We start from the raw sequence: 72089 nt of genomic DNA on the forward strand, positions 1-72089 counted from the left end.
ACAAAACAAGCAGCAATCTTGGAGGAACTATGGCTCCAAGATAAATTCCCGTACACCCATGTCAAAGGTGTGGAACATGGTTCAGAAAATAAAAGGCAAAGGCTCAAAATCTTCTGTTCATCATCTTAAGGATGATGACACGTTATTAACGGATAAAGCTGACATTGCAAATAAGCTTGGAGAAACGTTAGCAAAACATTCTTCAACATCAAATTATGTCCCGGAGTTTCAAAAAATAAAGAAACAACAGGAAAAGATCAAAGTAAATTTCACTTCTGATAATGGTGAAGACTATTATGAAGTCTTCTCATTACATGAGCTACACACCGCCCTTGAGCAAGCTCATGACACAGCAACGGGAGCCGACAACATACATTATCAGCTTTTAAAACATTTACCTGAATCCTGTCTGGAGAAACTTTTAGATATATTTGATCAAATATGGATATCTGGGAATTTTCCTCCTTCATGGCATAATGCCATTGTAGTTCCAATACCAAAGCCTGGCCGGGATCATACAGATCCCTCTAACTTTAGACCTATATCCTTAACAAGCTGCGTATGTAAAACCATGGAACGAATGGTGAATAATCGATTAATTTGGTATCTGGAAACCAATAATCTAATTACAAATATCCAATGTGGTTTCCGAAAAAATCGAAGTACTATCGACCATTTAGTACGCTTAGACTCCTTTGTGAAAAATGCTATTGTACACAAACAACATGTAGTGTCAGTCTTTTTCGATCTTGAAAAGGCCTATGATACTACTTGGAAGCACGGCATTCTAAAGGATTTACATGATTTTGGTTTGAGAGGCCGTTTGCCTCATTTTATATCACAGTTTTTAACTGACAGACAATTGCAAGTCCGAGTGGGTTCAACCCTGTCTGACCATTATACTCAGGATCAGGGTGTCCCACAAGGCAGTATTTTGTCTGTAAAATTATTTAGTATCAAGATAAACAGTCTGTCAAAAGTTTTGAATGATTGATTCCGTTGATGGGTCGTTATTTGTGGACGATTTTAACATTTCTTGTCGCGGGAAAAACATGAACACTATTGAGAGACAATTGCAGTTGTGTCTCAATAAAATCCAAAAATGGTCGCTTGCTAACGGCTTTAAATTTTCTAAAACAAAAACTAATTGTATACACTTCTGCAGGAAATATAGACAGCACAAGGACCCAGAACTATTTCTATCTGACACACCCATAAAGGAAGTTCTTGGGGCTTATTTTTGACCGCCACCTGACATTCTTGCCACATATAAAATATCTCAAGGCATTAGACTTATTGAAAGTCGTCTCAAACTCTAAGTGGGGCGGGGATCAGACAACCCTTCTCCATTTATACAGATCTTTGATACGCTCAAAATTAGACTATGGTTCCATCATTTATGGTGGAGCCTGTAAAAGTAACTTACAAAAACTGGAGCCTTCAGGACCTCTCCTGTTGACAGTCACTATGTGGAGGCTGATGATCCTTCATTAAAACAACGCCGTTTAAAACTTGCTTTACAATATATCACAAAATTAAAATCAAATCCGTCCAATCCAGCCTATGATTGCATATTTAATCCTCCCTATGAGGACTTATTCCATACAAAACCGAAGCTTGTTCCCCCACTAGGGATTAGAATAAAACCTCATGTAACAGCAGCAAATATTGACCTTGATTTTGTTGCACCGTACTGCTTACTGTCTACACCTCCTTGGCAACTAGTCCATCCCGTTGCAGACCTCACACTTACTAATTTTAAAAAATCAGACACAAATCAGTTAGTCTTTCAGCAAGAATATATCCAGTTGAGATCAAAGTACGATTCTCACCGCTCCATTTTCACTGAGGGATCCAAGGATGGTGGCAAAGTTGCCAGTGCTACCATCGTTGGATCAAAAACTATTTCTTCCAGATTACCAAACAATTGTTCTATCTTTACTGCTAAGGCCAAGGCTATTCAAACAGCTTAGGAATATATTTAGACACAAAATATCTGCAAAAACTTCATCATCCTCTCTGATTCTTTGTCATGCCTACAGGCATTAAAAAATGTCCGCTCAAATCATCCACTCACTCTTGATATTTTAGAATTACACAATACTCTTTCCACTGGCCAATACGACATCGTCTATTGCTGGTTACCCAGTCATGTTGGAATCACGGGTAACACTATTGCTGATGCTGCAGCAAAAGCAGCTCTCAACAAATCTGTGACCCCACTTCTTATACCATACAGCGACTACAAACCTTTAATTAGATGCTATATCAAAGTCCTTATGCAAAAGAAGTGGGACACCCAAGTAGGTACAAATAAATTACATGCAATAAAACCAACTATCGGTTACACCTACTTGGGTTGTCAGTCCAGATTTGAGGAGGTCATTTTACGACGATGTCGTATTGGCCATAGCAGATACACTAACGAATATTTGTTGAAAGGTGAAGATCCTCCATTGTGTATCCCTTGTGATGAGTGAATCACAGTCAAGCATGTCTTGCTTGACTGTGTTGATTTTTCCATCACAAGGGATAAATATTTCAAATCATCATCTCTCAAGGATTTTTTTTTATAATATTAATTCTCATTTAGTTATTGGGTTTTTAAAAGAGATAGAATTGTTTAACAAATGTTGATGATATGTATTGTATAACATGATTGACCTTTTAAAAATTAGTAGAACGAAATTATATCTGAGTTTGTTACTGGCCATATCCTCAAAGGAGGTTGACGTAGTGTAAAATTATTGTCCCCCTGAGAGGATATTGTAAGTCCATGTCATTCAAAGAATATTTCTGGCTACTCGTGTTTTAAACGTAGAATATTTGTATTTTTACTTGTGGCTAACTTTGCAAACAAAAGCCAGTTGCTGAGGGTATGATGTAAAACCTGCTGGGGTCCATGCAGGTAGCAAAGGTACTGTAAGTCGCCATGGTCCCCAGTATGGTGGTCTGCCTTCAGTTGCTGATGATCTATAGCCCGTTTTTATATTGTGTCGTCTGTTATAATCTGATTATTTTATTGTTCTGAAACTTGTTTTACAATTAGAATCTGTGATATTTTGCTAGTTGTTATACTGTCCTTCGACGACAGGTCTTAAGATATTATATAAATGCATAACTTGCTCAAGTCACGATATGGCTGAAACAATGCCGATGTGATTTTAAATATTAACTCACTCACTCACTCATTCAAGCTTTGAGGACAACAGAGAGCTTGACTTGGCGCATTCCTGTGTACGACTGTGACGTCATATCTTTTGTATCACATTGAGCGAGCTTCGAAATTGAATTTGGCGCATTTAATTCTACAGATAACCTAGCTCCACATTGAAAACACATTATGTATATCTTCCATGTCGTATGCTGTATTAGATTGATTTAAAGATAATTTGATAATATACTGCAAAGATAATTTCATTCCTCGTACTTTAAGTGATGGTTAGTCAGCCTCCACATAAAAACTGTTAATGGGAGAAATTCTGAAGGCTCCAAGGTCCTTAATGATGAATAGAATCCAGTATTTTCGATTGCATTTGCATGCACCTCCAAACACGATGGAGCCATAATTAAGTTTTGAACATGTGAGGGCTCTTTTTTGCACTTGTTTAACCTTCGACAGTTTTCCTTGGCGCAAAGATTATCTATTTTATTCATTGTCAAAGTTATGATAAAATGATAAGGGAATGGTGGTAAATTAAATTTTAGATCTCAGATTTGACAGTTGTATAGGGAAGAGTCAGCAGTTGTATTATATATATGGAATAGATTGTCGGATGTTTGTTTCATGTTGTGGAGCTTTCGGGGCCATTTGGTACAGGCGTTGTTATAATAAACATTCTAGATTTGACAGTTGTGTAGAGAAGGACCTTCAAAGCGTCACCAAACTGTAACGATGTATTATTATTGCATACAAAGGCAATAGGTGTCAAGGATTGTCTGTGGCAGTATGTGCAATACATGACATACAATACGCCAAATTATTAAACGTGCACGATATCGGCAATTCTCGCATTGATTTGGAGAGGTGGGAGTTCGGTGGTCTGTCAAAAATTCTTCTAATTAAAATACAGTTGTGACAGAATTCCCCCGCGAGCTAAGAGTATAAATAGTAGGCGTTGATCAAGCTTAACCATATGCTTGAAAAAGAAAGATACGACACACGCAATGGTAAGCATGAATGTTTCACATCTTTGAACAGTGTTGCCTGTAAATATTTCTTCAATGTATTTGCATAATGTAGCCTACGTTTATGTGTTTATTGCTAGCGTTCTGATGTAAAATACATACTATAAATATGTACACATACTTAATAAATTCTTGGTGTTTTGGTCTGCGGGACGTTCTGCGTCCTGGGAATATGGCCCAAATAGGATCGAACTAAACTGAAGACCTTGTCACAATGTGTCTTAATCCTGATTGTTCTTCACTCGTATATTGAGAAAATGCGTTTTCTATCTATTATTAAAAATACTAGTGTAAACTTTACAAAACAATATTTATTGATTATTTTCCTCTAATATTTCCTGGGTCAAATTTTGATCCTTTCTTATTGATAGGAGATATAATTTAAACCCCATGGTTAAATAATCTGGTAATAGTCTTTGCACAATTTCTGATGTTCATCTCCGCAACAATTCTACCTGCTGCGGGTGATCTACCATTTGAATATTTTTAATACTATTTACAACTTTCTGCACAGAAATTTCTTTATCTAACATATCAATAAATTCCATGAGAATACTAATGGCATCATTTTCCGAGAAAACATTTTTACTATTTGTTCAAATAAATTCTAAAAAGAACCAAACTATTGCTGGCTAAACAATCGATCTGAAATATCTTCAACTTATAATGATTACTAGATTTCCAGAATTCTGCGGAATTATTCAAGATATCAGCTTGTCTTGCTGTAGCTTTTAATAAACAATCATTTTGTGTTTAGATTTATTCTTAAAAAATATTTTATGTTACGTAAACAATTCCATCATTCTAAAATTTAGTACATCGAAATTTCTGTAATAACTTACATTTTGGAATTTTTGGGGCGGTCGGGTAGCTTTGTGATTAAAGTGTTCGATCGTCACGCCGAAGACCCGGGTTTGATTCTTGATATGGGCACAATGTGTGAAGCCCATTTCTGGTGTCCTGCACTGTGATGTTGCTGGAATATTGCTTAAAGCGGCGAAAAACCCACTCACTTACTCACTCAGAATTTTGATTTCTTCCAACTCACTGTCCCACAAGAGGAACATAATAAAAACTGTCTATTTCTTCCAGAATACAAACACACTCTTTACATATTATCATTTAACATGTTTAAAGCTAAATCGATCGTCACGCCGAAGACCCGGGTTTGATTCTTGATATGGGCACAATGTGTGAAGCCCATTTCTGGTGTCCTGCACTGTGATGTTGCTGGAATATTGCTAAAAGCGGTGAAAAACCCACTTACTTACTCACTCAGAATTTTGATTTCTTCCAACTCACTGTCCCACAAGAGGAACATAATAAAAACTGTCTATTTCTTCCAGAATACAAACACACTCTTTACATATTATCATTTAACATGTTTAAAGCTAAATCCTTTACAAATAAAATATTAAGTTCTTCATATTCCACACAATTTTCCATAAAGCCTGCTCTCAAATGGTCCTTGTTCTTGCTGCTTTCACTTACATTTCACCGAGGATTCAAATGGGTCATCATCAAGTAAGTCATCATGATAACTATCAACTTCTTTTCAGAAGGAAAAAATATTGGCCTGTGGCTAGGTTGAGTCAGGAGTAGACATATGTCTTAAGGTCCCAGAATCAAGTCAAAAATTGATGGTTTGGGCAGATTTCTTTCTCAGTTAATATCCTGGCCTTATAGTAGTTGATATGCAATTATTTGATATGTAACTTGTACCAATGTCTTTAATCAAAGATGTAATGTAGCGATGCTTACATGTAACGGCTATTTCAGGCCTTGTCAGTGGAAACAACTTAACAATGTTCATAGGGTCCGCCAGACTTTTGATGACATCTGGCTCGGGCAAATGGGTTTATTCCAATTCTGTTAACCCTTTTTCAGTTTGTGCATTCTACCTATGATGCCCTGACATCATCAGACCCTGATTTAACTCGCTATGAAAGAGGCTGGCGGATGGACGGAAATGTTTTATGTATTAGAAGGACCGCAATTTGGACCATTTCCATGTATGCTTAGGTTTGAAATGTTTGGGGGCAGTAAATGTTCCCGTCACAGATGCTTTCAATGGCATGTTAGTGACGTGTCGTGAAATTCCAAAAAAACATCAGAGCTCAGCAGATTTGTTTTGTCTCTGAAAATTAACACAGTCTCCGGGCTCCTATTTATAATATTTCATTAAGATAATTTAACAAATGTTGTTTCTGGAAGATATGTTGATTTCAGAGACTAGATGTTAGTCTTATAGGTTTGGAATACAAGACGAATCAATGGACACATAACTAATTTAATCTCTGCGGGCGCTCGGTATCGTTGCAGAGTCTGTTAACAAAGGCACAGCTCGTTAAGCTGGACAAAGGATGCTCAGTACATTTACGAGGGATATTTGATTGCAAGTGGCCATGGGGAAGATAAAACCCGTAGTTTGTTTGTAACATGACCACAGTGGACCGTTGGACGACAGCAAGTGCAAGTGAACACGAACATTTTAAGTGTTTACTTTTTATGAACAGATCACATTTATGTGAACCTTTTACTTGCACTATAACTTTCATAAAGTATTTAGGCCTCTATGTTTGTTTGTTTGTTGTTGAATGCCGCACTTAGCAATAATCCAGCTATATGACGGCGGCCATCCCCTAAAATTATGCTGTAAGCATCTGTCTTATCATATTTTGTCACAACATAATTGTGAAAGCTTAATGGATCCATGGCATAGTCAGCCTTATAATAAAGATATTCGTGTATGACTATATAATGAAATTAATCCTGTTGGGCCACTTCCTGGGAGTGAAGACCAAATGAAAGAACCTGGTTACAAAAATATAACATGCGAACTAACATACGAAATGCTTTATTTGTCATTTATGCCTTAAAGAATGTCAATCAGGGAAAAATCATGAATAAACTGAGCATGCGAAAATTTGAAACAATGTAAATTTGAGTATAGCATATTTAACATCCTACAATACACCTGAAAACGGATAAGACGGATTGGGGAAGATTGTATTTCTAATTGCATGTTGTCTGTTAAAATAAATAAAATATGACAACTCTGTGCCCCTTTAGGATTTTGGGTTTTAGACGACATGAATCGAGATCACAAAATATAAAGTTCTTGTAATTGTATGAAGTCGATGTCATTAACGTTCATTTCTCTTCAGCTTACTTTGTTGAACTGTTTTAACCCCAAAGGACAATTTCAATGCGTGAATGTTTCATGAATTACAAACGTAGATTCTAGGTTATTTTGGTAAAATGCATGTAGCGGTACATCTTCCGGATGTTTCAACAGAAAAAGGACCGCTGAAGCAGGTGACATCTTTCCTGCATTTGCGGATTAAAATATACAGAACATATAGTATCCTAGAACACATAAAGGGGACAATCCCATTGTTGTTTGTTCATTTATGGGAACTGGTATATATATGAGAATCATTTGCCAGACACTGTAATTCTCTACAAACAAAACTCGAATGTAAGTATTACACTTACTATATACATACTTATAATTGTTCTAATATGTATTTTCTACTGCGTTCATGTTAATGCAGTCATTATGCATGACAAATTAGAAGTTATGTGCCCTATCAAAATAAACCTGGTTTATGAACATATGAGTTGAGTTATGGAATCTATGTATTGTTATATTAGATATAGGGTATATAACAAATATTGATTTACGTCTCCAATGTCTTTTACCAACACAAAGTGCATATTATTTTATTATATAAGATACATTAAGATCAACCTACACAAACTGGAACATGGCATCAGAATTGAAGACCAACACGCCGATGGCATTTCTTTTTAAAATATTGATAAATAACATCAAAGTTAATAAATATTCATTGTTATACAATTATTTGTGACACCTTCAGAGGAATATTAATGTTATACAATCATTGGTGTTTCATGTATCAGTGAAAAATTTGACATCTCATTGATATTATATTTATTGATATTTCTCTGGAAGTGAAGGATGCAATTGTAAAACTGCAGACTGATTAACATTCAGGACTAACTCATAGGTTTGACTAACCGATATTGCCAAAGTGTTGTACCCTTGAGTATTTGTCTAAGTAAGTAGTGGTTATGCTATTGTGTCGTAGTTAACACTAGAAGGAAAATAAATAATCTGCTGTCTCTTAAAAGTTGTAAAATGACTCAGAACAAAGAAATCTAAGTTGTTGCTCATTAAAAGCTCCAATACTCCCACAGTAGCCACTATGAACGAATAACTTGGGTTTGATATCGGGTTACATTCGACAGAAACACTAGTACTATCGATAATACTGAAAAATGTCCAATATATTTCAAACGCCTGGAACTCTACAGATTTCTGACAGACAAACATTCCAAATACCATTTCATCACGTTTGAAACATGTGTAACTACTACTGCCAATTTGCATCGCTTTCAAACCATATCGAAACAGTTGGGGATTGATCTTATTTATTTCCAATGATTTCAAACCTGTACAAAACTGATCACCTAAATTCATTCGTTTCGTTATGTGTCAGCACCGTTAGGAATACATGGAAATAATTCATTTTATAAGCATACATTCCTATTACCTGGCAAATAAAGACAAAGCACATGCACATACCAATATAATTTCCCATAGGTGATTTCGCCTATGCGCATAGAATTCAACAATTCAAAAACGTATTCCAAACATTAGGGCATGCATGGAAATGCATCATGTCATGCACATGATTAAAAAGTCATAAAATAGAGAAGATAAATGAATAGTAGTTCAGATGACGGTCGTGAAATGTATCTCTTGCAGACAATGAAGAGACAAGTCCTTCCTCTCCTGCTGTTCCTTCTTCCGCACCATGCCCATAGTGGTAAGACCAGCGTGTTTTGTTTGAAATTTAATTCACATTATTTCTTCATTATTTTGAGAAGAATTAAAGAAGTAATTGAAAAGGAAGATAGATCGTTAAATAAAAAAACAACGTCATTAATACTTTCAAGGTTGCAAATGTTTAATGTTAAAGATCATACCCAAAAATAATATTTAAAAAATATAAATTCCGCAAAAACAATTTCATATGTGTGTTAAGAGTGATGCTGCCGATAGCGATAGCAGTTGACAATCCTTCTACTCAACTCCTTTATTAGGTGGACACAATTTTATGGATAACAACTTCTTTAATACTGTAAAATGCGACGTTTCGGTATAGATCATTATACCGTTGTCAAGCAAGACTTGACAAAGGTATGAGTCTTGCTTGACAACGGTATAATGATCTTTACCGAAACGTCCCTTTTTACAGTATTAAAGAAGTTGCTAACCATAAAATTGTGTCTACCTGGTCATACGTCAACATCTAAGTAATGCCTGTCAAACAATTTAACGCCTTTATTGTATATTTTTATTTCGAAAATCCTGGTTTCTTTGGTCCTGATTATTCGTCATGATATTGGCTGAATATTGCTGACTGTGGCTTTGGGGATTTCAAGATCTGATGTTGAAAAATACGCCTTTTACAGACAAAGATTACTGTCATTTTTGACATTATTGTTTTATTTAAAACAATCATAAGGAAACAAATTGGATTGAACATATCATGACCATTATCAATTTAATCCAGGTAAAACCGAATCTACTGTATAATTTTGTTACTGAAACTACTATATTGAGGATTTAATGTCATTAGCTTAATTGTTCACGTTTTCTAGGTAACACGTGCACAGATTTTACCAGGGAACAAGATACCCACAAGCGATGGCCACATGTTGGAGACCTCGATATGGATGATTCAAAGAAAATTGGAACGAGCTTGGTTGCATATGATTATGGTGTAATGTTGGATTTTCCACCCGGTGTAGGTTCTTGTGGAGGAAAGTATCCAATTTGGAGGAAAGGTATATTTGAATATGATCTCGTGTCAGAGGGTGGTGATGTGTTGTTTATTGTTGTTCTTCAAACATTTGTCCAAAAACGGTTTCGGCCCTCATTTGTCTGAAAACAGTGTTTGTCTCTACTGTCACTATACATTTCTACAAGACTCCAATTAAAGTGATTTAAATACAACCTCCTTCAAGATTCGTATTCTGCCATTTAAAACAATCCACTATAATACTGCGCGGTGCTGAAGCAATGGGGGGAAAATGATCTAATATATTAGTGAGTCAGTATTTTTAAATTCTGCTTTATTATGTTTTGCTTCTGACTTACGTTAAATTAAACACATTTGATATCTTGAAATCAGGTGAAGAGAAATATTATTCATGATGTAAATTGGGCAGTTATCTGTAAGCTGTCAGTTCTTTGTTTCTACCATGATTGAATACCTCAGTGATGAAAAGGTATACATTTTATAATGAGGGAGTAAACATATGCTCTGAAACGTTATTCCTTGTAATAATGAAGCTGACACCCAACATCTTTTTTAAAAACTTATGTCACTTTGAATGCTACGTCATGTTCTTTAGTTTCACAAATGTTAACATAACGCTTTTCAGGAAATTTATCCCTTTTGTCTTCATCTTTAATATATTTGTTTGTGTATAATACACACTTCATGTATTTGTATTGATTTTTGGCTCACCATCAGCCTACCAGCATTGTTATCAGGTGAAACAGATAACTCCATAAGATGAGAATGATTTTGACATTCTTGTTTTTGCTAATACCCAAAATATCATTTTAGCTGGTTCTGATCAAGATGTTGATATTGTTATAATGTTATAAATATCAAAGGATACGTAAGTTTCAAAAACTCAAGCGCAAAGATAGTGATTGTTTTGTGTCAGAGTCAAATTCTTTCTTTGAAAGGACAAGCTGGCGATTTGAAAAAAACACGGTTGGTCTTACCCATTCTCTTTGGTTTCACTTACGTGGAAGCGTCCTCAACCTCAATGACTTAAGGTTTTCTCCATATCATGATGATGATGGTCATTGTAGCAACTAATCTAGTGCAAGAGTCCGCACTAAGTATGTTTGAAACGAATTACATTATTACTCACATAAACAGTGTTCATTCCAACCTCATCTCCGTGGGGGTACAAACCTAAGGCACTAAAGGGTTTGCATTCCATTTATATTCTTGCCCTACTGGATATCCATTCGCTGCTTGGTTAACATTGGCACATTTCGAACATTAAGGCATTTGTCTAAGAAGACTCGGTATGCAGTTTTTGTTGGCAGTATCAGTATACCCGCCGTCATATAGCTGGAATATTGCTGAGTGCGGCGTTAAACAACAAACAAACAAAACAGTATCATATACAACCTTTTCCACTTTGTATACACTAGGGCCTGAGGTAAAACATGGCAACGCTAATATACCATTTACTTTATGTTTACAACCCGTGAAGATCCGGGTTGAGGATAAGTCTTCTGCAACCACTGCTTGCCGTAAGAGGCAACTATGCGTGTCATATGATCGGGCGGTCAGGCTCGCTGACTTGGTTGATGCATATCTTCGTATCCTCATTGCGTAGATCGATGCTCATGATGTAAATCACTGGACTGCCTGGTCCAGAACGCCGTCATATTACTGGAATACTGTTGATTGCATCGTTAAACAACAAACAAACGAACAAAGCTTCATGTTTACTTACCCCTTCGCTTCAGCGCATTGCCTTCATTCTATATGACATCGTTTTTTTTATGTTTTCTTGTAGAGCTAAAGGGAACCACTGTCTCGGTGGTGTGTGTTCAAAACGAAACCGACACATGTTCCACCACATTCGAAGTTGACACATTGAGGTGTTTCGATTTTTTTGAACTCTACACGATCAAGACCAATGTTAGTCGGAGTGTCTTCTGCCTTGGTGAGATTATGATATTATGAGAATTGTGATAATAAGTTTTTTGACATGAATCTACTTGTATATCAAGAACATAAATAATACCCATGAGTGGCCCTGTGACATAAGATACCGGATTTCGCTTTCTGAACGTTTCACCTACATGAAAGTTTGAAGCTGCGTTAGTAATACAGCCGTTTCGTGAAAAGGATGCACTCTGTAATAAAAGCATGAACCTTGGAACAGTTGTCGGCATTTCGTGTGAACTTGACCCACAACCTAAATATATTATGAAAAATGAAAATTTTGGAATGTATTTACCCAACATGACATCGGTCCCTTGCCAACCAAACCATTAGCCATTCACATTATGTATCAATAAAAACAAATTTTGTTCTTCAAATATTATGTTCTTGTCATTGTATTCACCATATGAGTATACAGTATTGGTATAGTTAATTGGCCTTAATGAGGTATGTCTTAAAGATATGCCGAAGAAGAAAGAAATGCATATTTTCAAATAAAGATAAATAGTATAATATGATCAAGTTATTTACTCTACAGATATAATAATGGGTACATACGTTCCAAAATGTTCATTTTTCGTTATATATTTAGGTTGTGGGTAATGTTTAACTGAGATATACGAGAAGTCCCATAAGGTCATTCCTGCATGGCGGCCATATTGGACTTTTTTTAGTGGCCCCATATCAGAAAATATTCAGAATGACATAATTACTTACAACTGTGCCACGTTTAATGTTTCTATCACCAAACAAACCCAACACAATTGACCCTCTATCTGTGACGAAATGGCTTCACTGTAAGACAAAGCCACTCCCCTATTGAAGCATTGTTATAACAAAGATCTTTACAGTTATGAACGTGCCGGTAACACGAAAAGGCGCACAATTTGCAGTACCCTTAACATCTCCAAGCCATTCAAGGTAGCCATTGTTGTAGGTTTGAATCCTTTGGTCTGCGACACCTTTGTCTTTTTTCTCATATGAAGTTGAAACATCGTAATATCGTTGAACAACCGCTTAAAACGACGTTATTCAGTACTCGTAGACGTAGACAATGTTTTCTAACAAACTCTAATCAATCGGAATCCTTAGGTATCGCATAAGTCGGGTGATCAGTAACATCTTCAGATCAGTATTATCTGATATTGATCTAAGGGGATTAGTTTTGAAGAATAGAATCATTTCATAGTGTATGCTGTATAACAATCTTCACGAATTGCTCATTTCTTGCAGCACCTAACTACTGTAGGAGTACGCCATGTGCAAATAGAGGAAAATGTATTGCAGGCCGTGACGGTTTCACATGCGCATGTAAGACAGGATTTACAGGTCGTACGTGTGATGGCGGTAAGTACTCAAGTGACCCATGAAGACCCGGGGAAGAATAGGTCTTCAGCAACCCATGCTTGCAGTAAAAGGCGACTAACGGGATCGGGTGATCAGGCTCGCTGACTTGGTTGATGTATGTCATCGATCCCAATTGCGTGGATCAATGTTCATGATGTAAATCACTGGATTGTCTGGTCCAGACTTGATTATTTACAGACCGCCGTCATATAGCTGGAATATTGCTGAATGCGGCGTTAAACAGTAAACCAAACCAAACCAAGTTCTCAAGTATTGTCAATCATAAAAAAAAAATTAACAATATGTTGTTCGTCCTATTAACTCAAACTTTAAGTTAGCGATTGGGTAGCCTTGTGGTTAATCTGTAGTCAGCGCTTTGATTGATGGCATGTCATCGATTACCATCGTCCATAGGACGTTCAGTCACTGGTTTCCCTGACCCTTACTTTGGTTATTCACAGACCGCTTTACATAACTGAACGTTTGTGGGTTGCAGCTTTAGAAACAATATAAACAATGTTTTTTACTAAATATGGAACAGTCAATTGCTCTTATGTATATTACAACCTTGTTGAAAATAAAAACAAGATAGTCATAAGAAATCCCCGACTACATCATAGTAATTATGTGAATCACCATCAGATAGTGAAGATACGACCTGTACGTGACAAGGCGAGTGTACCAAGTCCCAGTGGTGCCACCCGTCACAAACAAATCCAAAGGCAATTTATTTGTAGACTTGAACAAAGACGGGAAACATGTCGTACAGGTCTAAACGGAATTGCATTGACATAATTTGTCTGTGATGCTTTGGAAATGTCCTCTACATGTCTACCATAACACCTGTTTGAAAACTCATATAAGGCCTTGAGTATTGAAAGTTTCGTAGAAAGAGGATGCCCTAATACATCACAAATGTAAATATAATTGCCAAGAGCTTCTGGAGTATTGCTCGATATGAAGGGAATGTTGAAGTCGTGCACTGGTCATACAGTCGTGATACTAGCTTTTGTCACTGAAACATTATGCACGGACATAAATATACAAAAAGGGTTTCATTGGTATATTTTAGTTTAGGGCCGCGTTACTCAGAGTGATCTTAACTCCACGACTGCCGGAAATGCGTTAAATGTGTTAAAGCATGGACTAATACCGATTTGTGCAACGGAGCCAAGCTTGGTAAATCAGTAGAAGAGATTTGGCAATTTGACCATTATTGAACGATAATCGACATAGATGCTCTTTAAGATAATCTTCTTGGCCAAATCCCCGTGTTCTACCAATCCGAGCACATATTCCTATCCACGTGCATAAAAAGACCCGATCAGCAAAAGGGAAGCACAACTGGCGCCAATTGAAATGCTTCCTTCTTGACTGAATGTCCCATCCAAAATTTCATATTGATTCTTCTGTGAGGAGGTCTTGCATTTCGCCAACTTGAAGGAATGAAGTGTCCCTTAAGTGTGTCGTGTGGAATAGAGGTAAACACAGAAATCCAAAAGTGTAATTCAAAAAAAAAAATTCCGTTATTAATGTCAAATACACAGCTATACCAGAAATAACATGAGTTCTGGTAGATATGGTTAGCATGTGTTTAATACGTGTAACGTTTACCATGTGACAACAAATTCTGACAAAACGAATTATTTCTCTTTGCCTGATTTCGAGGGTCAGTTATTTGCTTTAAGTACTAGTAATCATTTAACGAATATTTGAGCAAAGTTTCTTTTATTATACTTGTAGATCCTTGTACTGTTTCAACAATGATACCAGACATAGAGAAAAGAGGGCCATCTAACACCCACGCTGGACAAGTCAGAGATTCGACCAGTCTAAAGGCTGGGTGGTACGACTCCTTCAATGACACAAAAATACTGACCCGGCCTGTTTTTGGTCCGGCATGTGGGGACAGTTTTCCATTTTGGCTCAAAGGTTAGCAGTTTTATTTCCGACAAAAACGCGTTCAAAGACGAGTGTCGGTCCGTATTGCGGCCGGCAATCCGTCAGGTTTCTCATGCAGTTAAATGTTACATGTTTTCCAAGATATTGATCAGGGTTGGGGTTGGGGTTGATCAGTGTTTACTCACTCATGGGTTTTTAACACATACTGATCCCATAAATATCCATCATTCTTGTCATTCAATATTTCTTTTTCAGTCACTGGATTGTCTTAACCAGAGCATATTTTTTACTGCTGATTGCAATGTAAAATACAAACAAGCCGAAATAGAGACAGTGTTTATTCATTTTAATTCTATCAAGTTGGGTGATGTTCTCTAATACCCTTTGTATCAAGTACGACCGTGTTTACCCTTTATGTTCTTATGTTTTGTGTAAACCTGGTGTCTCCACTTTTACTTAACACTGTGAGTGAGAAGAAAATGCTAAATATACCTTTTCATAAGCATGTACTAAAGGTTTCTTTTCTGGTGACTGAAACGGTTATTATTATTATTCATCAGCAAGTTTGTAATAAATATGGCGATGTCTTCCTTTCGCACCATCGACTGATAAAGGAGTCGTAATACAATTTGATTCCAGTTCCAGTATCGCTGAATGATGTGTTCTGAAGTGAACCGAGAGGCTGATTTGCCGCGCACTTTATAGAAGCAGAAGCATTACGAAAATTTCAATTCAGATTTTGCCATTTTTTTATTTTTTTTTTTAAGAGAGATATACAATTAAAACATTTCCTGTTCACACGTTCATATGTTGTCCTGTTTCACAGAGATAAGAGGTGACATGGCAGTGTTATGTCTGTCTACGCCTTTGCTTGCATGTTACGCAGCGTACATGACTACACCGACCCAGAATTGCAGCGACGGTAGACAAGTGTTCAGGTTCGCGAAACCCGACGGTCCATTTTCGTACTGCTATGGTAAGCTTTTTTTTGTTTGTTTGTTGTTTAACACCGAATCCCATAGGGCCTGTATCGCTCACCTTGATACGCAATCATGACAAAATATAAATATGCATTGTACATGTATATAATACTGCAAATATTTCGTAAGTTTGACTCTGTCAGCTTTTAAAATGGGTGAATGGCAAATTTGACAGCATGAACGTGTATTTCTCTAGATACAAATGTAGCATAAAGATCTGAACCGTTTTCATGTTTGGATCCAGGATAAATCATATTAAAGGTATTATTCTCTTCATAACAAACAAATGTATACAATGTATCTGTTAATTATAGGGTAGGGATGATATTGGTTTGCATGTTATGGTCAAGGTTCTAATTCCTTTACGAGTGCCGGACAGATGAAAAGAAGGACCAGCACTGGTAGCATATGTGCATTCCTCTCATTATACTCTCAATTGTACATATGTTAATACGATGGGGATCTTAACTGTGTCCAGGTTATGAACTCTGCGCCGCCCTTCAGTCCCTTGGGGGTGGGGGGTGGCGATTGTGAATTCCAACCTCATTAGAATACTTCCAACCAAACATAGTTGATGTCCATCTCTGATGTCCGGAGAAAAAGTCATTTAAAGCATATTACCCTTTGAGCCCCGCCCCTCAGTCCCCGGGGTGGGGGTAGGATTCAGCCCCTCCATTTCTCCAATTTGAATCCCCACAACCTTGGGATGCTTCCAGTCAAATTTAGTTAATTTCCAATAAGTGGTTCAGAAGAGGCCGTTTGGGTAAATTGTTGACGTACGGACGACGGACGCCACGGTATGGCATAAGCTCACCTTGGTCCTTCTGACCCGTTGAGTTAATATTCGAGTCTGGACCTGGCAATCCAGTGATTGCCATCATGATAATCAATCTACCTTTTTTTGGATACGATGACATGCATCTAGCAAGTCTGACCACCCGATCCTGAAGTCCCATCTTACGACAAACATAGTCGCTATTTTCAGGAAGCATGGGTTGCTGAAGACAAATTCTAAACCGGATCTTTGTACATGTACATGCGTTCAAAAAATAGTCAGTGTCGCAAATGTTGCTCATTGTGATTCGAGAAACCCAGCATTTGGGGTGAACGTCGCTTTCAAGACTATGTTGTGCATGCACTTGTGTTTGACTGCTTGTACTAGTCTGGACTTTCGCACAGTGCTAGCCAACTGAGACACGAAGAATCAGTTCAACAGACTGCACGCCGACTAATCCGAATTTTAACCCCTAAATGACAATCATCAGGCAAGGTAACCAAAAGTACCATATTTTAACGTATTTTGGTTTGACGCGAATTGGGATAGAACCACCAACCTTCAGCTCGCCTGACAGACGCTCTAACCACTTCACCAAGGACGCGTCCCATTCCCCAAAATGACATTTCCTGTCTGTTGATCGTTTGTCATGTCAGCGAATCGCGATGTTTATTGCCTTGTGGGGATGCGTATGTTTGGAATTTGATCCACGCAGAAACAGTAATCTGCCTGGCTGATTGATCGGCGGTCACGTGACCGCTTCTGGACAAGTAAAAATTGGAATTTTTCTCTTATAAATTTATGCGTATATATCACAGAACCCATATATCCCGTGGGTGTCAGTGCTGAATAATGATTTATAGTAAATAGTAATTTACTTTTAAGCACAATATACTCTCGAAACCAGCTACATAATTTGACGTTAATATGAGAACCAGAAGCCTATTCTAACCCGAATCCCCATCGGGTATTCGTAAATGTACCTCTTTATTCCAGATGTAGATGCATGTGTCAACAATCCCTGCCTGAATAATGGAACTTGTGAGGCGAAGAAGGGCGAGTTCACCTGTAGTTGTCAACAAGGTTACAGGGGACTTGAATGTGAAACAGGTAACGTTATTTAGATTGTTTGTTTGTCTGTTGTTTAACGCCGCACTCAACAACATTCCAGCTATATGACGGCCGTCTATTAATAATCAATGGCCAGTCTGGACCAGACAATCCAGTGATTAACATCATTGGCATCGATCTACGCAAATGGGATACGATGACGCGCATCCACCAAGTCAGCTAGCCTGACCACCCGATACTGTTAGTCGCCTCTTTCGACAAGCATAGTCGCCTTTTACGGCAAGCATGTGTTGCTGAAGACCTATTCTTCCCCGGATCTTCATGGGTCTCAATAACATGAGTATACAGTGAATTGCTTTAATCCTGGTAGTGTGATTCCGACCCGTAAAGATCCGGGGTTAAAATATGTCTTCAGCAACCCATGTGCTTGTCGTAAGATTCGACTAGCAGGATCGTATGATCAGACTCGGTGACTTGGTTGATGTATGCCATCGTATCATTATTGAGTGGATCGATGCTCATTATGTCAATCACTGGAATTTCTGGTTAAGCCTATTTACAGAGCGTCGGCATAGAGCTGGATCATTGCTGAGTGCGGCGTTAAATAATAAACAAACAACACACAACTGTAGTTCCAAGTGAAATCGTCCTGATTAACAAATTTCCTGATTAAATGCCTTAGGTACATGGTATTCCCTTTAAATAATAACAATTCCAAACGGCACTCGCCAAGAAGAGATATTTTTAGATTAACGGGATCCAGACAAACGGCACACTTGCTTTCGTTGTGTGTGGTATGTTAATTGTGTAACTGGATTATGGCTTGCTCTTAAATTTAATGTGCAAATATATTAAATGTCAAAAGAAAATCACGAAATATGTTTAATCAGACTTGATTGTTCACATGTCGCCGTAAAATAGATAGTATATCGTCACCTCCAAGAGTCTTCAAGAAAATGAACTATGAATGTGATCGTCACACTTACCTTGTTTAATTTAATGTTTGTCCGGATGGCCTTATTCTCATGTTCATAACGATGAACGTCAATCTCATGTGTTATGTTACAGAATGCAAACCAAAGGTACTGGACCTGCTCATCATAGAGGACATTTCTACCTCTGTCAGACACAGTGAATATGAGAAAATGAAGACCTTTGCGGTGGATGCCATCAGCAACATACGCATAAGCCCTGCCGGAACTAACGTGGCTTTCATGGTTTTCTCGGGAAAAGCTGAAGTCGTATTCCACTTAAATACATACCGTGACAACAAGGCAAGCGTCATGGCAGCCATCTATTCCCAAACACACACAGGGGGGAGCACATTCCTCGGAGATGCCATCCAACTAGCAACGTCTGAAGTCTTCACAGAAACCAATGGCGATCGGTCTGACGCCGAAAACGTGGTACTTCTCTTCACTGACGGGAAAACCAGCGCTGATGAAGATGTGCAAAGTAGCATTGATGAGTTGAAAGCTATGGCGGAAGTGTTTGTGGTGACAGTCACCGCACAATCGGACAACACTACCGTCGACATCGTAGCTTCTTCACCAGCCCTGAGTCACGTGTTTCACATCGATGCTCCTGAAACTGCTAGCAGCATCAAGAACGTCACCGCGGGCGAGATATGCGCAACGATACCTCCTGCCTAACCAAATAAATAACTTGAATAAAATCGTGAGATTTTAGAGCAAAGTTATTCAAATTCAATAGTTTTGTCATTTTTTATTTAATTCTTTAAAGTAGCCTTCGCAATATTTATAATGTACTTGTCGTAAGAGGCGACTAACGGGACCGGGTGGTCAGGCTCGCTGACTTGGTTGATGCATGTCATCGATCCCAAATGCGTGGATCGATACTCATGACACTGGATTGTCAGGTCCAGACTCGAGTATTTACAGACTGCCGTCATATAGCAGGAATGTTGCTGAGTGCGGCGTTAAACACAAACAAACAAGCAATGGACCGTAATTAGGTAAAAAAATAATTTACGGCGCCAAATTTCGAACTCAGTCTTGACAAGAATCTCTTAGATAAGCGTGCACTCTTTCATTCATGTATCTCCTGAAGTTTATGAGAACAGCTGTTACCGTACATTATGCCTGTGACCAATCTGCGCCTGGCGTCTCGGCGGGCTAGTTCCAGTATAAAGACTGCGTCTGGACAGATTAAATGTATTGAACCAGTATCCAGTCTGCGTCTAGTCAGTATAACGGCATTGAACCACTACCCAGTCTGCGTCTAGTCAGTATAACGGTATTGAACCACTACCCAGTCTGCGTCTAGTCAGTATAACGGTATTGAACCACTACCAAGTCTGCGTCTAGTCAGTATAACGATATTGAACCAGTATCCAGTCTGCGTCTAGTCAGTATAACGGTATAAACCAAGTATTCAGTCTGCGTCTAGTCAGTATAAAGGTATTGAACCACTATCCAGTCTGCGTCTAGTCAGTATAACGGTATTGAAACACTATCCAGTCTGCGTCTAGTCAGTATAACGGTATAAACCAAGTATTCAGTCTGCGTCAAGTCAGTATAACGGTATTGAACCACTATCCAGTCTGCGTCTAGTCAGTATAACGGTATAAACCAAGTATTCAGTCTGCGTCTAGTCAGTATAAAGGTATTGAACCAGTATCCAGCCTGCGTCTAGTCAGTATAACGGTATTGAACCAGTATTCAGTCTGCGTGTAGACAGTCTAACGGTATTGAACCAGTATTCAGTCTGCGTCTAGTCAGTATAAAGGTATTGAAACAGTATCCAGTCTGCGTCTAGTCAGTATAACGGTATTGAACCAGTATTCAGTCTACGTGTAGACAGTCTAACGGTATTGAACCAGTATTCAGTCTGCGTCAAGTCAGTATAACGGTATTGAACCAGTATCCAGTCTGCGTCTAGACAGTTTAACGGTATTGAACCAGTATTCAGTCTGCGTCTAGTCAGTATAAGGGTATTGAACCAGTATTCAGTCTGCGTCTAGTCAGTATAACGGTATTGAACCAGTATTCAGTCTGCGTGTAAACAGTCTAACGGTATTGAACCAGTATTCAGTCTGCGTCAGACAGTCTAACGGTATTGAACCAGTATTCAGTCTGCGTGTAGACAGTATAACGGCATTGAACCACTACCCAGTCTGCGTCTAGTCAGTATAACAGTATTGAACCCGTATCCAGTCTGCGTCTAGTCAGTATAACAGTATTGAACCACTATCCAGTCTGTGTCTAGTCAGTATAACGGTATTGAACCAGTATCCAGTCTGCGTCTAGTCAGTATAAAGGTATTGAACCAGTATCCAGTCTGCGCCTAGTCAGTATAACGGTATAAAGCAAGTATTCAGTCTGTGTGTAGATAGTATAACGGCATTGAACCACTACCCAGTCTGCATCTAGTCAGTATAAAGGTATAAACCAAGTATTCAGTCTGCGTCTAGTCAGTATAACAGTATTGAACCCGTATCCAGTCTGCGTCTAGTCAGTATAACAGTATTGAACCAGTATCCAGTCTGCGTGTAGACAGTATAACGGCATTGAACCACTACCCAGTCTGCGTCTAGTCGGTATAAAGGTATAAACCAAGTATTCAGTCTGCGTCTAGTCAGTATAACAGTATTGAACCAGTATCCAGTCTGCGTCTAGTCAGTATAACGGTATTGGACCAGTATCCAGTCTGCGTCTAGTCAGTATAACGGTATTGAACCAGTATACAGTCTGCGTCTAGTCAGTATAACGGTATTGAACCACTATCCAGTCTGCGCCTAGTCAGTATAACGGTATTGAACCAGTATCCAGTCTGCGTCTAGACAGTATAACGGTATTGAACCACTATCCAGTCTGCGTCTAGACAGTCAAACGATATTGAACCAGTATCCAGTCTGGATAACGGTATAAACCAAGTATTCAGTCTGCGTCTTGGCGGTCTAGCGGTCTAGACAGTCTAACGGTATTGAACCAGTATCCAGTCTGCGTGTAGACAATCTGACGGTATTTAACCAGTATCCAGTCTGCGTTCAGACGAGACGGTATTGTTTTAGTGGCCAGTCGAGGCTGAGCCAACATCACTGTTTACCAGACAGATCTTTCGTATTGAACTGCAAAGCCACATTATTGTATTATCCTAACAGTTAATTATGAATTCCCACACAACATAAGTGTTATTGGTACAATGTTTCATCATAGTGCTTTAGCGTCTGTATTAGTAGTGAGTGGCATGTGGACTTTCACAGAAAGAGACTTAGCAATAACTATTTTTGCGACACAAATGCGATACCCATGGGGATTAGATGTTTGCTAGGCTACATTGACCACCGCGCATCTGAGCAGATGTCTTTTAAAATACGTCAATAGATTAACCTATAAACGACGGTTCTCTTTAATCCAACATATACACGCCTTGAGTTTGAAAAGCAATGACAAAATATCAGTACTATCGATATACCATGTACTTCTTTACTATTACAAAGAAATATCAAGCACAAAATTGCATCTGTGTGTGAGTGCGTGTTGGTTTCTTCACTAGCGATTGCACAAGGCTATAAGCTTGTGTTTTTTTCTGTTTATTTTGTAACGCAACACTCAACAATAGCTATAACATCCCGCTTAATTACGGTGGAGTAATCGAGTATGGATCAGAAAAAATCCAGTAATTGAGATGATGAGCATCGAGCCACGCATAATTAGGATACGAGGACAAGCAAACCAATCAAGCCACCGAGCCTGACCCCAGGTGCATTTAGTCGCCTTGTTTGTTTCTTAGGTAATGGAAAATTGAAAGAACACATTGCAAAAATGTAATGTCTATTTAACACATTCCTGCAACAGATTGTGAAAAGTAATCTTTGGCTGAGTACTTTCGTGTACAAAAAATTGGTTCCATGAAGACTGGGGTAGGAAATGAATTTGCAGCCACAGCCACATTTTAGAAATGAGTATTTGTGCCGAAAGATTTTATTATTGATTTTCAAAGGTAAGATGTCTCAGGTGGACATCAGCTGTTGTGTATTGCTTCCAATTTCAATTTTATAAAAAATGATTTTTTTTCTTAAAAAATAAAACCATGTAGAAGAATTCTTCAGTCTAGTTCTTTTTTGTTGGATATAATATCGCTGACTTAAGATCTTTTCAATTGAAAATTAAACATATGATAAAATCAACTGAGAGGTATGGTTTCGTTTTCTCTTAACTGTATAAATAATATGCAGTTCAACTGCTGATTGGTGGCGTGCCCAGGCATCGTTAATAATTTACAATTGTACACTCACTTAAGTTTATTTCGATATTATTTTTACAGTTTTGTTACAAACGTCATACATCATCTATTCTCTGGTTCTAAACTTATAGATTTAGATATTTTTCTGTAATCGGTAAATAAGAGCTCTGCTTGGTATCGGAAAATAAATCCAAACAAAAAAACATCTTTTACTTCGCCCCCTTCAAACATATATGACGTCATGCAGCAGATAAAGCGAAAATTGGCCGATAGATGTTACGAAAATAGAGATGACGCATACACATACAATGATGAATCAGTGAACATGTATGTACGTGTAAGAAGTACACCATTGCAATGAGTGGCACATTGTTTACGCATCAGTTGAGGTCATATGTTACACCGGTTTGCACCATATTTCATTTCTAGCACGGCTTGTCAGGGCTCGTAGTAAACGGTTTTTGTCCTGGGGGGCGGTGGGGTAGCCTAGTAGTGAAAGCGTTCGCTCGTCAAGCCGAAGACCCGGGTTGAATTCCCCACATGGGTACAATGTGTGAAGCCCATTTCAGTTATTCCCCGCCGTGATAATGCTAAAAGTGGCGTAAAGCCATACTCACTCACTCACCTTTTGCCCTGGGCCCCGTTCCTCAAAGCAATCATAGATCTAAGGTGATCGTAAGTCCCATACTTTAACATAGACTTACGATCATTGTAGCGCTAAAATCGCTTTGAGGAACGAGGCCCTGGACCGATTCATTAAGAGATTACATGCGAGAGACTTCATACCCTAAGTTAAATATACTTCGGATATACTACTTGTCCCGAACTTCGATTTACTATGGATCATAGACATGTGTGTGGGTGTAGCTTAAATGTATGTACTGGTTTCTTTCAATTAAGGTGAACGTCTGAGACCTGCATCACCTTCGGATTTTCCCCCACAACTAGCTGACACACCATGAAATAACTGAAATACAGGGCGTTTACCCCAACTCACTCTTCACATTACGAAAGAAGTTCCTGTTACATCTTTACATTTGTGCAATGTGATCATTTTCTTTTCACTGTTTGGATGATGCGGAAAGGCCGGATTATGTGTGTGATCCTCGAACTTCTCAAAGAAAATGAAAAGCAATAGCTGGAGCTGTAAGGAAAAGATAGAACAATTCCTGAAAGAAGTGCTGTTAATTAAGTAGAATTGACGTTTATGTCGCCAGCGTTACATCTCACTTGAGAGCAGGCGATGAGCCAATGTGCTGTTTGCGTGACTGTTGATGACAAGTTCACAGCAGTTGGTGCGGACAGTCAATTAGGCTCTGCTAGCACTTCTCCGTGTGGTCATTTTTTCCGCGGAGCTATGTTTTGAAAATCCAATAAGTAAAACGTATATTTGGTCTAACCCCTTGCACATATGCACGTTATTTCGTGTTCGGTTTTAAATAATAGCCCATAATTTTTCGTTCAAATAAACAAAAAAGAGATTGTTTCTGGGTGATACAGATTTTCTTAACATGAGACTTCAGGAACATAGGAGTTGTCCGAGAGTTTATTCATAGGTCCTAAGACTACAGACCCATAGACATGCAAAGTCATCATATTTGGCATATCAATGAAAATATACAAGTAACTTAATAAACATTACACGTGGAGGTGATATATATAAAAATTGCTTATTAAAGATGGATTAGTGAAATGATGCGCATCAACATACCGAGTTCGTAATTCTGAATATTGTTGGCATACTAACAAGAAATGATATTCATCTTCGACATAGTCCAATCCAAATTTTACATTGTATTTGCGTAAAGGTTCTTCTGGGTTTTCACCTTTACGTCTTCCTGTCTCCATTCTAAGTTTATAGCAACCACAACGGAAAGGAGTTAAATATATCATGTGAGGTTTACAGTCAATGTACTTTTATTTAAGTAGGGTTCCGGTTCAAGAGTTGATATGAAAGTTGAATAGGCTTAAAGTTTAGATTTAACTTGTTATGCTGAAGTTAGTTGTTGCTCTTGTCCAGATTAGTTTTGGCGTGAAGAATAAATCCAGGTACTTTTAAGAAGTGATTGTTTCTAATTGATTTCCTCTGTTATGCCACTTTTAATTGTGCCGCAGTGGTCCTCCATTTCTGAAAACTATGATTTTTTTACATTTAAAGCCACACCCCATCTCATTCAAAAATCACTGACACAGTTAATCTGCTCCTGAATTTACATAATCTCCCTCGGTGTCATCTGAATTTGCAACGTCATCGGCGATAGCAAGAAACAAACATTTGGCTCTTCTTCTGAAATGAAAAATCAAGCATTTTGCTTGATTCAGTTATGTGACAATTTCATTAATAATAGTGTGAATAATGTAGGGCGTGTTCCGACACAACAGTTGAAATACTCTGTAAGACCATTTTCAGACCATACACATGTTTAAGTATAGAGTACATATCACGAAACACTGTCAGAAAATACCCGTGAATTCCATACTTTAGAAGACGATGCCACAGGAAGGAGTGATTTACGCAGTCGAAAGCTTAACTAAAGGCGATGAAAAAACAGTATTATGTTCCTCCTTTCGATTTTGATAAATATTCCCTCACCATTCCATATAACGTAAACATATTATCTGAACTGATGATGTTGCTTTCGTCTGATTAATTAAAAGTCTTCTATTTAAGATTTTGGTGAATATTTTCCCTATACCCGGAAGTAAAGAGATTCCTCTATAGCTGCTAACCTGATCTTCATCACCGTTCTTGTGAAGCGGACATATAATCGCACAGTGATTCAGGGTACACACCCGACCTCAAAATCTCGTTGAACAAGTTTACACATATAGGAACAATACTATCGAGGGAGATTTTAAATAGTTCTGCTGGAAGAGAGCTTTATTTTTCTCTTGATTCCGAATTGCTTGTAGTAGCTCAGGTTGTCCAACATCACAGTCCGGACATGTCTCGGTGTTATGTGCTAGCAGCTCGGGATGTAGAATATCTTCCATGAAAGAATTGGACAGAGACGAGGTTAAAGGCTTTTCGAAGTTGTCAAACCATTCCTTAGAATTGACATTGCTTGTAACGTTTAAGTGACGTATTTCCTGATTTATTTCCACAGGTTATCACTATCACTTTTAATGGCATCAAACATTCCAATTGTTGTACAGTCGTGCCTCGTTTTTACGGACACTTGCGTCATGTCACAATTTGTCCGTATAAACGAATTTCCGTATAACTGAAACCAGCTTATTACTGGAAAAGTTACTTCCCTTCAATTATGCAACTCATGACTGATGACAGAGCAAACAGATACATCCACTCAATCTTTATTCAAGACATACACGTTCTCACGAATCAAAGGATTACCACCAGCGGAAGGATTACCACCAGCGGAAGAATTACCACCAGCGGAAGTGTATTGTCCGGGTAAGTGAGACAATTTTGTGTGCATTTCAGTGTTTTGTATATGAAAATGACCATCCGGTTCCGGAAACTGACTTTCCGTATATACGGGTAAATTTATAAAGTAATTATTTCGTTTTGAATGAAAATCGTCCGGGAACCGAGGTTTCCGGATATATGAAGTCCGTATTTTGAAAGTCACTTTTCTTTCGATTGCATAAAGATTTTAAATATCCTCTATGTCGTTTATGACGTTTGAGGTTGTGTCGCTTGTACATCTAAATTTGTCAAGTGTTGAGTACTTCTCACTCTTTGCAATCTCACATCCATATCGCACCAGGCCGGCTGTGTCGAGCCTGGGGTTCACGTGATCCATGTCATCTGCTCATTTGGGAAGTTGCTCTCGTAAACAACTGGCATATGGTGGCGACGGATTTCTCAATATCAACATATATCTGACTGGTAATGTCTTTAAAGGGGAAGTGTAAACGCAAAAATCACTTTCTTTCTTATTTTTAACAAAACGCAATTTTAGAATTAGTTAGTATCAGTGTTTGAAAATATACTCTTATTTTTCTCACAGTGAAAGTAGGAAGCTCACAGTAAGTGTGAAAATGTCATGCCGTTATGAGGCCTGCCTTTCCGAGCTAAACAGGCCTGAGTTACCCCCCTTAGATTATGACGTAATTGGTGCCAATTTAACTGGGTTCCTGTCTTGTCACAAAGCAAAATATATCAAATACCAGTTTATTGTGAGACAACATGGCATCCGATATATTGCTTGGTCCGAAGAAGTTTCCTTGACCCTTCAAGAAATCGCAAAACCATACGCTTTTGAACCAAAACGAGCAAGCTTCGCGGTATGGAAACGATGAAAATCAAGTGGAAACAAGAGAAGACATCACCTGATGTGTTACCCGACCCCGACTCGACATCTACACAATAAGGCCTACCAGTGACAACGTGGTAAGAACAACACTTTGATGTGTGTATACCTAAATTACCTAGGTGCTCATTATTACATTGTCAGAAGCGAAAATGTAATATTCTAAGAGATTTTTGTCACGCCTGGTGACCCGCATGCTTCGTCAGCAGGCCTATTCATCCGGTATCGGCATTGTCGTCAATCTGAGTTTGTCTGTATTAGGTATAACTATTCCCACCACCTATAGGCTACAGAACAATGCTACTTGGCAATATCAAGAAACAAATACGATCTGTCGCCAAACGTTGTCTCAACAAGATTACACATTAGACCTACCAGCTGATTACGTACGAGACCATATGCTTAGAGTTACACGAAAATGGGGTACGTCCCAGTACGTTTCTAAAGTCGGTTGCCGAGTGGAAACGTACTTGGAAAAAAGATTCTCTTTGATTTTTTCCCACCCGAATTCAAAATAACTGCCATATTTATTGATAATTAACTGGATGTCGTACTTCATACCAGCACCAGCACCCGCGAAACAAAACCGTCCCCTTTGAAAGTGAAAAGATAGATCCCTCCACTGATGTGTTTAGTGTTTGAAACCAGTTACTGCAGTAGGCCTTTATCTTATTCTATTTAATAGATAATTAGTTATTAGTTTGTTCTGACAACCATTCATAGCATATGCATTGCAACTTTGCAGGGAAACTATTTATCGTCTATTATGAGGTCAGATTTAAAAAAAAAACGTTTACAAACTATAAAAAAGAAAGAAATATTTAATATATAATTAATTATTAAAAACAGTGGGTTGTTTAACTGAGTGGACCAGATATATGTAAAATGTGTTAGAAATTCAATTTCCTAACAAAATACAGTCTGTGTACAGTTTAACTCTGTTATATATGTACTTAAACATAATTAAACCATTGTGTTGATTAGGATCAATTATGTAAATTAAGAGATACAAAATATTAAATACTGTAATATCATCTTGGTGGAATAATGTTACGGCTGCACTTGTTACTGTGAGGGTATGCAGTCCAATGCAGATTAGCTGTGCTGTCTGGATGTCGCTTCCATCAGTAACAAGCTTGATACATGAACCTGACTGCTACGGCTGCATCATCACTCACCTTGGTCACCATGAGGTCTCCCCCAGCAAAAACAGTATGTAGGCCTAACCCAATGAGTTGTCTACACCAGTGGACCAGTAAAAGATGAACCAGAGCTCAAATTTCATATGAAAATATGCCCTGAAATCTTTGATAAATTCGTTGCTGTATGAATGTAATGTTGTGGCTCCAAATGAAGTTTCCAGGAATCAAATACTAAGGAAAGGTGGAAACAGATGTATATGTCTCAAAGGATTAGAACCCCACAATCAAAGAATGGGTAAATCATGATTATAAGTCTTTGGTGTTGTTTCCTTCAGCAATCATCTGGAACAGTTTCAGATTAAAATGATTTTGCATCCCGAATAAGTTCAGATTTATGAAATATGCAATCATTTTTTATAGTGAGTGAGTAGGGTTTTAACCCGCTTTTAGCAATATTCCAGCAATATCACAACTTGGGGAAACCAGAAATGGGCTTCACATATTGTGCCCATTTGGGGAATTGAACTTGGGTCTTCAGTATGACGATTGAACACTTTCACCACAAGGCTACCCCACCACCCTTTTTTATATTAACACTTGAAAAAAAGTTTAGAAAACATATAATATGATTTACTTTCATCAATGCATTTTATTATGCATTTTAAGATCTATCATGCACAACAAACAAGTCATAAAAAAGCATATGTAACCTGTAAGGTTATTAAATTACATCAGTGATATTGCAACATGCAAAAAATATTTCATGAAGTATTCAAACCTATAGTAATAAACACATCATGTCAACATGATGGAACTATAAACTGTTTTGGTATTAATTGAATTATGAACATGTAATAAAAATTATACATATATCATCAATATAAGTTACTTTTTATATAGGCATCCCTCCAGATTAAAAGGACAAAATATATATTTTAATGGTATGATATTTTTTGTAATGTTTTGTACAGTGTGACTAATAAAAGACACTTTTTCATTTCAGAATCTATCTACACCTCATAACAAGACGTTCACTTTGGGGATTTGCAGAAAGAGTTGAAGAATCAGAAAAGTTATTCCATCTTGTGTTGTCAAGGTGATTCGTGAATGATTTCCATCTGATGTATTTCCTGTATTTCTCTATGCTCACTAAAATAAACTTTTTTCATTGAAATCTTGTTTTATGGTCTCTGACAACAATAAACCCTTTGCTGTTGCATTTGATAAGTTTCTGTAATACAGGGTGGCTGATACTGGATGAGGGAGTTGTTGGCAAGGGTGGAGGCTTGGGGACAGCCTGAAGAAAATATCACAAGCACTGGCTAAATGCTCAGTGGCAACTTGTTAGTGCACTGGTTGACTATTTCAAAAGTACAGTTCTCTTGTTGTCTCTGTACCTCACAAGACACTGTAATATCTTATGACTTGTGACTCTGCATGGAAATAAACACAATTTGCACACAATGAAAATGGATCTCAACACCAGGAATTGATAGCGATTCATTAACACGTGCTCATGATTTAGTCAGAATAGTACAATCGCCTCTGTTGTTTACAGAGATTTCATATGAATATGGAAAGACTTTTATACTCTTCTATATAATCCTTGTGGGACCTAAAAAATATATTAATTATTTTTAACGGTGCCTGAATACAAATATCATCAGTTAACTGAGTACAAATTGTATCAGATCTAACTTTTATTTGTCATTCACAGTATACTTTCATTTGTCATCCACCTCACTTTTACAACAAAAGACAACAATATAGAATATAATAGATATACAAAATAGTTCAATACAGACATTATTTGCATATAGTTTTTACATTGTGTGAATATTTATTGTCAAAATATTATTTTGTACCTCATACTGTGAAGCACGGTGTGCCATGCTTCTGGTGCACCTGTACTTTCTGGGCATCGGTGTCTGGCATGACTTGGCTCGAAACTTCATATTTGAAAGATACAACATAGAAATATTAACACTTTTGTCATCTTTATCTCACTATCACAAAATAAAAAATGGTAACTTGATTTTTTGCATGTATCAATGTACTATAAATTTTATATGTGTGTAAATTGCATTGAACATGCAATTTAAATATTTTGGGTGGTGGGTTGGGGATGATTTGGTATTGTGACTGGATATTTTGTTGGCTACAAACCAGCAAAACCAGATATCTTTTTAAATATAAAATATATAAAGCCTTAATAAAAAAATAAACACGTTGCAACGATGTATTTGTGTGGCTTTTTGCTTCAACAGTCTGAATCAAAATGATTATACGTGATTTTTTAAAGATTAGGTACCCCCCTACACACACACCAAATTTCAATGAGTTTATATAATTGATGATTTGTTTTACTGTGTTATTATAAAGTTTATTAATTACCGAAATGAGATGATTTGTGTCAATTCCAGACGGGAATGACTGTAAAACTAACAAATTACGTAACACAACTTACACCACCAACATGAATTAGCTGCTTACTGCAATGATCAGCTGATGACGGAGTATCGACATGACCATGCAGGAAGTGAACATGTGGACGAGACAACATCGCGGATATTCATGATTATCAAGTGAAACTATGTACAAACATCACCCTACCCTACCCCTAAAATACATATCTTAAATACTACTTTGGTTAGAATAAACAGCAAACTTACCTGATCGAGTTACTTCAACTTTACGGCTTTTGTTTACAAAAAACATCCCAGTCAGGGTCTTGATGAGAATGCTGTCCCTTTACCCCTTTTCCAAAAACGGATCGTACACCATCCGCTTCCGATCAGTTTCAACACAGGACCATGTAACTAATACTAGTAACAAAAACGGCCCTCGGCCTCGTCTATGATTTTGTTTTGCGATGGTTTTTTATTGTTATTATTAGGTACATGGTCCTGTGGTTTGAGAACCAGCAGGTATCTAAACTCTCACAAAACACGACATCAACTCAGCAAGAGCCAATATGCGCAACACAAATGAACGAATAAGCGCAATTCATACAACGAACCCTTCCAACCATCATCGCGAATCTTACAGTACGTTATTCATGCAGTTGTCTTCTCAGTCGCGATTTTGGAAAACGAAATAATTTTAGAGTAATTGTGCGTTGTATCTTGAACAGCGCAGCACCGAACAAAACAATAGGCTGCGCATCTGAGAAGATAGAACCGCACACCTCTACATACACCACGTGAAACGCGTCTAATAAAGTCTTATGACGTCATTCCTTAATCAATTGGCACCAATGACGTCATATTGCAAGGGACATAAGCCATGGTGTGTTTATTATGGAAATAGAACTCTCGGTAAATGTGAAACTTATGAACCGATTTTATGAATAAAATAAATTAGATACTTGTGATATTTTCATTGTTTTGCCACTGAAACTACTAGGTAAATACTTTTCATGATGAAAAAGTACAAGAAAAATAGGTTTATTTTCGTGTGAACTTGCCCTTTAAGCACAAATTTTGACCTTTTAACCTTGTAACATGAGATGAAATTTGCTGCATGATTATCATCCCGGACGTACTGTGTTAAGACACGTTCATGTATGTAGTTAAATGAGATTCGAGATGTCACGGTTATGTCACTTTGGCTTCGGAACATAACATGTTACCCATATGGCGTGTTGCGTTTGACGCCGTGGGTAACCTTCCACCTTCATGTATGTCAAGGCAGCCTGTAACCACACAGGGCCAGGCAAACTGCTGTTGACATTTGCAACTTCCGACATACTCGGTTTCTGCAGTGAGTGAAATACTTCAGAAACCATTTTCCAAATAAAGAACCATGACATGATACAGACGAGTTCAGACGAGTTAAGTCGGGTCATTGTGAGTGTAAGCATATGTGTTATTCCGAACGTGGGGTATTAATAATACGATAACACATTCGGCGAAACTCATCAGCATACAGTAGGTTTAATGGAATGTTTATGGTTCATTAATATATGAGAATGTACTTGTATGATTATTGTGGCGTACAAGTTCGGTACATATGCCATAGCGACTATATTCAAAATTCGACATTTGCATGCTCACATGTTCATACAGTTTGACGCTGTACAGAATATGAATACTATTTATTTTCACGTTTTCTGGCGTGCTATAATCTAGCGGAGGAAGCACTGGAGCTGATGGGAAGGAAGAGTGAAAGTCGGCAATAATGATGTGGAACATTTGCTTAACGCATGACTCTTGACAAAACAATTGATCGGTATCATTACGTAAAAAGAAAACTAACAAAACCTCGCTTGAAAAAAGTTGTTAGTCATCAATATATACGTGTTAGAGAAACACCTGCCACGTATTTTCTAGGCAACTTGATCTTGAATAAATTCAAGCTCCATTTTCTAAGCTGAAAACCTAATTAATCGTGTTTTTACACGTTTCTCGTATATATGTATGTTTGTAGAATCATTACTGAACAAAAAAAAACGTGCATGTATTATTCATGTTTTCTGCTTTTAAATGAAACATACTACCATTAAAAGGAATGATTGAACATTTGATCGGAAACACAGCCATATGGTCTACGAAACGATATATGTATTTCATCCTGAATCAGAACTTTGGATTTCGGCAAGCCTCGTGCTCGGAGGTTGCCTGGTCGGGTTTAGAGAATTCGGGGCCTGGGTTGGGCTTTGTATTGGACGTGTAGACGGCCTTTCCAGGTTTGACGTATAAATGATCAAAATTATGTCTGATGCAATTCTCTATTTTGACTTGAACCGAGTGTCCCCGTGCCTTTTCTGGTAACACAATGGTTGCTTAGCATGTGTTTGTGGCGGGTGACCCCGGTGGGGCGGTGTGAGCTCGCCTTTTTGCGAGCACCCATTGTCATCATTGTTTGATGGTTAATCATGCGCCAGGTGTTGTCGGAATCGTTCAGTCGGCTCAGCTTTTGGCAAGGATTTCTTATGATAATGGAAAAGCTATTGTCGCTTTTGTTAACTGATAAACATGAGAGATGATGTCAGTGTATACTCATGTAATTAAGAACCAAAGGACAAGTGATAGTAGTTTATCGCTCAATATGACACTACAGGGAGAATACACCATGTGGGCGCAGCCCCAAGTGGTTTATTCCCCTGCAGCGGTCTCTTGTGAGATAAACAACGACCACGAATCGATTTTTTCTTATATGAGATATCAACAATAAGTACAAACAACACATAATATCCTTACGAATTATGTTAACAATGCCAATGCTAATAATCTCCTTACCTCTCTCTATGTTTAATACGAAAAAATAATAACCTTTGTTTGTAATAATCTGAAGTGTAACTTATCCTTAACTTAAGTGGTCCTCTACACTATACATTTTGTGAAGAAGCCTATGAACATATTAATATTTTAACATACATTAATGGAAATTACATTAGCAGTCGAAGTTAAGTTTGTGACGATAAAAAATGATATTTATAGCATACACAAAGTAAGAAGGATTCTGGTATATGTTTGTTTCGTTTTTGTTGCTTTTGGTTTAACGCCGCACACATCAATATTCCAGTTACATGACGATGGTCCGTAAATAATCGAGTATGGACCAGACAACCTACTGACTTATATTAGGAGCATCCACACAATTGGGATACGATGGCATGCATCAACCAAGTCAGCGAGCCTGGCAAACCGATCCCGGTTACGACAATCATAGTCGCCTCTAAATGCAAGCGTGGTTTGTTGAAGACCTATTCTAACCCGGATCTTCACGGGCCAAGTGGAATTCAAAGAGTATGTTAAGATGACATAAAACTGAAATATATGTGTGGTTTACATATAAAAATTGTTGCAAAATTGTAACAAAATGTTTAGTCAAAGCAAGTGTACTCATTCACAACATATTGTGCTGGGCACAACTGGACAGAGGGAGGGCCAACTCGGCGGCCCTTCCCCTCGAACTGTGGTCGACCTGCTTGGCAATATGGGACAGAAAACTGCAGGGGGTGAGGGCAATTAAGTCGATGGTTTTGACGGATAAGAGAGATCTGTGAAACCTTATTCCACAAAGGAAGAGGCGAAAGCTGAAACTTGTGAGATTTACAGAAAAAAGGCAGTTATTTGTAGTCTCTCACTGACTCTCAAGGATATTTAAAAAAACGTGTGTGTGTGTGCGTGTGTGAGTGTGAGTGTGGTTGTGTGTGCGTGTGTGTGTGTGTATGTGCGTGTGTGTGTGTGTGTACAGAACAATAAGATTTTTATTCAAGTGTCAAGTGTACAATATAAAAATTGGAACGTAGTTCGGATAGACATGTAAAATTCCCGTCGAGTATGATCTATGCGACACTAAAGTTGTTAAAACCCGTAAAACATTTACTGATTAAAAGAAAACACTATAAGTGAGTAAAAGAAATAAAACGACAGGCACAGGCACAGCCAGTCCCCCAACCAAGTCCGATGGTCCTCCCGTATATCCATACTCATACCTGCAAACATGCATCCTCAACCACTTTCCCAATATTCTCACAATATCTACAGGGAGGTGTTGTAGCCTAGTGGTTAAAACGTCCACTCGTCACACAGAAGACCCGGGTTGGATTCCCGACATGGGTACAATGCGTGAAGCTCATTTCTGGTGTCCCCCGCCGTGTTATTGCTGGAATATTGTTAAAAGCGGCATGAAGCCATACTCACTCATTCGGTATATCTACGCCAACCCTTGTATTCCCCCCCCCCCCCCCCCCCCCCCACACACACACACAATATTCAATTTTCCCTACCATATCCCTATAACCATCTTACTGTGTCTACGTCAACCCTCATTGGTCCACATGCTTACATACATACTCCCTCCTCCCACTACACCCGCCATACCCAGCATCCGTCGCACTATAACTACATCCGCTCTCATGTACTCTCACTACAGCTGCATCAGATCCATGTATCCGTGATCATGATTTCCCCTCCCACCCTCCCCACTATCATCACACTATATTACAATATCCGTCCTCATGGATCCGTACTCATCCTTACATACATACACACCCCTCTTATTATACCTCTTCATCCACTCCACTACTGTAAACTAAGGTTATAACGAACACGCTTATAACGAACTGACGGATATAACGAACTCACTTTTTAGTCCCGACTATTTGCTGTAGTTATACTGTATATATGCTTATAACGAATTACGGTTACAACGAACTAATATGAGTAGCCCCTTTGAGTTCGTTATAACCGTAGTTTACTGTATATCTACACCAGCCCTCATGCATCCGTGTTCATGCTTACTTAAATACACCCTCCTCCCACCATTCCTAAACATCCATCGAACTATTAACTATATCCGCCTTCATGTTTCCGTATTCGTGCTTCCATTCATACACCCTCGTACCATTCTCCTACAACTATCGAACTATTAACTATATCCGCCTTCATGTTTCCGTATTCGTGCTTCCATTCATACACCCTCGTACCATCCTCCTACAGCTATCGAACTATTAACTATATCCGCCCTCATGTATCCGTATTCGTGCTTCCATTCATACACCCTCGTACCATTCTCCTACAGCTATCGAACTATTGACTATATCCGCCTTCATGTTTCCGTATTCGTGCTTCCATTCATACACCCTCGTACCATTCTCCTACAGCTATAAAACTATTAACTATATCCGCCTTCATGTTTCCGTATTCGTGCTTCCATTCATACACCCTCGTACCATTCTCCTACAACTATCGAACTATTAACTATATCCGCCTTCATGTTTCCGTATTCGTGCTTCCATTCATACACCCTCGTACCATTCTCCTACAACTATCGAACTATTAACTATATCCGCCCTCATGTATCCGTATTCGTGCTTCCATTCATACACCCTCGTACCATTCTCCTACAACTATCGAACTATTGACTATATCCGCCTTCATGTATCCGTATTCGTGCTTCCATTCATACACCCTCGTACCATTCTCCTACAGCTATCGAACTATTAACTATATCCGCCCTCATGTATCCGTATTCGTGCTTCCAATCATACACCCTCGTACCATTCTCCTACAGCTATCGAACTATTAACTATATCCGCCTTCATGGTTCCGTATTCGTGCTTCCATTCATACACCCTCGTATCATTCTCCTACAGCTATCGAACTATTAACTATATCCGCCCTATTCGTATTCGTGCTTCCATTCATACACCCTCGTACCATTCTCCTACAGCTATCGAACTATTAACTATATCCGCCTTCATGTATCCGTATTCGTGCTTCCATTCATACACCCTCGTACCATCCTCCTACAGCTATCGAACTATTAACTATATCCGCCCTCATGTATCCGTATTCGTGCTTCCATTCATACACCCTCGTACCATTCTCCTACAGCTATCGAACTATTAACTATATCCGCCCTCATGTATCCGTATTCGTGCTTCCATTCATACACCCTCGTACCATTCTCCTACAGCTATCGAACTTTTAACTATATCCGCCTTCATGTTTCCGTATTCGTGCTTCCATTCATACACCCTCGTATCATTCTCCTACAGCTATCGAACTATTAACTATATCCGCCCTCATGTATCCGTATTCGTGCTTCTATTCATACACCCTCGTACCATTCTTCTACAGCTATCGAACTATTAACTATATCCGCCTTCATGTATCCGTATTCGTGCTTCCATTCATACACCCTCGTACCATTCTCCTACAGCTATCGAACTATTAACTATGTCCGCCTTCATGTTTCCGTATTCGTGCTTCCGTTCATACACCCTCGTACCATTCTCCTACAGCTAACGAACTATTAACTATATCCGCCTTCATGTATCCGTATTCGTGCTTCCATTCATACACCCTCGTACCATTCTCCTACAGCTATCGAACTATTGACTATATCCGCCTTCATGTTTCCGTATTCGTGCTTCCATTCATACACCCTCGTACCATTCTCTACAGCTATCGAACTATTAACTATATCCGCCTTCATGTTTCCGTATTCGTGCTTCCATTCATACACCCTCGTACCATTCTCCTACAGCTATCGGATTATTAACTATATCCGCCCTGATGTTTCCGTATTCGTGCTTCCATTCATACACCCTCGTACCATTCTCCTACAACTATCGAACTATTAACTATATCCGCCCTCATGTTTCCGTATTCGTGCTTCCATTCATACACCCTCGTACCATTCTCCTACAGCTATCGAACTATTAACTATATCCGCCCTCATGTATCCGTATTCGTGCTTCCATTCATACACCCTCGTACCATTCTCCTACAACTATCGAACTATTAACTATATCCGCCCTCATGTATCCGTATTCGTGCTTCCATTCATACACCCTCGTACCATTCTCCTACAACTATCGAACTATTGACTATATCCGCCTTCATGTATCCGTATTCGTGCTTCCATTCATACACCCTCGTACCATTCTCCTACAGCTATCGAACTATTAACTATATCCGCCCTCATGTATCCGTATTCGTGCTTCCATTCATACACCCTCGTACCATTCTCCTACAGCTATCGAACTATTAACTATATCCGCCTTCATGTTTCCGTATTCGTGCCTCCATTCATACACCCTCGTACCATTCTCCTACAGCTATCGAACTATTAACTGTATCCGCCTTCATGTATCCGTATTCGTGCTTCCATTCATACACCCTCGTACCATTCTCCTACAGCTATCGAACTATTAACTATGTCCGCCTTCATGTTTCCGTATTCGTGCTTCCATTCATACACCCTCGTACAATTCTCAAACAACTATCGAACTATTAACTATATCCGCCCTCATGTATCTGTATTCGTGCTTCCATTCATACACCCTCGTACCATTCTCCTACAACTATCTAACTATTGACTATATCCGCCTTCATGTATCCGTATTCGTGCTTCCATTCATACACCCTCGTACCATCCTCCTACAGCTATCGAACTATTAACTATATCCGCCCTCATGTATCCGTATTCGTGCTTCCATTCATACACCCTCGTACCATTCTCCTACAGCTATCGAACTATTAACTATATCCGCCCTCATGTATCCGTATTCGTGCTTCCATTCATACACCCTCGTACCATTCTCCTACAGCTATCGAACTTTTAACTATATCCGCCTTCATGTTTCCGTATTCGTGCTTCCATTCATACACCCTCGTATCATTCTCCTACAGCTATCGAACTATTAACTATATCCGCCCTCATGTATCCGTATTCGTGCTTCTATTCATACACCCTCGTACCATTCTTCTACAGCTATCGAACTATTAACTATATCCGCCTTCATGTATCCGTATTCGTGCTTCCATTCATACACCCTCGTACCATTCTCCTACAGCTATCGAACTATTAACTATGTCCGCCTTCATGTTTCCGTATTCGTGCTTCCGTTCATACACCCTCGTACCATTCTCCTACAGCTATCGAACTATTAACTATATCCGCCTTCATGTATCCGTATTCGTGCTTCCATTCATACACCCTCGTACCATTCTCCTACAGCTATCGAACTATTGACTATATCCGCCTTCATGTTTCCGTATTCGTGCTTCCATTCATACACCCTCGTACCATTCTCTACAGCTATCGAACTATTAACTATATCCGCCTTCATGTTTCCGTATTCGTGCTTCCATTCATACACCCTCGTACCATTCTCCTACAGCTATCGGATTATTAACTATATCCGCCCTGATGTTTCCGTATTCGTGCTTCCATTCATACACCCTCGTACCATTCTCCTACAACTATCGAACTATTAACTATATCCGCCCTCATGTTTCCGTATTCGTGCTTCCATTCATACACCCTCGTACCATTCTCCTACAGCTATCGAACTATTAACTATATCCGCCCTCATGTATCCGTATTCGTGCTTCCATTCATACACCCTCGTACCATTCTCCTACAACTATCGAACTATTAACTATATCCGCCCTCATGTATCCGTATTCGTGCTTCCATTCATACACCCTCGTACCATTCTCCTACAACTATCGAACTATTGACTATATCCGCCTTCATGTATCCGTATTCGTGCTTCCATTCATACACCCTCGTACCATTCTCCTACAGCTATCGAACTATTAACTATATCCGCCCTCATGTTTCCGTATTCGTGCTTCCATTCATACACCCTCGTACCATTCTCCTACAGCTATCGAACTATTAACTATATCCGCCTTCATGTTTCCGTATTCGTGCTTCCATTCATACACCCTCGTATCATTCTCCTACAGCTATCGAACTATTAACTATATCCGCCCTATTCGTATTCGTGCTTCCATTCATACACCCTCGTACCATTCTCCTACAGCTATCGAACTATTAACTATATCCGCCTTCATGTTTCCGTATTCGTGCTTCCATTCATACACCCTCGTATCATTCTCCTACAGCTATAAAACTATTCACTATATCCGCCCTCATGTATCCGTATTCGTGCTTCCATTCATACACCCTCGTACCATTCTCCTACAACTATCGAACTATTAACTATATCCGCCTTCATGTTTCCGTATTCGTGCTTCCATTCATACACCCTCGTACCATTCTCCTACAACTATCGAACTATTAACTATATCCGCCCTCATGTATCCGTATTCGTGCTTCCATTCATACACCCTCGTACCATTCTCCTACAACTATCGAACTATTCACTATATCCGCCTTCATGTTTCCGTATTCGTGCTTCCATTCATACACCCTCCTACCATTCTCCTACAACTATCGAACTATTAACTATATCCGCCTTCATGTATCCGTATTCGTGCTTCCATTCATACACCCTCGTACCATTCTCCTACAACTATCGAACTATTAACTATATCCGCCCTCATGTATCCGTATTCGTGCTTCCATTCATACACCCTCGTACCATTCTCCTACAACTATCGAACTATTGACTATATCCGCCCTCATGTATCCGTATTCGTGCTTCCATTCATACACCCTCGTACCATTCTCCAACAGCTATCGAACTATTAACTATATCCGCCTTCATGTTTCCGTATTCGTGCTTCCATTCATACACCCTCGTACCATTCTCCTACAACTATCGAACTATTGACTATATCCGCCTTCATGTATCCGTATTCGTGCTTCCATTCATACACCCTCGTACCATCCTCCTACAGCTATCGAACTATTAACTATATCCGCCCTCATGTATCCGTATTCGTGCTTCCATTCATACACCCTCGTACCATTCTCCTACAGCTATCGAACTATTAACTATATCCGCCCTCATGTATCCGTATTCGTGCTTCCATTCATACACCCTCGTACCATTCTCCTACAGCTTTCGAACTATTAACTATATCCGCCTTCATGTTTCCGTATTCGTGCTTCCATTCATACACCCTTTTACCATTCTCCTACAGCTATCGAACTATTAACTATATCCGCCCTCATGTATCCGTATTCGTGCTTCTATTCATACACCCTCGTACCATTCTTCTACAGCTATCGAACTATTAACTATATCCGCCTTCATGTATCCGTATTCGTGCTTCCATTCATACACCCTCGTACCATTCTCCTACAGCTATCGAACTATTAACTATGTCCGCCTTCATGTTTCCGTATTCGTGCTTCCGTTCATACACCCTCGGACCATTCTCCTACAGCTATCGAACTATTAACTATATCCGCCTTCATGTATCCGTATTCGTGCTTCCATTCATACACCCTCGTACCATTCTCCTACAGCTATCGAACTATTAACTATGTCCGCCTTCATGTTTCCGTATTCGTGCTTCCATTCATACACCCTCGTACCATTCTCCTACAGCTATAAAACTATTAACTATATCCGCCTTCATGTTTCCGTATTCGTGCTTCCATTCATACACCCTCGTACCATTTTCCTACAGCTATCGAACTATTAACTATATCCGCCCTCATGTATCCGTATTCGTGCTTCCATTCATACACCCTCGTACCATTCTCCTACAACTATCGAACTATTAACTATATCCGCCTTCATGTTTCCGTATTCGTGCTTCCATTCATACACCCTCGTACCATTCTCCTACAACTATCGAACTATTAACTACATCCGCCCTCATGTATCCGTATTCGTGCTTCCATTCATACACCCTCGTTCCATTCTCCTACAACTATCGAACTATTGACTATATCCGCCTTCATGTTTCCGTATTCGTGCTTCCATTCATACACCCTCGTATCATTCTCCTACAGCTATCGAACTATTAACTATATCCGCCCTCATGTATCCGTATTCGTGCTTCCATTCATACACCCTCGTACCATTCTCCTACAGCTATCGAACTATTAACTATATCCGCCCTCATGTATCCGTATTCGTGCTTCCATTCATACACCCTCGTACCATTCTCCTACAGCTATCGAACTATTAACTATATCCGCCTTCATGTTTCCGTATTCGTGCTTCCATTCATACACCCTCGTACCATTCTCCTACAGCTATCGAACTATTAACTATATCCGCCCTCATGTATCCGTATTCGTGCTTCTATTCATACACCCTCGTACCATTCTTCTACAGCTATCGAACTATTAACTATATCCGCCTTCATGTATCCGTATTCGTGCTTCCATTCATACACCCTCGTACCATTCTCCTACAGCTATCGAACTATTAACTATGTCCGCCTTCATGTATCCGTATTCGTGCTTCCGTTCATACACCCTCGTACCATTCTCCTACAGCTATCGAACTATTAACTATATCCGCCTTCATGTATCCGTATTCGTGCTTCCATTCATACACCCTCGTACCATTCTCCTACAGCTATCGAACTATTAACTATGTCCGCCTTCATGTTTCCGTATTCGTGCTTCCATCCATACACCCTCGTACCATTCTCCTACAGCTATAAAACTATTAACTATATCCGCCTTCATGTTTCCGTATTCGTGCTTCCATTCATACACCCTCGTACCATTTTCCTACAGCTATCGAACTATTAACTATATCCGCCCTCATGTATCCGTATTCGTGCTTCCATTCATACACCCTCGTACCATTCTCCTACAACTATCGAACTATTAACTATATCCGCCTTCATGTTTCCGTATTCGTGCTTCCATTCATACACCCTCGTACCATTCTCCTACAACTATCGAACTATTAACTATATCCGCCCTCATGTATCCGTATTCGTGCTTCCATTCATACACCCTCGTACCATTCTCCTACAACTATCGAACTATTGACTATATCCGCCTTCATGTTTCCGTATTCGTGCTTCCATTCATACACCCTCGTATCATTCTCCTACAGCTATCGAACTATTGACTATATCCGCCTTCATGTTTCCGTATTCGTGCTTCCATTCATACACCCTCGTACCATTCTCTACAGCTATCGAACTATTAACTATATCCGCCTTCATGTTTCCGTATTCGTGCTTCCATTCATACACCCTCGTACCATTCTCCTACAGCTATCGGATTATTAACTATATCCGCCCTGATGTTTCCGTATTCGTGCTTCCATTCATACACCCTCGTACCATTCTCCTACAGCTATCGGATTATTAACTATATCCGCCCTGATGTTTCCGTATTCGTGCTTCCATTCATACACCCTCGTACCATCCTCCTACAGCTATCGAACTATTAACTATATCCGCCCTCATGTATCCGTATTCGTGCTTCCATTCATACACCCTCGTACCATTCTCCTACAGCTATCGAACTATTAACTATATCCGCCCTCATGTATCCGTATTCGTGCTTCCATTCATACACCCTCGTACCATTCTCCTACAGCTTTCGAACTATTAACTATATCCGCCTTCATGTTTCCGTATTCGTGCTTCCATTCATACACCCTTTTACCATTCTCCTACAGCTATCGAACTATTAACTATATCCGCCCTCATGTATCCGTATTCGTGCTTCTATTCATACACCCTCGTACCATTCTTCTACAGCTATCGAACTATTAACTATATCCGCCTTCATGTATCCGTATTCGTGCTTCCATTCATACACCCTCGTACCATTCTCCTACAGCTATCGAACTATTAACTATGTCCGCCTTCATGTTTCCGTATTCGTGCTTCCGTTCATACACCCTCGTACCATTCTCCTACAGCTATCGAACTATTAACTATATCCGCCTTCATGTATCCGTATTCGTGCTTCCATTCATACACCCTCGTACCATTCTCCTACAGCTATCGAACTATTAACTATGTCCGCCTTCATGTTTCCGTATTCGTGCTTCCATTCATACACCCTCGTACCATTCTCCTACAGCTATAAAACTATTAACTATATCCGCCTTCATGTTTCCGTATTCGTGCTTCCATTCATACACCCTCGTACCATTTTCCTACAGCTATCGAACTATTAACTATATCCGCCCTCATGTATCCGTATTCGTGCTTCCATTCATACACCCTCGTACCATTCTCCTACAACTATCGAACTATTAACTATATCCGCCTTCATGTTTCCGTATTCGTGCTTCCATTCATACACCCTCGTACCATTCTCCTACAACTATCGAACTATTAACTACATCCGCCCTCATGTATCCGTATTCGTGCTTCCATTCATACACCCTCGTTCCATTCTCCTACAACTATCGAACTATTGACTATATCCGCCTTCATGTTTCCGTATTCGTGCTTCCATTCATACACCCTCGTATCATTCTCCTACAGCTATCGAACTATTAACTATATCCGCCCTCATGTATCCGTATTCGTGCTTCCATTCATACACCCTCGTACCATTCTCCTACAGCTATCGAACTATTAACTATATCCGCCCTCATGTATCCGTATTCGTGCTTCCATTCATACACCCTCGTACCATTCTCCTACAGCTATCGAACTATTAACTATATCCGCCTTCATGTTTCCGTATTCGTGCTTCCATTCATACACCCTCGTACCATTCTCCTACAGCTATCGAACTATTAACTATATCCGCCCTCATGTATCCGTATTCGTGCTTCTATTCATACACCCTCGTACCATTCTTCTACAGCTATCGAACTATTAACTATATCCGCCTTCATGTATCCGTATTCGTGCTTCCATTCATACACCCTCGTACCATTCTCCTACAGCTATCGAACTATTAACTATGTCCGCCTTCATGTATCCGTATTCGTGCTTCCGTTCATACACCCTCGTACCATTCTCCTACAGCTATCGAACTATTAACTATATCCGCCTTCATGTATCCGTATTCGTGCTTCCATTCATACACCCTCGTACCATTCTCCTACAGCTATCGAACTATTAACTATGTCCGCCTTCATGTTTCCGTATTCGTGCTTCCATCCATACACCCTCGTACCATTCTCCTACAGCTATAAAACTATTAACTATATCCGCCTTCATGTTTCCGTATTCGTGCTTCCATTCATACACCCTCGTACCATTTTCCTACAGCTATCGAACTATTAACTATATCCGCCCTCATGTATCCGTATTCGTGCTTCCATTCATACACCCTCGTACCATTCTCCTACAACTATCGAACTATTAACTATATCCGCCTTCATGTTTCCGTATTCGTGCTTCCATTCATACACCCTCGTACCATTCTCCTACAACTATCGAACTATTAACTATATCCGCCCTCATGTATCCGTATTCGTGCTTCCATTCATACACCCTCGTACCATTCTCCTACAACTATCGAACTATTGACTATATCCGCCTTCATGTTTCCGTATTCGTGCTTCCATTCATACACCCTCGTATCATTCTCCTACAGCTATCGAACTATTGACTATATCCGCCTTCATGTTTCCGTATTCGTGCTTCCATTCATACACCCTCGTACCATTCTCTACAGCTATCGAACTATTAACTATATCCGCCTTCATGTTTCCGTATTCGTGCTTCCATTCATACACCCTCGTACCATTCTCCTACAGCTATCGGATTATTAACTATATCCGCCCTGATGTTTCCGTATTCGTGCTTCCATTCATACACCCTCGTACCATTCTCCTACAGCTATAAAACTATTAACTATATCCGCCTTCATGTTTCCGTATTCGTGCTTCCATTCATACACCCTCGTAGCATTTTCCTACAGCTATCGAACTATTAACTATATCCGCCCTCATGTATCCGTATTCGTGCTTCCATTCATACACCCTCGTACCATTCTCCTACAACTATCGAACTATTGACTATATCCGCCTTCATGTTTCCGTATTCGTGCTTCCATTCATACACCCTCGTATCATTCTCCTACAGCTATCGAACTATTGACTATATCCGCCTTCATGTTTCCGTATTCGTGCTTCCATTCATACACCCTCGTACCATTCTCTACAGCTATCGAACTATTAACTATATCCGCCTTCATGTTTCCGTATTCGTGCTTCCATTCATACACCCTCGTACCATTCTCCTACAGGTATCGGATTATTAACAATATCCGCCCTGATGTTTCCGTATTCGTGCTTCCATTCATACACCCTCGTACCATTCTCCTACAACTATCGAACTATTAACTATATCCGCCTTCATGTTTCCGTATTCATGCTTCCATTCATACACCCTCGTACAATTCTCCTACAACTATCGAACTATTAACTATATCCGCCCTCATGTATCCGTATTCGTGCTTCCATTCATACACCCTCGTACCATTCTCCTACAACTATCGAACTATTGACTATATCCGCCTTCATGTTTCCGTATTCGTGCTTCCATTCATACACCCTCGTACCATCCTCCTACAGCTATCGAACTATTAACTATATCCGCCTTCATGTATCCGTATTCGTGCTTCCATTCATACACCCTCGTACCATTCTCCTACAGCTGTCGAACTATTAACTATATCCGCCTTCATGTTTCCGTATTCGTGCTTCCATTCATACACCCTCGTACCATTCTCCTACAGCTATCGAACTATTAACTATATCCGCCCTCATGTATCCGTATTCGTGCTTCCATTCATACACCCTCGTACCATTCTCCTACAGCTATCGAACTATTAACTATATCCGCCTTCATGTATCCGTATTCGTGCTTCCATTCATACACCCTCGTACCATTCTCCTACAGCTATCGAACTAATATTAACTATGTCCGCCTTCATGTTTCCGTATTCGGGCTTCCATTCATACACCGTCGTATCATTCTCCTACAGCTATCGAACTATTAACTATATCCGCCTTCATGTTTCCGTATTCGTGCTTCTATTCATACACCCTTTTACCATTCTCCTACAACTATCGAACTATTAACTATATCCGCCTTCATGTTTCCGTATACGTGCTTCCATTCATACACCCTCGTACCATTCTCCTACAACTATCGAACTATTAACTATATCCGCCTTCATGTTTCCGTATTCGTGCTTCCATTCATAAACCCTCGTACCATTCTCCTACAACTATCGAACTATTAACTATATCCGCCCTCATGTATCCGTACTCATACTCACAAATCATTGTATGCATCCAATTACACGTTGAAAATATCGTAAATATTTTACAATATGTACATATTAAACATCAGCAAACGGAGATTATCATAACACAACAGATTTCCTCCGTCCAAATCAGAACGCATTTTGAAATTCAACTGGTCAGCAGGTCTCCATAACGAATACCTTATGCCTGAGTAAACATCACAGCTTGCTATCACCATTGATAACACCATTCTCCCTAGACTTACAGTATTCGTGTTATGACGATGTGATGACGTAATCGACCACAGAGCAGCCATTCCTCACATACGTGAACATTTGTGAACCATTGCGGCCGTTTAATATAAAGAGGTTGCAGTTCACCAAAAAGTCAATTAATACATGACCATATATTTTTAAGCAATCACGTCACATACACGTAACTATTGTAGTATCAGGCAGCCAATTTGAAAAATAAAAATCTGATCAGACTGGTCAGAGAGCTTTACCTTTCCCCACTATTCAGTTGTTGGATTAAGACTAGTAACGTTTAATCTGCAATGGAAATTTTGGTTAAGTATTGCATATGTTTATCGACTGTGTGTCATAGCGATTTAGACGAAACGACAGGGCAAATTGTCGCTCTGTTTGGGATGCTGATTGATAGAAACAATTCAGTGATCGTCAAGTCAAGTCAAGGTCGGTGTTACGTGCAATACCTCGGCCGCAGTTTCTGTCGATTGTATAAGCGATACAAACATAATACAATTCCTGAAAACATTAACATGACTTCGAAAAATGATGACAACAATACCTTTATTTGTATTTGAGTTAACTGCTTATTGATACGATGTGCTGTAAACTTTGGTTTTATTTGTTCTTCCTGTCGATGAAACTGTAATAATGGCGCTATGATTGCTTTGCTGAAATTGTATTTTCAGTGTCTAATTTACATGTAACATGCTGTGATTGTAGAAGATAACTGATAACCAATTATATATGTATATATTATCAAATACGCATTCTAAATCTTCTCAGAAAAATAAATATATCATCGTAACATGAAATGATTCGTATTTCCAACATTCTGCAATGGATATGAACATTAATTAATGTTATAATGAGCAAGTTATTGATGTAGATTCTACTCTCGATTATCGCACATGGATAATAATAATAGCAAAGGAATGGAGTCCTCTGCTTGGTCGAAAGTTAGATAATTAGTCAGACTATTTTCCTATACCAATAAATGCTCTTTACGAAACAAGATGTGGATGATCAGCACAAGGTCCAGTAATATAACCTCATTCAGAAATTCAAGATGGTCTCACAGTCGCCATTTTATAGAGGTGAAGTTTCATTAATATTCTATGAGTATTATTTCACAGTAACAACCTAATTGTGAACATGATATTTTATTATATACTAAGTGTGAAAGACTGAGTTTTCAGAAGTTGAGAAAAGTGATATTTTCATTGCAGTGAACATAACAATTGATATTTTACTGCAGTGAACATAACACTTGATATTTCACTGCTGCGAAAATAACACTTTGACGGAACTATTTTCATATAAATATTGAACGTCTGTTTGGATGGGTTCATTGAAGTGTGAACGATTTAAAAGCGCTGGTTAAACTGTGAACCTCCGAAAGTTTAACCAGTGCTTTTTCTTATAATTTCATACTTTGCAGTTTATTGGCCTCGCCGAATAATATCGTAACAATGTTTGCTTAAATTTGAAGTTCTCTGGTTTCACAGAAGAACATTGCAACACTGAGGTGAGGTCAACCATCAAGTGTGGAAATTGTAAAGAGGTGCATTTCGAGTCGAACGGGAGCATGAGGATGAAATTTATACTTACTGCTGTTGAAAATGAAGTTTTTGGAACAGTTATGGAAAATAACCCGACACGTAAACCCTCCCACGGCACTAGCAAAGTGCGAATATCACTGATTTATGAATGTTTTGCTTGTGTTGGGATAATCGCCAACCAATTCGGAATGGATTGGAGGGGATTGAACGTAGTGCTCTGAAACTTGTGTTTGTTGTGTCAGGGTGTGTTATATTTGGAGTTTGTGATTTGTCGTGTGTGCTGTAATACTTTACTTGGCTGGTGTTTCTTGTCACCTGAGATGGACCTACTGTATGACTTGAAGCCAGCTTCATTTCTGTGCCCCGTCCTTCCTCATCTGCCGCCGCTTCTCGGCCAAGAATGCACGAAGAAGGTCGGCCAACTCAGAAACCGGAATAGTAATTCCGTCTTCAGGTATTTTCTCGTCCCGATGACCAATCGATAAAACAGGTGGGCACGTTTTTTGTTCTTTTGATTTAAGTTTCCTTCCTTACCTTTTTATGTCTTATTTTTGTAAAAACTAGATTAATTTTATTTGTCTTACCATTGAACACTTTCAGAGCCTTTTAATTTAGGGTTTTCCTTTTGGGTTTGCTGTGTCTTGGTTTCTCAAAATCTTGGAGTTTTTTAACCGATACCATAGTGAATCGGGGTTTAGTTTGGGATTGATCAGGGGCAGTCACTTTTATCTGTGTCGGCGGCCACATCTGATCAGGGTAGATAGATATCTAGTCACAGGACCATGTAACTAATAATAGTGACAAAAAAAACTCACAGACGAGGCCAAGGTAATTTTACAGAATTCATTATCTTCACTTGCGTTATTAGTATTGATAGCTAGCCATTCCATATGCAAATCACCGTAAGCACAATCCATTTCGTTTCATGCAGTAGCTAGACGACATCAAACACCACAACCAAAGCATTTATTATTTATAAGTCAGATGAAATGTTACAAGACCAGGCAAAAATACTAAATTAATTATATTGCTGATAAATGCAGGGACTAAAAAGAATATAGAAAAACGAGTTGATCGTAAACGCCGATCAAGAATTCGGGGAAACCCCGGAAAGTAGTTCCAGTGTCAGAGAGTGGGATTTACCCCCTAGCCTAAATTCCCCCCGGAAAAGGGGCTATTTAGCCTCATTTTCCCCCGGAATAAGTGCTGTATAGCTAAATTTCCCCCGGGGAAAAATGACTACATAGCCATATTTCCGCTTTAGAGTCAGATTTCCCCCCTTAACACAAGGGGGAAGTATGGCTATATATCAGAATGTCCCCTATATCCCCCAGATTTTTCAATGCAGTAAAAAAAAACATAACCTACTGCACCATTTAACAAACATTGATCAAACAGCAATGACAAAAGCGAACTTCTTGCATGCCATATTTGACAGAGAAATTGGAGTTAAACGAGTCTCAATTGAAAACAAGCTTTTATGAATCCTGTGTAACAAGCTTGGTGTTGAAAACATAGACGATTACGACTTGCCACTTGTTATTTAACCTAAGGGCTGACATTAGTACAGGTCCTAAAAGTGTTGTCGCAAGCATAGCCTGCAGTTCACAACCCTGTGCACTAAACAGAATCCGCTCATCAGTTGGTAAATGAACAGATTACTTGCGGCGTCACCTTTGGCAGGTGATCTTGTTCATGCATGCCTCTGTCCACAAACAGTAAATGGGTACCAAGGAGTTAATGTGGTAATGGTAATGTGAATGGGTAATCTTCCAGCACCTGACCGGCAGCTTTGGTTGCATATTTCGCATGTAGCTGGGAAGTTCTGGAATGCAAAATATACGGACCTCTGATCGGGGCAAGAAACGCCATGAGCACGCACAGTTAATGCGCTATATCCGTTCTAAATATACTTTATAATATACTTGGCAGTGAGGGGTGAGGATTCTCGATGACAGAAAAGTGATATGTCACTGCAACCATGATAAGGAGAACGACTGCCGTTCAAGTTTACAGTGCAGACCTGATAGAAATCAACCAGCAAAGTGTGTTTCAACTAGCAATGTGACGTATTGTTACTGAAGACAGTTGGAAGATTTTAGATTCGCTAATTTACCTCAAATACACAACAAAATAAAAAACAAAAAACAACACACTCCCTACTAAATAACTATATAATAAATAAAACATTTAATTTCGTCAGTGACAAAAGGCTGATCTGATCTGTCGAGTGACAAATCCGCCATATCTCACTGTCGAAATGAACTATCCTCTATTTATTAAAATTAAGAATGTATGGCGCAAAAAACACAAGATTTTAATCATGGTTTCTCTTGTAAATTACTCTTTCAGCCAACTGTACATCTAGGTACTTTTGATAATAGACATATATTTAATTATTGGGGAAATCTGACTCCAAAGCGGAATATTGGCTATATAGTGTATTTTCCGGGTGGGAAATATGGCCATATAGTGTGCTTTCCGTGGGAAGTATGGCTATATAGCCCCTTTTCCGGAGGAAATTTGGCTATGTAGCCCTTTTTCCGGGGGGAAATTATGCTAGGGGGAAATTCCATTCTCTGACACCGGCAAAAGTTCAAACGATAAATTGCACAAAAAAATTGCTCACATCGTGTGAACTTTTCTGTCCGCCCACAGGTGTGTGAACTCCAAATATCAGATCACGTGACTACCCCTTACGCCAATCAGCATGAAAGAAACAGTGTAAACTTTAAAGTGTGAAATTATACAAGAGTGGCCTCCCGTACACAAACTGTTGACATCCTTTTTACGTTAGTTCAACACGACAGATGGTCATTTATGGAGTTAATACCGCTTCAGATTGTATGTTATTCTCTTGAAAATGTTTCCTGACGTACTGTAAATTCCTCATTTAACTCGTCAATCTAGACTGTTCGTTTTGCAAAGCGCCATTTTGGTTACTTGAAAAGCGTGTATTCTTTCGGTTTCAACAGCGGGCTTGTAGTTTTCAAGTATATTCTTTTGTTAAATTTGATTTTGTATATAATCATATCTATATGTATGATACACAATTTCCGTGCCCCTAAATAATTTTTGTTATTTCTGTTTATATTTTTCTGTGATTTTGAAAACACGAAATTACATTTTTAGTCGCAAATACAAGGGTGGTGAACCGTTCCTGTGTGTTTGGTAGAGAGAATTTACGTTTCAAGGTTTTACATTTGTAATGAAATAATAAAATTTCCGGTATACAACTACACACAAAAAATAAAATAAATAGAATATCACATTAAGAGTAATTTTGAAATTAAGGGTTGTAACAAGGGTTCACCCGCAGCCCTTAATGTAAATGTTTTATCAAAATCATCATCATCATCATCATCGTCGTCGTCTTTATTTCCTCCTTTGGGAGATTGTATATTTAAGAGTAATACAGATATTGACAGCAGTAGGACATAAAGAATTACGTAATAACTGTTTGGGAACTAAGGTGAAAATATAAACATAAAACACTTGTTCGGGCTTTATGTAACGTTGCCTTAGGGAATACAGGTTGTTTCATGCATGGTATCGCATAATGGTAAGTTCTCTCTGGTAGAAGGCCATTGCTGCCATTAGAAAACTTACACATAAAGCATGGTACTCACACATGTCATATAATGGTAGTTCAATGTCATGGGATCGGCCAAGCAGATATTGCAAAAAAGTTTCATCATCTGCTCTGTGGTGAGTGCAATGCAACTCCAGAGGAAGATGACATGATAACATTGTCCAAAACGAATCGAAGGTGTTCCTACGAGAGTAACAAGCATATGCCCTTCTTTTTAGGTCTACGTAAATTTGCACCAAATAATGCTGTAATTGGTGATATGGGCTGGACACCAACATTTATTATGCAATGGTGTAGTGCTGTCAGATTTCATAGACGTTTGTGTAATATAGACCCTGAACGGGTCAAAAATATTTGTATGGGGCTATAACAAAGCACTTTTTAATAAAAGAAATGGGTTTTTTAGAGTAATAATAAAAAAGCTATCCGAACTCGGCCTAAATCATTTTGCTAATATCGCTAATAATTATTGTGCCAAATATGTAGTTGCATCTGTCAAGAATAAAATGTATGATATATTTCCTACATAGTGGAGTGAGGATGTGTGTCAGCGACAAAGTGTAAATTGTACAGGAGGAAACAAATTTAGAATGTATTGTAATTTGAAGTATTTTCCAAATTGTGAGTTTTATGTTAGTAATTTTATGCCTCGTTCTTATAGACGAGCAATTGCTAGTTTTAGAAGTGGGACAACCCCTATAAGGATTGAGACGGGACCATACGATGGCACAGTTTTAAATGAGAGATATTGTTTTTCATGTCAGAATATTTTAGAAGATGAATGCCATGTTTTACTTAAATGTCCTTTATACAATGTTGAGAGATCCCAGTTACTTGATCTATGTTTTAACACTTGTCCAAATTTTTATATTTTACCTGATATTGAAAAGTTATGTTTTATACTGTCCAGCCATGATGTTGCGGCCAAAACCTGCTATTATATTTTAAAGAAAAGAAAAGAAATTTTATATCGTCGTTAAACACGTTGTTTATATACTTTTAATATATATCTGTATATATGTTTAAATAGTATATATAGTCTCTCATAACTCCATGTGGAGTGGCTCAAATTTGAATAGGATGCTGTATTTTATAATGTACATTTATGAGGTGAGACTTGAATAAAAATCTGTCTGTCTGTCTGTCTGTCTGTCTGACCGGCCACCGATTATGTTACGTAATTGCCAAATGCCTTCGAAGGACGTGCGTTTAAGATTGGTAATTCAAGCTTTATAACTAAGTATTGCTGTTTCAAACTGTCTTGAGTGTATAGACTACACACCTAAATGTTCATTAATAGCAATATAAACCATGGGTAGTAAGTAATCTTTTATAAAAATCGTCTATTCCCCAACATGTTTTCCCACGTGTCCTTTGGTGGGAAATTACCAATAGCAATATAACTCTACAATGTGTATTTGTATTGGTCAGTTGATGCATGTGATCGTGTCCTAATTGCGTAGATGGATACTCTTAGTGTCATTCACTGGATTGTCTGGTCCAGACGCGATTATTTACAGACTGCCGTCATATAGCTGGACTATTGCTGAGTGTAGCGTTACATAATAAACAAACAATTCAGATGACATTTGCTTTTATTGAATACAGAAATAAACGTATTCTTCTCCTTTTGATTTTGGCCCTGGTTTGTTGACCATTCCTTCAGCACAAGTTTTTACAAACCATATCGTGACCTGTCGCCCGGCGTTTACCATTGCCATAGCGTTTGCCATAGGAATTTATGACGGTGCCAAATCTGGTGAATACGGAGGATTTTCAATGTGTTCAAAGTCACAGTTCGGCATAGCAACCACGCTGACAATGTTTTGTGCCACCCCGAGGACAAAGGTAGACTGAGAAAATCAAACCTTATTCAACCAGACGGACAACCGGAATATATATGGCCCATCAATTACACTTGTGCACAGTAATTCCTCTCTCAATTTATACCTCAGGTACGATCATCGATGATAAGATAAAGCAAACAATTGATATATTTTAAATGCACCACTCAGTATCATGAATGAGAAATGTTGTCCTACATGTACTTTATACCTTCCCTTTTTCGTTTACATATCGAACTGGGACAGAACATGTTTTTGTGGAAGACAACATTTTGGATTATCTTGAAGGTCGTGATAACTGGTCTTGGGATTTTCTGATAGATAATTTTGCTTTACAGTGATACTCTGCTGATAATAATTTGAATAAGTTTTGTAAATGTTCGATGTCCGATTAATGCTCTGTATTAAATATTCATATTATGAATAGTCGTTGTGGCAGTGACGCTGGTATTAGGGACTATACATTCATCAGTAGCACAGGGGCAAGCGTAAATGACCTCTGTAAAGCATCCAATATGGACACACGTTACGAGTCGCAACACTTTCCACCAGCAATGTCTTTAGTACGCTTCAGTCAGGCATCGATGGTAATGATATCAATTATGCATAGACATTTAGGTTTAAATGGAGAACTGATACAGAACAAATATTTCTTTGTAACCTATCTTCAGATAGGGTTTATCACTTGTTGAAAAAGCAGTTGATTCCGTATTCACAAATATTGATAAAAGTATTTCACATTGATAAGAAAACCCAACAATGGTTTGATTGGAAATGTCAGTTTCTTAAAAAGAGAGATGTACATGAATCTTTCTACCTGATTAAAGCATTTGCTCGTCACGCCAAAGACCCAGGTTCGATTCCCCACATGGGTACAATGTGTGAACCCCAGTTCTAGTGTCCCCGCCTTGATATTGCTTGAATATTGCTTAAAGCAGGGTAAAACCTCACTCACACACTCAATTACTAATTATTGGATGAAAGTTTCTACCTGATTACATCGAACTACTCAAACGTATTAAACTATCTGCCAAACAGTTTGTAGCATTCATATCTTAAAACTGTTTATAACAACCCTATCTATAAAATTTTAATATTGCATTGCACGTAATTGATAACGGGGAGCGGGTTTATTAAAATATCATGCAAATGCACCGGATTGCCTGGTCAACGCTCGAGTGTTTACACGACGCCGTCATATTGCAGGAATATTGTAGAGGGCCACGTTAGGCAAAAGAATAAGAAACATCTACTTTTGCCTTACGCTCTATAGAATCTGTTTCAGATTTGACTTGAAAATATGTAATGCTACTTGTTGCGAATATTGGTCACGTGATGTAAACGTACTACCAAGCTGTGCACCATATTGACGAGACACTGTTGTGTAGTGTAGCGCAGTGTAGTATGAGAGTTGTGTAGTATCGGACATTAGAGGAAACTAGTTTGCAACAACCAACAACTGGTCGGTGGAGTCTTGGTGCCTTGTATTATTGGTGAAGCCAGGTAGGCCAATCAGTGCTGTACATAGTAGAATAGGGCACAGCTGTATTCCTATTGTGTATCTCTTTATATTTGTCACTGTTTTATAAATCTAAGTTTATGGCATGATAATGCGCGATTCACTCAAGTATATATTTATTACTCACCCTTACTAAGTATTGGATGAGTGTTCTACCTGATTACTTCAAACTACTCACACGTGTATATGTAACAATTGAAGTCACGAGTTAGAATTGGTCTTCAGTAACCCATGGTTGTCCTAAGTGATCAATTGGTCATGGTCACTGACTTGTTTGATGCATGTCATCGTATCCTATTTGCGTAGATCGATGCTCTTGGTGTCAGTAATTGGATTGACTGATCCAGTCGCGATTATTTACAGACAACCGTCATATAGCTTGAGTATTGCTTAGTGTGGCGTTAAGCAACAAACAAAACAAAACAACTTCAAAATTATGAACATAACAGAAAATAAGAGCTCTGGATTATACCTTTGTTATGTATCATAAAAATGAAGCAATATGGAACAACCAATCCAGATAAATGCATAGCTCTATATGTAACTTCTAAATTCTCAAAAATTATACAATTATATTCATTGATAATAATTCACGGATTTTTATTTTTCAATGAATATATAGCTTCATTAAAAAAACTTTCCATGATGAATAAATTAGGTAAATCACACTAAGATAGTAATATCTCCATAACTATTCTCTGCGTAAAAGCATTTCTTCGAAATATATAACTGGCCTCTGTCTGTGTTGTGTCCTACATTCTGACACTACTGATGCGTTTTTTCTTATGTGAGCAGTCTTGATTACCACATGAAACAGATCCAATAAGGCATAAAAGGCGAAATTGTGATAAAAATTATATCAATGAATCACTGAAAATCAGTGATGACACCAAGTGTTCGCGAAAAGGATAAACTAAAGCAACAAAACCGTATTCGGAAGACGAAAGGAGAGTCGACCATTTGTTAAACTAATAAAACATGGGAACATGTGGTTCATGTCAAAATAGGGAATTGCTTCGGACATCATTTTTGTCACTGATGAATATGTCAAATAGGCAGGCACATCCTTGGTTTCAATACTTGTTGCGCTCAAACATTTGTTTGTCTTCACGTTGTCTATACAAAGGAAATGAAAATTATCACGGTAACAAGTGTGATCGTTCACTTCTGCCCTTTGTACAAACCTTCAAGTTCTTCGAGATGGCTACTGGTTTGGTAGCATGGATTTTTTTACTCCTCGTTGTGGGAATAACACAAATAACCTCTGTCCCGAACAGAGACTAACATCAACGCATGGAGATCAGGAAATTAAGTAACATTCAAGGTGATGTGAGATATGTGCTGGAAGCAATACCTTAGACTGACCAGAAAAAAAATTGGATCATAATTTTATTTCATTTGAAAAGCTGTTTACTGTTTAAAAATGTTGTCCTCTAAAGTAGTCTTTTTTCTTTATATTTACAAGCTTCGGGTAATCGGGCCACAATAAACAGATCTCACTGTTAACAATGCTGACCATATACACGGAGACAATCCTTGGTTGAAGAGTAACACAAGAGCAACAGTTTTTCACAATCTCTCCTGTCGCGGAGAAGTTTAGCCATCACTGAGAGTGAAAGGCAGAGATATAAGGCAATTCTTTTTATATGGACGCTAACGCTTTCCACTTCATAATCCATTCTCTATATGTGCGTGGTAGTAATATTGTATTGACAAACAGTTTTGTGACAAATTCCATTGTGTTGTGTCCAGTAACACCTGCTCCTACACAATAGCGGTTCACAGAGAGGTGCAAGGATTGTCTGTAATGTTTTAGTTACAAACTGTCCCGTGTTCAATATTAACAGACTGATTAATTGAATTCTCACTGAGGTATTAAGTGAACATCACAGGGTCGACACTCGTTGAGAGTTAGAGTTAATATATTGTACATCATGTACATAATTAAGCGTCACTTAGTATGGTATGTGTATAAATGTTGACAAAATGTGACTTGCTATGTTAAAATGGTGTAAAGAGTTTAGCATCACAAATGTTACCCCGCACATACTACCAAAACCTACTTATAAAAATACCCAAAGTCCGACCACCGAGTTTAAAGTAAATATTGTTATACCAAACATTCAATCAGTCATTCTTACTCTCTAAACAACAACGGCAGTACATACGAAGAGACTATATTTACTAATGTGATAATTACCTGTTGAAATCTTTGTGGTACAATATAAAATACATCAATACTCAACGATATAAAAGCTTCAATTATACCAGAACAAAGTCGTCGCTATAAACTGACAAAATGCTGATGCGGTGTAAAACCTGAACATATTCACTGTACAATTCTTGGTGTCGGAATGTTTGAATCTTAGAAAAATATGTAGAGTCTGTCAAAGTAACTGTAACAGAGAAATCAATGTTTATAATGAATCACAGACTTTGATTTCAAGTCTCAGTTGATAAATTGGACAAACGTATGATAATAAACACTGAACGCGATTGTATGGCTGGAGGATTGGCTGATTGAGATCAGTGGTATTTCCCCTCTGTCCCTGCCAATAAAGTGTGTGTTCCAATGAAGGCGTCTGGTTCTCATAGCAGCAGTGGTTCTCTTTCGGCATTTTCTCTTCTTTTAGGTAATTATTTGCTCAACGAATGTCTCATTAATATAGGTGTGATCATTGATGTGTAGGATGTCTTACTGCAGTCGAGCAAGATTTAACAGACTAGAGGCGCAGTGCAATACCAACGGACGTAAAGTCACCAAATCTACAGATTACGAAGTTGACACAATTTATGAATAACAACTTCTTTATTTACTGTAATAGCGGCGTTTCGGTATAGATCCCTATTATATTTTAAAAGGATATCAAAAGAAATGTAAAGAACTGCAGGTAACCACACGAGCAATTTGTATTGTAAAATTAAGTCTATATTGTCAGAGAATGGCTTTTACCATCTGTGGATGTCACCTTTTAACGTAATTTATTCTTCCCTTTGTTAATTACTAAGGCAGGGTCTAGGAGATAACTATATAACACTATGGTATCAGGAATTATGAGAAGCATCATATGTTTGGTATAACCAGTTTCCATCATTGGAAAAGAAACGTATATTAGTAATGTACTAAATTATAATCATAGGGTCGCACGTACCATATCGAGATTGTCATCGTATTCCCACCGAAATAAAACTAAAAGACACTGTAGTAATAGAATTCTCTGAGGGGAACGAAAATGTTTCAATGTAATATCAACGACGAGGGAGAAAATAAATCTGGGCTTTAAAACTGTTCATAAACATTTGTTCGATTTATGGATAACATAGTCAACATAATTGATGCGGGAAAATGAAAACATAGTTTTTAAACGGTGATAAAAATGACTATTGCGCAAGGTGTATAGTTCATTCATTCCGTTATGTTTCAGCACTGTCAGGAATACATGTAAATAATTCATTTTATGAGCATACGTTCCTAACATTCGGCATATAAAGACATAGTTGCACTTGCCAATATCATTTTCCATAGGTAATGCCTATTGGCATAAAATCCAACAATTTTACACCTTATTCCAAACACAAGGCCGCACATGCAAATGCAACAATTGCATGCAGTGAAGAAAGGAGGTGCAGGAATATTGCTCGTCGAAAAGGAAAAGTTGACTATTGAAGAGCTGAAGTCATCCCTCTCGTCATACAGTCTTGCGGAGAATCTTGTGTGTTTGTCACTCTTAATCTTTAAGCACTGATTTCAAAATGAGCTTAAGTAAAACTTCTTGGTTCATTCTCTTCTATTTTTGACTTTATCAATCCGAGCAGAAATTCCCAATCATATGCATAAAGAAACAGATCTGCAAGAAGGGGAGCACAGTTGGTGCCCATTGGGAAGCCTACTTCTTGCCTAAATGTCTTTTCCCCCAATTTTTCATAGTTGTGTTCAATGATTTGTTGGTTGGTTGGTTGGTTGGTTAACGCCGCACTCAGCAATATGCAAGTTTTGTGACGGCGGTCCGTAAATTATCGAGTCTTGATCAGACAATCCAGAGATTGATATCGTGAGCATCGATCTACGCAATCCGATGAGATCGATGACATGCATCAACCTAGTCAGCGAGCCTGACTACCCGATCCCATTAGTCGCCGACAAGCATAGTCGCCTTTTACGGCAAGCATGGGTTACTGAAGACCTATTCTACCCAGGATCTTCACGGGTCTTTTCTCAATGAAGAAGTGCAGCATTTCACATATTGTTTTCTGAGTAAACTTCAGATGGTATTTCCTTTCATTTTTGACAAATTGCATTGAATTTCTGAGGATAGATATGTAACTGTGTCTATGGTCACCACGTCTTGTATCAAAAGCCTAATCAAGGAATGAAGATTCCCCTTTAGCTTGTCATGTGGGATAGTGGTGTACAAAGTTGAAAAATCAAATGTTTTAACAGAGTTAAACATCGTTCTTTTCTGAGATTGTAAAAGCCAAGCAATTCCTTTGAGTTTTTAGGAATCCACATGGTATTAATTCCACTAGTACCAAAAACTTTCTTGCAGTATACAAAAGTCCTTCCTTGATTGTATTTAGGATTGAGGTTTATTTTTGAGACAAGGATTTGATGGTACATTTACTGGACTCAACAATATGTCTCTCTGTGTAAGGATTCTGATGGATTTTCAATTGAGGTTCTGCCAGTAGGAACATCTACAACATTTCTGTAAAGCAGCCAGACTTTGGATGGCAGCTGGCTGGGACAGAATGGTTTCTTCCAATTTCTGTTTCGTCTTTTTCAGTTTTTGCATTCTACCAACGACAACATCACGCACTGACTTAACCCACTCTAAAAGACATTGGGCAGGTTCAATGCTAAGTATAAATATGTTTCCTGTTTCAATGGATAATTGACGCTGGCATTTACATTTTTCTTTAAGGATTTTTCAGCATTCATTTAGAGATTTGAAGATGAATCAGCATTCATTTAGAGATTTGAAGATGAAATAAGTACATCTATAATGAATATGTCAAGGAGTGTTTATTTCAAATCACTTTCCACTGCCGTAAGGTAGTAGAATATAGAGTAATTTTCATTCTTCTTTAGCTACAACATTCTTGTAAGTGTATTCTCGGTATCGTAAGTTTTGACCCGTTCATGGCATTTAACATAATTTCTCCCCAGATCACCCCTGTGCAAAGTAATCCAAACAATCCTCCAATGACGATGACTGTGTTCAAACTGACACCTACACGACCCACGGCATAATCCAATTGAGTTCAACATAATAATACTGCAAACACGTCAAAAGTTTAAACGTATGAATTTTATACCATACAACGGTCTACCTTCAGAATTCAGGCGTCCGTTCCACAAAACTATCGTAGCGCTCAGGTTATCGCAACTCACATACCGTATTCGACGTAATAAGCGCCCAGGGCGCTCTCAAAATTAGAAATAGGGGTATCCTATTAGAATACTATTTTGGTGAAAGATAAATTTCGTGGTTTATACTGACAGCCTGAAATGTTTATAAACGAGAGAGTCATTTTTTCGGAATTTAATTGCCCATAATTAAGGGTGCATATAACAAACGAGTGCGTATTATATGCGAATAAATAAGTGTTGTGTACATTGATCAATCAGAAGGGGTGCTAATTGGGATTGTTCACTAGCCAATATATTAGCAAATATCGCTGTGGGCGCTTATTAGAGCGGGGCGCTTATTACGTCGAATACGGTACTTTAACTTACACTAACACCTCAAAGTTAACAATCACGTCACAGTACCCGATGACGTAATTTGTGGAATCTTGTTGCAAGATCCATCGGCGAAACAATGCCATGTGACGTCAGCCTAGCAACAAGGTTGCTGGGGTCATCGAGTGTGCATAAGCTCCTCTCGATGATCTATCATCTCCACCCGCAATGTCGTTGAATAAGCCAAGGGATGTCGAGAGCTTTCAATATTTGTTCGTAAAACGTGTTCCGAGAGTACATTAGCATGCGTTTTGGTATTACACAATGTGTAATACAGCTGTATGTTTATTAAACGGGTGATCTCTTCACGGGCAAGTAATAAATGGTTTTATCACATTTATATACAGACACGTCTTAGGATGAACAGAAAATTACATAAATAAAACCAAAAAAAGGTAATGTACACGGCAAATGTCCTTATATAAATGAATGAATGATGAAAACACAAAAAACATACATGTACTGTAGGTAATTGTACACTATCCTCTTTCACATTTCCAGACGCAGAGGCATTCATTATGGCGGAATCCGAGAACACTGGAAACGTAATAGGTGAGTTGAGTAAATGATTTGTACTGATAACGATGGAACAAACCCGTAATATACATTTGGGAAAAGCATTAATATTTTTTATGTATAATTTATGTACCAATTACAAACTGCAGACATTGAGATAGTTGCCAATGAAAATGCTGATGACGTGGACATCCATGAGACATCGTCTACTGCAAGAGGGAACTGGTCAAGCCAGCTGGACTATGTAGTATCCGTGTTGGGCTGCATTGTCGGGTATGGCAACCTGTGGCGGTTCCCCTATCTCTGTAACAGGAATGGTGGTGGTGAGTTACTGTTTATTTTCTTCCTTTATCTTTGTCTTTCCAGCTTTCTTTCGAGCTCATATCCATGCAGTATATCGTCATATGGTACAAAACATTACAAACCTTGTACTGTTTCGTTAACAGATGCTGCATTCAAGTCTAACTTTTCAGCTAACAAATACTGCACAAAACCCTTGGAATAAAAGCAATAAAACCCTTTCATATTCATACGAAATCTCTTGGCAGAAGACGATTTGTATCATACCATGTGTTTAAGAATAAATGATGATGATGATACCAGGTGTTCGCGGAAAGGTGATCGTATACTGCCCCACCTGTCGCACCCATCATGTCAAACTACAAAGCATTGAATAGCATTGACTGAAACCTTTGTGAATTGGGGTGGGTGGTCCAATCGTCAAAGGCGCCGCCAAAAACCTCTGATTGTGAGTTCGAATCACGGTTCGCCATGATTATGTTTCTGGTTTGTCAGCACCATACCCGTGCTCGTTGGTTTCACACAAATGGTAAACGTCTGAGACCTGCATCACTTCGGGCTTTCCTCCCGAATCGATTGTACAATTAAGACTACATCCTGAGCATATGTTTATAAATCACTATCATATAGTGATGCTACCAGAACAACACGGGAACGGATGGTACGTGTTACAAAGGCAAACTGTATTGGACATAAATTTAGCCACTAATGGTCGCTCCACGTGTCTCAGCTTTACTGAGGCCAAGAATGCGTAGTTGTAGAAGCTCTTTGACAGAAATCAAAAGACGAGTTTTACTGGTCTCTTTTATTTCTAGTTCAGGGGGTACTACAGTGGAAGAGGGTGAGATCATCGAAATACCAGAACTTTTTAGCCAGATTCCATTTTTCTAATTTTGCCAATCCGATCACAAATTCAGCTTCGTGTTGATCACAATACATGGAGTTAAGGTCAACTTTTTTATGATTTTAGGAGCATTCCTCATCCCGTTCCTGTTGTTTCTTGTGACATGTGGATTGCCACTCTTATTTCTCGAGATTTCAATCGGTCAGTTTGCTGCAAGAAGTAATACACACATATGGGATGTGTGCCCAATCTTTAAAGGTACTTAAAGTTGAAATATACTTTAGTAATACTCTTAGTAATGATATAACACTGCGGTCATTGTTGCACTTTTATTACGTCTTTGCGAAATGAATTACAACAACAAAGATGTCATATTTTCTAAAAATATTATCTTTCCTATAAACGTTTCACTGGGAACAGATAGGTAACAAGCATCAATGTAAACTTTTATCATAATTATATCAACAGGTATCGGTATTGGTCAGTTCCTTGCCTGCACAATTGGGACCATCTACTACCAGACTATCATAGCCTGGTCAATCTACTACCTGGTTATGTCATGTGCTTCTGTACTTCCCTGGTCAACATGTGGCAGTGAATGGAACACAGAGTTATGTCTAGAGGAAACCCTTGGCAATATCACATTCAACGACATTGCTCTGAACAGATCTTACAGTCAGCCCTTCAAAACAAACAGCATCTTAAACGCAACAGGAGGGACACAGTTTACATTTGTTCATACGGATGCGGAGGAATTCTGGCAGTAAGTAGTAGTATTTACTCTTCGTTAATTAAACTAGTGACAATATATTTTAACAACTTTGAACTAAGAAACGAAAGGACAGTATGCAAAATTATTTTACAATAATACACACATTGAATGAACGCATGATTTGTATCGAAAAAAATAGTTATGAAGAAAATAATTGCAATTCGAATGTCAAGATTCCGTGTGCAATAATTTGTGACAGTTCATTAAACTTTAATTGCAATTATGGTATATGTCTTAGTTGCAATGTATATTACTTGCTGTCAAGAACTTATTTAGGCAGCTACCATGATTAGTGACTAGTGATTATAGTTTTTCTAAACGGGATATTGCAATGAATCCATGTTGTAAAGTAAATTCCAACGTGCCTGCCTGCCTGCAGGAATATATACTGAACAACAAATTCTTTTTTTTGCTACACATAAAAATAAACGTCCGAAACTGTTCGTATCTAAATGAAGAGGAGAGTAATACTTTATCAAACACAAACGTGTAAGCACTTCGAATTCCTTTGGTCTTGAAGTTGACTCTTTCTAAACTTTTCAGACACAAGGCTTTAGTGGTGTCTGAAGGGGTTCACCAAATTGGCCAAGTCCAGTGGCATCTAGCTCTGTCCCTGTTTGTATCTTTGATTCTCGTATTTGCATCACTGATCAAAGGTGTGAAAAGTGTGGGAAAGGTAGGCAACATTGTTTACCTTATTATAAGATAAACGAATATATGAGCTGTAACCTGATTGGTTGAAACATGTTGGTTTTTTGGATTCGATCAAGGAAAGCTTTTAGTTTTTTAAGGTTTCTTGTTAGAATTTTTTCTCCTTTGCAAACACATGCCATTAGGCTGGTCAATACTTTTAAGAAAATCTGTTAATCCAAACGATACAAAACTCTTGCTGAAATTTTTTTTGATCAGACCTTTACGGAGCTTCAGGAAGATTTTATGTCAGTCATGTAGAGGACATGTCCAATTTTGACGCATAAATGAAAGTAATAATGTCTAATGCACATCCCTACTTTGGCTTGTGCTATATTTCCTGAGTGTTTCTTCAGGTGAACAATTGACTGTCATTTGCATCTGTTTGTGATGGGTGGGCAAGAGGATACACTCACCTTTCCGCGAATACCATGAACCATCACTATCCGATAGTGATTCATAATCAAATGCTTATGCTATAGACGGAATCGTACAATGGACTCTGGTGTTAGCAGAGAAATTCATTTTCTGGCTATCGAATAATGAATAACACCCTAACAGTCTAAAAACACATAGAAATGAGAGCTCTAAATGTAATTTTAAATCCTCCTCAAAACAAATCCAAGTGTGAGAACATATTGCAGGTACAGAGAACAAATAAGGCTAATGGTACATCACATGCTCACCCGCATGCCAACCAGTGGATGCACAGGAAATAGAGTAATACCTGGTGATAAAATACTAAATCTGTTGTATGAGGAGATGGACGGAGCATATTTTGTTGGCACTATGATGCAAAATTTGCAAATGTTATATGCATCCACAAGCGAACTGACGGCTCTGTTATACAGGTGGCCTATGTGACTGTGTTCCTCCCCTGCCTGCTGCTGATCGTCCTGCTGATCAGAACTCTGCTGCTTCCTGGAGCTGTGGACGGTGTTGTCTTCTATCTGAAACCAGATCTCAACAGACTCCTGGATCTGCAGGTGGGCCAGTCCATTAGTTGTTGTTGGTGATGCATGTGTAAGATATAGAAGTTATAACGCTCGCTGAGGCTCGCTTAATACAATGTTTTTTCCCAATATAAGATACTTACCATTCCAACGCATACAATCGTGTGAACAGTTGATCAGATTACATCCTTCTTAAATTCTTTCATCGTAAGTTTCCCCCTTCGCACAAACGGTACACAAACATGTGCGCTTTAATATAAAATGTCACAAGCAGAGGTCTACAGGCACATATATGGAAACTGATACGTCTACCTCCCAAAATTGCTTCGCTTGAATCGCCAATGTTGAGAACACTTGCAAAAGGTCACAGTTAGATGCTGAATTTCGATATCTTAGACCATCATTTTGACAATGAAAAACATGATCCAGTAATTTATCAAAATCCCAGATGGTCACTACTGACTTGATAACCAAGAGACAAGGGCCATACTGAAAATAGTACCTACGTGACCTTTTTTTAAAAGACCTCAATGGATTCCGTTTTTTCGCCATATGTTTTTTCCTGCTGAAAAACCTAACAGTGATATGATATGTTTTTATATCCTACCCAAATTAGATTATTGATTAATGAACACATATCCAGTGCAAACATCCATGACATATCATAAATCCTTCATCAGGCAATTCAGGGTTCTGCCATGTGTATGAAGTGGTTTGGATTGAATTGGTATTAGTAATCATGAAATCTGACTCTTTTAAACGTTGCCTTCAAACAACACTTTGTTACTAGATGACAGTGAACACCGTATCCTCTGTATGAACCATGTTCATAATGAACTGACCACATGTTTCAGGTGTGGTTAGAGGCTTTGTTACAGGTGTTCTACTCACTTGGTCTTGGCTGGGGTGTCATAACTACAATGGCCAGTTACAATAAATTTCATGACAACACCTTAAGGTACAGTCATAAATGGAGCATAAAGCTGTTTGGGGGTTTCATTTGAAAATAAATACAAGCATATCTCTTAATCTTAAGATAAAGTACAGTAATGTAAAGAGTTCATATGAGTTACAAATGTTATATTTGGGATGACGCTTTCTTAGTAAAATACAGATTCTGGTGCTTTTGGGGGTTGTTTGCCATCCAGGATTAGTAATCCCACTGCGAGAGTGAGGCACCTCATCGCCAGTGAGTACTGCACTTTACTATATATAACATTTGTTACATTTGACCACTTTCTAAATGGAATTGTGTGTTCATTCATAAGAGTTACATAATCTCTCTGAGTGGTTATGCATTTTCTGAATTCCACCTTTACTTAAGTGATACATTTCACGATTCTTGTGCTGGAGTAAACTATGTCATAATGCACACAAGTAATATTATATTAGGAACTCTGTTGTGCTGACCTTCTGTGGTGAGGGTACAAGTCTGTTCTCGGGTCTGGTGATCTTCACGGTTCTCGGGTTCATGGCCAACAGTGCTGGAGTTGCAGTTTCAGAAGTAGCATCTTCAGGTTGGTAGCCTTCCACAATAGCATCTTCGGGTGAGTTGCCTTAATCAAGTTGTATCTTCAAGTGAGTTGTCTTCATCAAAAAGCATCTCTAGATGAGTAGTCTTTCTGAAGTAGCATGTTCAGGAAGGTAGTCTTCCCCAAGTGGTTTCTTCAGATAGGTAGTTTGGTGGAGTAACATCTTTAACTTTTCTAAAAATGCATTTGAATGACAGGTCCGGGACTCGTATTCGTGGCGTACCCTGGAGGGCTTTCTCAACTACCCCTGCCTCAGCTTTGGTCCTTCCTGTTTTTCTTAATGGTGCTGACGGTTGGATTGGACACTCAAGTAAGGCAGCAGTAATGCAAAGGTTATGACATAGGGATAGACATTCAGTATAGACGAATTCGAAACAGTGGGAGTTTACACAGCCAAGGATGCTCCAAGAATATGTACTCCTCTTAACAAAAGTAGGGGATACTTAGAAATAACATAAAATTTCCCAAACTGTAATAAATATTAGTTTCTAGTTAGAGTTGTATGATAATAATTCCAATCGGTAGGGGAGTATGACAGAAGATGTTATGACCATCAACGATCTTGAAGGTGTTCAAAGTTAACAGTAGTGGCCACGATTTGTCAAACATCCATTCACTTGATGAAGCCTTCTGCGTGGCGATTTGGGGGAGTCTTATACTTAAACTTCACATCATATTAGCATAAGAAGTCTTTGATTTCAAAGAGCCTCATACGGCTCTTGCTCAGAAGTTGTTTGATCAAGGTTACAACATTCAAGGCCTCAGTAAAGCGTTTAAAAAGGAGGACATTTCCAAATTTGATTCATCAGTGACAAACATGATGTCCGATGCAATTCCCTATTTTGACTTGTATCATATGTTCGATGGACTTTCCCATGCAAGTGTTTGTTTTTTGTATTTTTTGGTTTCACGCCGCACTCAGCAATATTCCAGCTATATGACGGCGGTCTGTAAAATAATCGAGACTGGACCAGACGATCCAGTGATTGACATGAGCATCGACCCACGCAATTGGGTTCGATGACATGTATCAACCAAGTCAGTGAGCCTGACCACCCGATCCTGTTAGTCGCCTTTTACGACAAGTGTAGTAGCCTTTTACAGCAAGTATAGGTTGCTGAAGACCTATTCTACACCAGAATCTTCACGGGTCCCTTTGCATGTGTTTTTGACGGGTGCCACCGGTGGGGCAGGATACGCTCGCCTTTTCGCGAACACCTTATATTATTACTATTTGATAGTGATTCATAAACACATGATCATGATATAGTCGGAATCGTACATACGACTGTGCTTTATGCAGAGATTTCTATGGGATATGGAAAGAGTTTTGTCGCTTTATTTACCGTTACTTACAAGCTTCTAAAAATTCCAATTGAAGACAACCTTTAAGTGTTTGAGAATACATATGGTATTAGCTCCGCTTGTCTCAAATACAAGTTATGCATTTACATTGTATATTAAGAACTGTCATCGAAGGACAGTACAACAACCAGCAATATACCTTTCTTATTATGGAATTGGTATATGGAATCCAATACATAAAAGTGACCAAATCCCTTTAAATGAAATCTCTGCAAAAAGCCGAGCCGGCTGTATTCGACTTTATCATAACGTGCGTCCATGAATCACTATCAAATAGTGTTCGCGGAAATGTGAGCAAAAGCAAGTCAGTTGTTTACCTAATAAAACACGGAAACAAAAAAGTAGAAATCAAAAAGAGAACTCTGTCGCATATCATTTTTGTCATCGATGATCTCCACGTGTATGCCATGAAACATTTTAAAAGGTCCACTGAGGCCTTGAATGTTGTAACCTTGATCAAACAACTTTTGAGCAAGAGACGAACTTTCATTGCATATTTCGTAGAATAAGCACGGTCGAATGAACTTCAATAAGCACGGTCAATATGAACGACAAGTAGACACCCAAGCCTGGAGTAACTGGACTACGGCTCGACCTGAATGGGCAGTTAACAATTTGAAAGTTGAAGCCATCCCTCTTGTCATACAGTCTTGTGGACAGAGTTTTATCATTCTGAATCTTAACGTACAGATCTAAAGTTGAAATACACTGTCCTCCCCTATTTCTAGGTTAGGTGGGTAAACCAGTGGAAGGAAATTGGCTACTAGGTGGTAATTGAACGATATGTTACAATATGTTAACCCAGAAATCTGTAACTAAAAGAATTAAGTGTGAAACCAACACACAAATAACAAATGGTATATAACCAACACATGTATTTCAAAATTGATTAGGTTTTAAACTCAACACAAATTACTGTACAGCAATTACAATGGCAGTACACAATAGAGAGGTAGTGAAATATCCAATGACAATAATAATATGATGACAGTTGTCAATTAAAAATACAAAACTAGTGGTGATAGCGAAAGTCAGTGATGATAATATATTCACCCAGCAGCGACAGTAGTCAAGCTTCCGAGATGGGCTAGGCACGGAACCCGTGATGATGAGTGATCTTCACACGAAAGCTGGCCTTGATGTAATGAAATGTGTGAGAGATATGAGAGGCACTATTTTGTCCCTTTATGTTCAGGGGGGCAGGGTGACCCAGTCGTCTAAGGCGCCGCTTTTCGCTGTCCCTTGGGCACGCGAGAATTATGATTGTAGATTAGAATCCTTGTTCACCGCAATTAGGTTTCTAGGTTTGTCAGCACCATACCCGTGTTCGTGGGTTTCACCGAAGTGGTAAACGTCTGAGACCTACATCACTTCGGGCTTTCCTCCCAAATTAAGTTGACACGCCGTGATATAACTGGAATAATGTTAAAAGCAGCATTAAACCCAACTCACTCACTCATCCTTATGTTCAGTCTAACTAGATTCTGGAAATTTATACACACCACAGAATATTACACATGTTTCTATAATGCCCCGTCCACGGTATTCCAGGAGTTGACACATCACACTAGCATCCAAATAAAGCAACTTCCTCAAAACTAATTACATTAAACAGTACTACATTCCTGACAACTAAACACTGTCAAAATACAATGCAATGGGCTTCTAAACAGAAACAATGTGATACTGCTAAAATCTTTAACAACAAATTATTTGACATATGACAGATATCAGCTCATGGATATACCCGAAGCTTAAGTTAAACTTCTCGGCCATATTATCTTGTTTTGACTTTGCCAATCCGAGCAGAAATTCCGATTTTGAAAGAGTTTTCGAAACTCCCACAGGATATCATGTTATGTGAAAATATTGTCTTCTCAATTATTCACCAGAAACCTGAGGATTTCACCCATTTCAAGATGTCTTTGACAGATTTTGTAATGATTTCCTGAGATCAAGAAGGTCGGTACCTGTTATCTTTTCTCATGACACATTGGGTCAGTATTCTTGTAAGGTCAATCTGTATCTCAGCATAATTAATTATTGGTTATGTTTGGTAAGTAACATGATAATATTATAGTTAATGAGATCTATTCCTGTCACAATAGTGTTGTGGAAAAAGGCATAAAATATATTTGGCATTAAATGTAAAATTTGTCATTTATATATTGTTTTGGCTTAAATATTCTCATATCCAAAACTACGAATGCATGTTCCTTGTAATGAAAGACCTTGTCCTCTTCGCATTGTCCCTGTGATAGAAACGGAGTATGGAGTGTCCTTCTTGTGAAAGCTTAAGGGAATATGTTCTTCCAAGCTTCTATGAGAATCCATCACAAAGGAAATTGATAAAACTTTGGATATTATCACCTCCTAAACTATCTGGCTAAATAGATAATTTTACCATTTGATAAACGACAAACGTAACTCGACTCTCCAGTACGATCAATATGTATATGCTACCATGATTTGTCATGGTGCCGGTAGCCCCTTTACTGAAAAACTCGATCTTCAGTGATTCATTCATATATTTTTTTAATATCACTGTTTTGACTTTTTCACCCAAATGTAATCTGTTTCAGAGGATGATCTTCACTGATTATTCTCTGGCGTTGACATTTTGAACTAAAGTATATTGCTAAAGGACTCGCGATAAATGACAGTTCGAGTTGCGCCGTGAGCATAATGCCATTCCAGTTCACATCCTTATCGGTTGTATGTATTGCAGTTTGCGTGGATGGAGACGGTAATAACTAATGTTATTGACCAGTTCCCAGCAGTGCTACGGAAGCGGAGGATTATGGTCACAGCGGTGTTCTGTACAGCCTATTTTCTTCTTGGTCTGCTCTTCACAACAAATGTGAACACTACTGTTTACTTTCAAAGTCTCTTTTATGAACATGTGGTGAAGGGGGGGGGGGGGGGGGGGTGATAGCCCTGAAACGTCATGCAAACCTGAAATAAGTTATTCATTAAAGTTTCGAGTCTTCATGTTCTTCAAACTTCTAAACTCCATGGAAAACCGACTTGATCCTTGTGTGGTTCAATTAATGTTTTATAAATACTTTTATAAAAAAACTGTTCGTTAGATAATGAGATCTTATGTCCAATTAATAGTTATCCGGGAACCTTTTAATATGCTTGATCACATACTGATATTTAACTCTACAGGGAGGGATCTTTTATTTTCAACTCGCTGACTGGTACTCAGGTGCTTTGTGTGGATTTCTATTTGGAGTTTTGGAGTGCATAATTTTCATTTGGATTTATGGTAGGTGTCTTCTATTAATATTGTGTATGTTTATTTTATGTTTCTTTATTTATAGGACAATACACATTCTGAACACCTCAGAGAAATAAATTGTAAATGTGCTGGGATTATTTAACTAATCCTAGCGATAACCGATTTCGTGATAAAAATTGTTTTTTTTATACATTTAAAATCTAGCTATACCTTAATACTAATATACACGCACAAACAGATGTTATCCCTTTCTCAGGTTCAAGGAGACTTAGTGATGATGTGGAGCAGATGCTGGGCAGGAGAGTCCCAATGTTCTTC

The 72089-nt window shown here is 38.6% G+C and overlaps 2 protein-coding genes across 2 annotated transcripts; both read left to right on the forward strand.

Annotated features, from left to right (window-relative positions):
• Window positions 1-4146: 4146 nt before the first annotated feature.
• LOC124121592 (sushi, nidogen and EGF-like domain-containing protein 1) lies at window positions 4147-19764 on the forward strand. The gene is made up of 9 exons (XM_046484611.2): window positions 4147-4170; window positions 8984-9044; window positions 9883-10068; window positions 11833-11982; window positions 13218-13331; window positions 15075-15263; window positions 16060-16209; window positions 17985-18098; window positions 19128-19764. Exons 1-9 carry the CDS (start codon window positions 4168-4170, stop codon window positions 19709-19711), a joined length of 1551 nt encoding a protein of 516 aa, XP_046340567.2. The 5' UTR covers window positions 4147-4167; the 3' UTR covers window positions 19712-19764.
• A 42309-nt stretch (window positions 19765-62073) lies between these two features.
• LOC124121586 (sodium- and chloride-dependent GABA transporter 3-like) lies at window positions 62074-66494 on the forward strand. Its single transcript, XM_048388733.1, has 6 exons — window positions 62074-62107; window positions 62221-62394; window positions 63684-63978; window positions 64531-64663; window positions 65529-65689; window positions 66485-66494. The coding sequence occupies exons 1-6, from the start codon at window positions 62074-62076 to the stop codon at window positions 66492-66494; spliced, it is 807 nt and encodes a 268-aa protein (XP_048244690.1).
• The last annotated feature ends 5595 nt before the right edge of the window (window positions 66495-72089 follow it).

Source organism: Haliotis rufescens, unplaced genomic scaffold (assembly GCF_023055435.1).
Source record: "Haliotis rufescens isolate VD_foot unplaced genomic scaffold, xgHalRufe1.0.p SCAF_78, whole genome shotgun sequence".
In the NCBI taxonomy this organism is placed as follows: Eukaryota; Metazoa; Mollusca; class Gastropoda; order Lepetellida; family Haliotidae; genus Haliotis; species Haliotis rufescens.

Bases quoted from the DNA above. Each gene is read 5' to 3' on its own strand.
- LOC124121592 (XM_046484611.2), top strand. The intron at 11,983-13,217 runs GTGAGATTATGA...CATTTCTTGCAG, and splicing joins TCGGAGTGTCTTCTGCCTTG to CACCTAACTACTGTAGGAGT. The intron at 18,099-19,127 runs GTAACGTTATTT...GTTATGTTACAG, and splicing joins GGGACTTGAATGTGAAACAG to AATGCAAACCAAAGGTACTG.
- LOC124121586 (XM_048388733.1), top strand. From the start codon at position 62,074: ATGGCGGAATCCGAGAACACTGGAAACGTAATAG. The intron at 62,395-63,683 runs GTGAGTTACTGT...TTATATCAACAG, and splicing joins CTGTAACAGGAATGGTGGTG to GTATCGGTATTGGTCAGTTC. The intron at 64,664-65,528 runs GTAGGCAACATT...TCTGTTATACAG, and splicing joins GTGTGAAAAGTGTGGGAAAG to GTGGCCTATGTGACTGTGTT.